The following is a 71,868-nucleotide window of genomic DNA, read 5'->3' on the forward strand; positions in this document are numbered from 1 at the left end:
TTGAATATCAAACTCTATATGCCCTGGGCATAGGCGACTCAGGCGGCTGCCTAGGGCGCCACCTGCTGGAGGGGACGCCGAATTGCAATTTAATTTTTCATGCTCCTGCCATGTACAGCACCGCCGAGTTTCAGACATAACTTTGGAACAGAAAGTGAAAGAAACTTTTTTTCTGTGTTTGAAACAAGACATTTCAGGCTTTCAAACAACCTCTCCCTCCACGCCTCAGGGGAGCCAAAACATCGCGGTGAAAATGTATAAAATTACTTCTGAAGTTGAGGTTCCTCCTGCAATTGCACATGTTCTATTTTTGTTATTATTAAAAAATAACAATGTAACAATGATGATCATAATAAAAGAAAATAAAACTAGCCTTTTCCATATCCAAGGTTTGTCCAAAAGGATTGGGATAGAAAAACAGCAAAAAATAATAATACATTTATTCATTTTCAGTTAAAATTGAAATTCAAATAGATCAAACTTTCCCCCCATTCCTCTGAATGTTTGCAATACTTGAGAAATAAAATGTGGACAGTTTTTGCGATTGTGTCATTAAAATATAGTATTTAAAAAGCATTATTTTTGACTTGCCCCTTTAGAAACCCTGAGTAGATCTTTGGGTCAAAAGCAAATAATATCACTAAGTTTGAAGTTCAAAATGATATATTTCATTAGTTCTGTGGAGCGTTGTGTTTGGCCAAGGCCATTGTCAAGTCAGCTGAGCTATACCGGATGTTAATTAAAGCACTTGTTGCCTGAAAGATAAAGCGCAGTGGTTCTTTTTACACAAAGTACCACAATATGCATTATTTGACCTCCCAAGTACCACCAGACCTAGATCAAGACTAATCAGAACAAAATCTAAATTGGAAAAAACAATTTGGATTCATAATAAATACAGGTGACCGAATAAAGAGCTCTTGTCTTTTCTCGAAGGCTGTCACAAAATTACACAATTACAGATTGTAAATAGAATACAAAGTAAAAAACACTGTTTAAATAAAACAATAAAATAAAAATCATGTTGTGATTTTTATTTCTTCTTCTGCTTTCTTAAGAGAAAATGTCCAACAGTAGCAAAAGGTCTAAACATGTCTTTTGAAGAGGTCCGAGGTTGATCTCCTGTCAGTGAAGAGTGCAGCCTGTTGCAGATGTGTCTCTTCAGGCAGACACCACTGGGGTCTCCTGTCAGCCAACACGCTTTTTACTTCGCTTGTAGCGAACGCAACTCAGGACGCACCTCTTGTCACATTTGGATCCTGGTGAAGCAGGAGCCGGGACCATGGAGGCCTGCTTCCTGCAAAAATACACAGCCATACAAACATGAGAGGAGCTCAACCTTTGTCCCAGGACAGTGAATTATTCAAGGGCGACTCCTGTTCCCCTAGCCAGTCCTGACAGAGCATGATGTGATCACAGTCCACTCAGAGTGTAAGTCGGGTCTGGCTATAGGGCCTTCCTTCAACTCATCAATAATGTACAATAATCAGCCTGATGGATGGACACCATGACATTTACACATAAACAATCAGTGCATGTCAATGAGCGACTTCACTGCGAAGCCTTTTGAAGTCAAGATCATTTTGAAACGATTGTCCACGTCAGAAAGACAGGACAAAAGTAGGGTCAAAAAGCTGCGTAGATCACCAAATGGACAGTGTTGGGGAGTAACTAAATACATGTATTTGGAATACTCATTTTGAGTAACTGTATTCTGGCGAAGTGACGCTTTCATTTGAGAGTATTCAGAATACAGTTACTTTCCAAATATCAAGGGAACACATCCCAGTACTCAATCATTAAACATTATTAAGAAAGAACTTTTCATGTTGACTGTTTTTCCTCCTAAAATAAAATAAAGATTTAAAATGCCACAGTTCATACAAACACTGCACATGTGTCACGTGATGCTGTATCTGCGGCTCCATTTGCCAAGAGAGTTAAAGAGTTTCTAATTAATGGTAAGTGAATTATAACAGGTGTTCCAACAATCGCATTCTTCATTATTGTAATTACGGCATATTTATACTTGAATATAATGACAATCAATGTGAAAGTATTCAAAGTTTTCTGAATACAGTACCCTGATAAGACAAAGTAACGGAATACGTTACAAAATTTTAAGGCAAGTAATCCGTATTCAGTAACTAAATACAATTTTAAAGTGTTCTCCCAACATTGCAAATGAACATACACTTTTATTGCTTTTTGGGGCTGCTGGGTTAATGACAAAGCAGTTGGGAGGGGATCAGTTTATTACGGCTGAATGACTAGGGTTTATAATGCAGTAACTGTGTTGTGTCAAGTACAGAATGCAAAGCCATTTCCACATCAACACTTCTAGGACTCACCTTGCAGCAGCAGCGGCGGCGGCAGCTGTAGCCGAAGCTCTCTCCCTCTTATTGACCTGTTTCATGACCTTCAGCATTCGGCAGATCTGCCTCAGGGTCATGTTTGGGTCATGGTGGGATAGGCGCGGCTGGGGCGTGAAGCGTGGCCCGCGGTACATGAACATTGACAGGCAGTCTCTCGATGGCCTTCCATACATGTTGCCATGGCCATAGTAGGATGCACACTATGGGCAGAGAGATTTCTATTATTTCCCCATAATTGTTCATTACTGGTTGAGTTAATGCTCTGTTGCTCTGTGATCTATTCTATGACTACCTTCATTCATTGTTACTAAAAAACCTTTTCCTTCTGAGAGGAACTATGACCAATACAGTATAGGCTCCCACCCCAAATAGTGGATGTTTGTATTTAATATTGCTCTGTATTTAAAAGGTATCTTTTTGCACCAGCACTTTACATTGACAATAAAGATGATGGACCTGACTGACCTGACTTTAAAACAGGCAACATGAGTAGGCTGCGTGCCTATATCTTTCACAGCCACAATAGCCCACACATGCACGGTATGTGCCGCAAACTCATTTAATTAGTGTACACACAGCTCTTCCTGCCTTAACGATTGTGCATCAAAGAGACACACGACTCAGTCTCACAACACAATAGTCCAAAGACGATTAAATTAAAGCAGTGACACTCGATCACCCTCCCATTGTTTATACTTGCACACACATGCACCCACACATCAGTCATTATAACCCATGATCAGCTATACTTCAAAACTGTCACACAAACAGCACATTGGCAAGAACATGAGAATAAGGCCCAAGAAATAAACTATTTTATAGCTATACACTTGTCATGCATTAGCCATTTCTCTTCAAACATCCATAGACTGTACATTAACTATACTGTACAGCAAGCACAAACTTAAATAAACTGTATAAGTAAATTGTACAGTTAACTCTGTCAGAGAAATCAACAGTGTTACAATATTCTACCCAAATAAAAGCACTGATACTTACAGGTACAACGAAAGCCATTCTCTGTGTGTTTGGTTTCTGAAGTAATCACCTACCATTTTATACTTACAGACATGAGAAGACAACAGCCTCAGCCAACCAGGTCGAAGAGAACACAAAAACTCCACCTCCCCCTGAAATGAGACAGGTGAGGTCAGAGTCTTCACCCACGATCGGGACATCAGACACTCTCACGGCCAGTCTATTATTAAAGACCTCTTTGTACTGGTTTATATTTAGAATCAGGTGTAATTCACTTAAACAAAGGAGACACATAGATATCGTGAATGGCTATTTTATATAAACCCTTCATTTATTTAACGTGAAAAAACATGTGAAACAAGAAAGCTTTGATTTAGCAATGCTTTCTAAAGAGTTTATAGGTTTAAATGGAGGAAGTCATTGGTTTAACTTTATGGTTAATGTAATGCCCCCCCCCCAAAAAAAAAAGTAGGCCAAGTTTAGCTTTGTTTACAGCACGCATTCACTGTGGCATTGTTTCAATAAGCTTCTGCAATATCAAAAGCATTGCATTACTTTTTCACCGAGATCTTGTATGGATGATGGGAGAGTGTGACCACTGCGCAAAGCCTTCACCAGCACACCCCGAAAATTCTTAATGGGGTTAAGGTCTGGATTCAGTGGTGGCCAGTCCATGTGTGAAAATGATGTCCCATGCTCCCTGGACCACTCTTTTACAACGTGAACCTGATGAATCTTGGCAAAGAAGAAGAAGAAGAAGAAGAAGAAGAAGAAGAAGAAGAAGAAGAAGAAGAAGAAGAAGAAGAAGAAGAAGAAGAAGAAGAAGAAGAAGAAGAAGAAGAAGAAGAAGAAGAAGAAGAAGAAGAAGAAGAAGAAGAAGAAGAAGAAGAAGAAGAAGAAGAAGAAGAAGAAGAAGAAGAAGAAGAAGAAGAAGAAGAAGAAGAAGAAGTGGTTAGGGGAAGGGGAAAATTAGTGGTAGGGGAAATCAGAGTACCCGGAGCAAACCTACGCAGACACGAGGAGAACATGCAAACTCCTCTCCACTCCGCCACTGTGACACCCATTTACATTACATGGCAGATATACAAGAAAAAAACAAAATGTACTGTCTACTTTTCAATATAATTTTGCCACAGATGTGTCCAAAATGGTGATATTCAGTTTGATTGCAGCGTGTGCTTGGAGATTAATATAAGGCAGTTTTGGTGGCCTAATCAGTGCGTTAATCAGGTTAAATATTTGAGTATTTAGTTTGCATTTCCTTTTAATAAGAAATGCAAACAGGCCCTCAGGTTTAAATGGGTGCCTGGCCTCCCTCTGAAATGACCACCAAATTCTAGAACATGAATGCAACCTATTGACATTGTGGTTGGATAAATGTAGGATAACAGACCTTGCATAACACAGTGTAATCCTGATCCCAATATTGATTAAGCAATGGGTGGTAGTGCATGCTTGTATTCTTTAGCTTCATTAGACTTACCGGAAGTTGAAGGCCTTGTGTGTGATGTGACGTGTCTGACGCCCATGCGATGGATGAGTGGACCGTGCCATATTACACTTTGTCACTGTCGGGAACAGACAGACAATAGAGAAAAAGCAACATGATACGTCAGACATCAAAAGGCTCGATCCATTGTTCTTACCTCGACTCACATAATACATGTCAAAATTATGTCAATGTTAGCGTCTATGCTTGTGCTGATGTGTTTGAATATGGAGATGATTTGATGTTTCTAATTATGGAATGTTGCAAATACTGTAAAGTAACTATGTTCAGATATGAAACAAAAGTGTAACAGTGTAATGTTTTGTCTGAAACATGTCTGTAACTCAAATTGATTTTAAATTTGTGTTGTTGTTTTTTCTAAAGGACCCCAGGAAGATTAGCTGGCCCATGGGTATAGCTAATGGGTTTCCTAATAAATTAACAAATAAACATGAACAAAACAAAGCTTGACCCTCTCCATACTGTTCCGATTAGCAGAAATACAAGTGCCCCCAAATCCTATGTGCCGTTGCAAAGAGAAGAGTAAAGTAATGGAGAAGGATTAAGAAGGTTAGAATGGTAACCAAAAAAAGGTCACTCTCCTTCTTCTGGGCGTGAGGCGGGATCCCCTGGCAAAGCCCCATGGCAAAGCTTTTTTCCTGGTGTACTTGTACCTCTAAATGCCCACATGGTAACTTGCAGTTGGACTAATTACCCTGTGGGTTTCCCTCTGTATGAGTATGCCCACTCCAAAGAGCCCAAGTGAGTTTTTTAGCCGGTGCAGCCACTTGAATAGTTCTACAGGACCCGGTCACGATTGGATTTGGGTCTCTCCCCTCCCTCAGGGTCACCTGCCTAGAAACTTGTGCAATGCATGTGTCCACCATGTAACACAGGACACTCGAGAGGGATTTCTGGCTGTGAGGCAAAGCTTTTCTTCTCTCAGATACTCTGGGCTAGGATCCTAAAATAAATAAACAAATATATTAATATAGCATTAATATCTATATCTATATTATATCTATAATCTAAAATATTCATTCACTACATTGATTGGCTTGTGGTTCACGGTGGCAGTTTATTTATTTCACTGACAATGATGCCATTACAGCCTTATGGCCCTGTACTGCCCTCTGCTGGACCAATCAACTTTACACAAACCAGTCAAAACGGTAGTAATCAAAAGTAATAGCGTTGAATAGATTTGTAATTTCGACAGAACTGGCCTTTGCTGAAATTATTACCAGGGCTCAGTAAACATACCGGTACTTTAACGATACTCGGTGTACGATAACAATAGGGGTACCTCAAGAGCACTTTCAACCTGTACTAGTCTTCTTCTAGAACCAGAAAACAGAATAATGAATCCAGAAAAAAATATATCGATTTGAGGAGAAACAACTAAATAACTTCCTTTAATGCTGTCCCTGGACCAAAGAGGCATCAAACCTTGGTACTTACGTTACCTACTTTTGCAGGGTTTTTAAAGGTACCCAGCCCTAATTTAATACCCAAAAACTTTGCCTTTTTGTAATTTCTTATAGGCCCACAAAGGCCAATAATAGCCTTATTCTATCACTAAAGGCTGCGCACACAAGACATGGCTCTTGGACACTTTAGGCAAACCTTTCGGTCTTTAACTAGGACATAAAGGTATAGGGCGGTTTTGGAGAGTATTAAGTTATTATTAAACATAAAATGTCAACTGGTTGTTTACGATAAAGACTCATCTGTCAGTGACGCTCATCTGTTCGAGAGAGATAACGTGCTTGGACAAAACTACACTACAATTTTAGGTCGATGGCTTGATAAAAAAGCAGTCCAATTGTGTTTGAAGAACTACACAGCCTTTTACGCGTCTGGCACCTTTTGTCATGTGACCGGGGAGTCGTATTGATCAGGAAGTGGCCTTTGGATCCTGAAGTTTTGTCAACCAGACCAACTGTTTATACTTTTGAAATAGGGTTATAACTTTCACTCGTTTGTTACCATCTATTAACGGTTAAGTTTTTTCGAAGTTGAAATCACGGGCATCCTCCTGCTCTGGAGTTTCAGCGCAACAGGTGCTTCGAGACGGGACGATGCTTTCAAGGTGGATGGGGATTTTATGGAAATGAAAGCGCGATCCTTCTGTAGTCTCTTTAAACCAAAATATAACTTGTACTACATGGGGAAGTATAGCCTGTCATACACGAGACTTACTTTACAACAGGGATGAACAGAAGATACGTCATGTGTTAAATAATGGGACGCATATGCTGAAGTTTGGCCTATTGTTCCACCCTCTCTTGATGCGTAAACGCCTCCCAGGTGCCCCCGCCTCTCGCTGTCGCGCACTGAAGTGACTGGGACTGGGTGTGAACAGTGAAATTGAACCCACTCTAGTCGTTTGACGGCCCGGAGGACACGTCAGTCTCCCCCGGGTTTAGCTTTAGTTCAGGTGGGCGCGCTGCAGCTCAGTCAGGATGTCTCCCTCCACGTCCCCTCGCTTTATCACAGAGAGGGAGGTGGCCCGCCACTGCACCAAGGACTCATGCTGGGTACTATTAGGGACCAGGGTGTACGATGTGACCAACTTTTTGAGGATGCACCCGGGCGGGGAGACACTCATACTTCGCCGGTCGGGGAAGGACATCAGCCGGGAGATAGAGGGCCCCCCACATCGGCACTCGGAGAACGCGCGGCGCTGGATGGAGCAGTACTACATCGGAGAACTGGACAGGGACAGCGGCAGCGAGGAGGCACAGGTACACACCTAACTACGGGGCTGGGCTGCGTGCCTCACCTGACGCGAGCCATTAAAATAAGCTGACATCACTGTCCTCTCTGCTCACTGGCAGTCTGTGGGACCAGGAAGCTATGACACTGGGCTTGTTTGACTAGCTTTCAGTTTTCATCTGATCTTTAGTGTTAAATGCATTGCCCCGGGCCGGGAGGGCTGTGTGTACTCTGTGGGGGACATCCTTGAGGCAGGGGCTGTGCTTGTGTTGTGTAGAAGTCTGTTTTGTTGTTAAAGTCAATAGCCTCTTTATGCCTCTCCAGCAGCCATTTACCTTGCTTCTTCCTGAAAAACAAAAAACAAAAAACAATTAAATACAATTAAAACAATCATTTTTTAATTGTGTATACCACTTAGTACCCGCACCATTAATGCTACACAAAACGACCACATCAAATTACAAAGCTGTTTGCCATTTTTGCCAAATATTTAGCAATTTATTTATAGACCAATTCTGGAAAAATAACTTCAAATCAGTGTTAAATGAGTCCAATACTTTATCAAGCTACAGTACATAGTGTCACAGATAATGACAGCACCCTGGTTTTAGACATTGCCCATGTATCCAGGTGCTTGTGTGGAACAGGTCAGCTGCGTCACCACAGGATAGGCAAAACAGAGGAAAATGTCAAACCACAAGGATTTTCCGTGGAATACCTGCTCTGTCCGTGTGCCATATTTGTTTCTCCTGTCACAGCGCATTAAGGGAGTGCAATTACCATTCATAGTCACTGTGTTTGCCAAATATTTAAGCTGCTCTAAGGTGGTGGTAAACCGACAGGGCTCAGTGGCAGCAGGTGTAATCGCCTTGGGCTGGTATTTTCCGGGGGCCTTTGGGTGATACTCCCTTTAGGTGGATTTCTCTGCTTACTCAGCTCTCGATCTCCATTGATTTCATGGGAGGAGCAGTGGATAAAGCAGAGATTGGGTTTAAGTGCTTGTGTAATTTTGATGAGAGCAAAGGGTACAGGTGGAAGGGTAAGGACGGGGCTGGGACAGGTACATGGGCGGGGACTGCTGCTGCTGCTGCTGTTAATGAATGATTCAGGACAAGTGTGAGAGACAATCCAGAGAGAGAGAGAGAGAGTGTGAGGGGGGGAGTGGAACTGGTTTGTCTTGTCCTTGTTGGAATAGAGGGAATTCAAACAGGACAATTTTAAGGAAAACTGGATTGTAACTTGAGTCCACACCCAAATTTAGCTCTAGTCGTGTTCCTGGTGATGCCGGAGAGGGAGTGAGCCGGGAATGAACAAAGGAGTTTGCATAAATCTCTTTCTGTCAGAGTGACATTTACATGTCTTACCCACTCAATGCATTTTGTCATGTGTCAGTCATTAGCTGTAAGCCAAAGTGTGCACATTAGGACCACACAAATTCATATGTTACATGGGTTGTAGAAGTACTGTGTCATCTTGGTGGCATTTCATTTTATTACATTTTAACAAGTCAAAGTCACATGGCATAGTTTTCCAGCATCTAGATCTGCCATTGGATCTTATCAAATTGCATTGTATTGAATTGAAATTTATTCTATAATCTAATTAAAAGGTAAATGTAGACGAAAGGTTTCATTTTTTTTTTTCTAGTAATACTACTTTATTACTGTCTCATAAGTCTCCCACGTGGTTGACCTTTGTATATTGTAGTACAATGTCAGAGTTACTCTTACAACATGGAATTTTGTTGACAGCTGTAGGCGTTGGTCGACAGTTGAGTAATTATTTGCTGCAGGAACATTTGTTTTTTGTCATGTTGAGGGAAGCATATTTCCAAAGTTCATCATTTAGGCAGGTGCGCATGGGCTACACTGAGCATACGACTGCACTCAGACAATAATGCGCACATTTAAAAAAGTGTGACCCCCTCACAATTGTATGTTCGAACAACAGGAATTGAACGACTTTATAATTCTTCAGTAATTCTAACCCTGCATAATGAGTGTAAATTATAAGGGAACATGGGTAGTCATTTCTTGGTAATAATGTGGTAAAAACAAGACTAAAAATGCATTCATTCTTTTTACCATTGTATATCCACCCTTTTACCGTGTTGATACTGTGCTGTGTGGTAAAAGTTGAATCAGCTTGTTATATATTGGCCACGTTTAGATGTTATTCAAAGACAAGTGTCCTATTAATCCAGTGGGTGTTGTCTGATTTTATAAGCCACCAACAGAACACAATGGAGGCTTATGGCTGGCATGAAGTTTGGAGTGACTACTGCGGTCATGGGACCGTGCCGTACCCATGTTTGATTCACTCCACCATTTCTTTTTGTTAATGAAATATATTCTCTGTATAATGACACATCCTAGTGGTGATAATTAACCCACTGGGGCCAGAAGAGGTCAGTTTGTAGTGTTGTGAAATGAACTGTGAAACTTAAATGCTAATTTTAGCTGCTACTTGCCCAGAAGTCACATCTGTCACTCACAGTTTTAAAGAAGTAAATATTATATTACAGAAAGCCACTATTATTTGTTTGCATTGACTCATGACTCTATCTAGTGTTTCATAGAAGCATCTTGATGATAAGCGTTGATGTGGACAGATATTTCTTTATGGCTAATACTGATGTTTTTCCCTTTAAGTCAGTTGTGGTGATAATTGGTTAATACAAAAGACACTTTTCATTTCACTGCCTAACCAATTTATATTTAATATTTCGGGTAAAGTGTTCCAGTTTGCTATAATGACAAATCATAATACTTGCATTAGAATATATAAACCAGATCACGTTCTGAAAAACAGACATATATGTGCACATATAGAAGTTGCCATCACTGCCTCTGTCTTTTAAAACATATTTTTGTAATCCCATCTAATTAGCGGAGTTTGATGCTATTATGAACAGTATCTCATCTCTACCTGTTGTTCCTCTCTCTTCTCTATCTATGTAATTCAGGATTTATCAATTACTTTCATACTGATTTTTGTAATTGATGACCCAACCCTTGCGTACTATGTTTTTGTATTTTCTATATCCACTTGACTTGTGGTAAATTGTGTTCACCAGCAGGATATTGTTAGGATAAGGAGTAGCAGGTAAGAAGGGTGAGGTTAGTTAGATCTGACAATTCACAAACTGGATTTTACAATCATGACTTCAGTTGGTTTTTTTCAGCGTTTGATCTCTGATTTCAGGCCATTGTGCCCTAATCAGCAAAGTTTGTTTGTTTTAGTGCTGATGGGCGGGGCATTTATCTGTGAGGTTAAGAGTGGGTTTACAATCAAACACTGTTACTGTTTGCACCATCAACAACCTCACTGGAATAGAGTCTGATGCCTTCATTTTAACTGTGGCCCTTTCTGAAGCCTAGACAGGCCTCTTTTACAAAGCTTTTATTCAGCTGAATGTGAGGTGACTGTGTCAGCCCAGACTCACGCCATATGTCAGCTGGGACGGACTCCGGCCAAGACCCTGAATGAGGATAAGTGCTAGACAATGAGTGTGCAACATGCAATTGTTCCCCCTGGGACATGCCTAAGTTAATGGCATGTGGTGCAGGTAATTTAGACACAGCAGGTTTAAACTGAGTAATTTGTGGGCTATGTAAATATGTTACTTTGCTTCAGCTGAAAGATTATGTGAGAGGCTCCTTTGAAAACGGATTGGACGTGCTCCAGTTTTACATAAGTATGTCATATGCATTAAACTTAGTTTAAGATGGAGTATGGTGGATAATGCATCCGTGAATGTGGTGCTCAACAGGATACTTTGTGTAGTTTCAATGCGTGATTCTGAATGAAGTTATTACTGACAAAATGTCAATATTTAGAAACATATCAGTGAATTTAAGTATTTAGGAGAGTAACCGACATTAGCTAAATGCAGAAAAGTGCTCATGAGTGCAAAGGCACATATGCAGTGACGTCATAATGACAGAGGACTTGTGGGAGATGACCGGGTCACGCTGGCGACAAGTGGAATGTACATTTTCATATTCTTCTCAATGATGTGATTGTCTTGGGAAGTGCCATCAGAGGCTAAGGCAGGAAATGCTCTCAGCAACAGGATCTTCACCAGATACCATCAGATATGGGGCGACAGTGGTGCAGATGGTAGAGTGGGGCGTCTCATGATTTGAAGGTCAGGGGTTTGAATCCCACCTCCTGAAGATGTGTCTTCACTCACCTTGCCTCCAGTGTCTGTGTACATTGGTGTATGAATGAGTTTGAATGGGTGACTGGTTCCCTGCTGTAAAGCGCTTTGTGTGCCTAAAGTGGGTGGAAAAGTTGCGACCATTTCAACGTAATGTAATATAATGGGTCTAGTGTGAGGTTATTTACTTCTACAGATTGATATTTTTTTTAAAATAATTTAAATAATTATTTGGATAAAAAACAAAAAAAAAACAGATACAGATACAGATTTGTTCAAGTTTGCATATATTGCTTTTATGGCCATAGTGAGCAGTATTTTTCTCACTATGGCCATGTTAGAATCAAGTAAATCCCAACAGAGACTAGGACTGTTGTGTCCTCACACCAGGACCCATTTAGTGTAATCTGCCACAGGACTGGCTGTGGACCTTTAAATTGGCCATTATGTAGATCACGATTCAATTGAAATGTAGTAATTTCCACAGCTCTTTCTTTAATCTCACTGAATTAATTAAGCCATCCAGCTAGATTTTAGGCTGTGTTTCATATTTTTAGTCGGTGTTGTGATGTGTGTTGCCTTATCTGCAGGGCCTTATCTCACATAAAAGTTTATTTGGTTTGACCACCAAAATAAAAAAAAAAGTGCTGACACAGAAATGAATGGAAAGGTGCCCTGCCACTCCTCGGATGTGCACCGCGGTTATCTCCGTAGTCATACATTAGCCGGCACATTGTTTACCTCTGCTACCATGGCGACCGCAGACGGGGTAATGAGCGCTCAGGTGCAATCCCAAGGTGGCTGCGCTCATCACCATGGCGATACCTGGAAAAAGACAGGGACAGGTGAGCCAGACCCCACAGACAGGTGAAGAACTGAACCAATGCTGTGCGCACAATTAGCCCCATTATTTATGGCATTCTGTCAAAAGCAACTCAGGCTCAACAACATATCACAGTATGAGCCAACAGTCTCACAACATTGTTATGATCGTAAATCAGAGATTTACACTTTTAAAATCCCCCCTTTTCGATTCTTTCATATTATCTAATTGTAGATTTTTCTGCAAGGCACTTTATTCTCTTTATTGCTCACAATACTTCTTTTTTCCATGATCTGGAAACCGGACGTATAGTTTGTGTCTGCTCTTCAGTTGTGTGTGTGAAGTAACAAAATCAATATGAACAGGTCTAAATGAGAGTTTGCTCATGACAGGGAGACAGTAGCAGCACGGCTCAACTGGTCTGCAGTGCAGAATTGGAATCCTTTGGTGATGGCCCAAGGGGGAAATTTAACACACCAAGGTTGTTGCAAGAAAACAAGCCGTTGTAAGGTGTGTGAGAAACAGACACACCCAGAGGAGGGAGGGGCGGACTTGGAGAAGAACCGGAGTAACTGTGCCCAGGAAAAGACATTGATGATGGAATTGCTTTTCTCACAAATAGGAAACGGATGTAGAAGCATTGTATCTTTATACTGTATATTGCTCTTTTTATGATACCATTTTCATTTGTGCAACAATTGGAACTGTCCCGATCTAATTAGCAATGATTGTTCATTTTTTCGCCACAACTAAGATTACATTTACGAACATGGAGTTATTGCCAACATTCATAGTTAAAGGGACTATACAGAGTTTAAAAATGGTAAAAGTATGTATTTTCCTCCCCCTACATGTTCCAGCAATGTCCTAATGTGTAGAATGACTTCAGAACTATTCACCACAACTGCCTCTAAAATCCTGCACTGTCACTCAAAACGTTGCGACTTCAATCCGAATTGGCATCATGTTTGAGCTTAAAGAGGGGGTATTATGCTTTGTTCAATCACATAGCACCAGTCTATATCACACTACAATGATGACCAAACCTTCTGTTGGTCTGTAAATGCAGTAAATTAGAATAACTGCCTTGTATAAAATTGCTCTCTCAAAATGGCTGTAGAGAATGTCTTGAAATAGGCCTCTGTCTCTTTAAGAACCTCTGACCCTTTCGGACACGCCCCCTCCACACTCTGTCTGTGGCATCAGTGGGGAGGAGGTTCTGCTGAGGAGCAGTGGTTGGTTACTCGGCTGGTGACAAAAGCTCGGAGGCGTCTCCAGGAGGTGGGGGCGTTCCTAGGAGGACTCAAGCAAACCTATCCCTAAAATGGCCGCCATCAGAGTTTTTACAGATTACTCAAAAATACGTGAATGTGCCAAGGCAACACTTCAGGGATGTTTTTTAATGAGGGAATGACATAATAACATGATGTAAAGCTTGAAAAAAAACATGATGTAAAGCTTGAAAAAGTCGATTTTGCATAATACCCCCCCTTAATATAGAGGGTGCAGTTACACGTATGACCTGAGGTGGCAGTAGTGAGTATAAAATGGACAACTTGCATCTGATTTAGCATTTAACTAAAAAGAGAGAGACTGTTTCACATTGATGCTGTCGTATTTCAAGTATTTCTATAATTTCTCTATTATAAACCTTTTGATGAATTGTTCCCCAATAAGTTACACCCGAAGACGTTTGAGTTTGTACTTTTATTATCAATTGTTAGAATCCATGTTTTTAACAATGTCAAATTGTTTGTTGTCATTTGGGAATAACGGCGAGGTCTGGGGACCCGATGACGCAGCAGAGTTCTTATAGTTGTATTAGTAACCGGAGACCATGGAGGGGCTGGCTACACGGAGCGTCTGATTGTTATGCGTGTGTGTGTAATTGTGTTGTGTATGTGTACGGTTGTGGAGGGAGTGCAGAGTGGAATCTTGAGTGCGGAGAATCAGGTCAGACTGGTTCTGTCTCTTCACCACAGAGACCAGTCATCTCCTTGTTAACACCCAAAAGTCCACACATCTTCAGCTTCAGCAGCAGCAGCTCATGACTGATTGATGTGCCCGCCACCATTTTATCTTTTAGGTGAATAATATGATAGCGCAAAGATAAAAATATTATTGATGTCACAAAATGGGACAATATAGGGGCAATAAAAGATTAAAGCCTATTAGCCATCTGCTTTTCCTAGTCAGCTGATCTTATATAAATGACATTTTTCTGTACGAGATTAACTCAACTACCTCTAATTATAATACTTTATAATTATATACCTATACGTAATTGTCAATGCAAGATGACGGGCATGATCATCTATTCTTTCTTGGACAGCTCAGGGTGAAGGGGGGTGAAGAGCAGGGAGAGACATCCAGCAAATTGTCAGAACCTGGGCGTTAACCCATTTAACCCTCATCGGGGACAGAACAGTGCTCTGTCCAGTTCAGCAGCCTCAACCACTAGGCCATCAGTTGCACATAGTCATCTATTCTTTTACATTAGTAAGTACATTGTTTGGCTTCTTATATTTCATACATTTTTCAATTTTCATATTGATAAATCTCTTTTTTTGATCGAATTCTTTAATTTTGACACATACATGTTTTAAATTTGCCTAAATAATGCTTTTAGGTGTTCATATTAATATGATTGACAACATAGATTTAATTGATTAAAATAAACGGGTGGGCGCTCACAAGCTTTTACTTCTGCCCTCTCCTTTTGAGCAGAATTTTAACTGCTCAAATAAACTAAGTAAACACTAACAGTTACTTATGTTGCATAAAAGAATTAAGGGCAATCAAACCAACAAACATTGGTAACTGACTTTAAGGATGCACAAGTCTGTAATGGGTCTTTAGGCAATAATAATCAAAGGCTCATGATTTTACTGAAAGAAAATAATGTTAATTTAAAATGTGGTGTAAAAGGACATCAAACAGTTAATCAATAATTGTTTGGTGTAATGAATCCATTCAAGAAATGTAACAAAATACACATCACAAATGTCTTTCTACTACGTTTTAATATAAAATAGCTTTCAATTCATTCCTTCAAACTCCACTGCGAAGAAGGAGCTGTAACCTGTACACTCGACGATTACCGTATACAGTATATTTAATGATTATCCTTCTGTTAAGATTTGATTAATTGTACGTTTTTCTTATTTTGTAATTTTATGACATAGACCCACGTGCTCTACCTACGTGTTACTGGATGTTATCAATGTGATCATATCGAACTGGCCCAGTGAGCACAACGTGTGACCTGATGTGGCTGAAAAGTCATAGATGTCGTTGTTGTAAAAGCCTTGTGGAAATTTGACAATGATTTTATTGTTCCAGCTTTTTGGCTATTGGAGCAAATATTTCTGTTTCTTTCATTGTTCTCATTAAGAGCTGCTGAAACAAACCTGTCACTTACAGGAAGCGTATCTGATTTTTCTTTCTACTAGTGAAAAAGCATTCATTTTTTCCTTCAGTATAAAGTAAAAAGTGACGTTACAAAAAAGACCTTCGTGCGCTGTGCATCTAAACTCTTTTTATCGCTGGTGCACTAGCAGGCGAGTTGTTGTTGTTTACATTTCCTGACTAATAAGAATGCCTTTATACTTTTATTGCACTTTTAATCCATTATTTACCATTATGTAGGGATTGGGGTTTTGTAATTGTCATAACCATAAAGTGTCACAGGCTCGGCTCTTTCTCAAACACATCGTTACATACAAGTTGCTCTTGTCGCAGAATGATAAACTATCAGCGCTGGCATCAGTGTTGTCAGCCAGCCAGAGAAGGCATTGACCGAGGGGACAGGTCTTGGTTAAAGTAGCTAATAAAGCCCGTGATCGTCATTCATGATCTAAAGATGCAGAGACCTCTGGAGTCCAAAATGTTCCTTTCAATCGGCTGCTTGAGGCCTGTGTTATCAAAGTTTCCACAGTGAACTTTAACCCTTCTCTTTCTACACATTATCAAACCATGAGCTGATGTTGACACGTACTGCGAGGGGACATGCTAACTTTATGGCCATATTTTGTAAGTAGGACTTTACGATACCAGAAATGTATGTTATAAGCACTTACATCTAACTGGTTACTTAAAGGGACTATACGGAGTTTACAAATGTTACACTTATGTATTTTTCTCCCCCTACATGTTCCAGCCATGTCCGAAGGTGTAGAATAACCACAAGTGCCTCTAAATTCCTGCACTGTCACTCAAAAAGTAGTTACTTCGGTCTGAAGTGCCATCATGCACGAGCTTAATATAGAAGGTGCAGTTACACAAATGACCTGAGCTGGCAGTAGTGAGTATAAAATGGACAACTTGCATCTTGTCCCTTTAAACAGAGCAACATAAAGTAATACATAAAGTAACTCAAACTTAATTATAGAACAGGAATCTATTAAAGTCAGCTACACATACACTTAGACGGCTATTATAATAAATAAAACATGAATAATCATTATAAAAATATAATCAAAGATGAAGACTTTTAACACAAAGTGCCTTCAATTATTATTTCATTATTTAGTCCTCTATGGGTAATAAAGACGTTGTACAAACAAGTTAACCTGCATTTCTGCCCCTGCACTCTCGCTCAGCCTTCGCTCGGCAGTAAACGTGGACTATGTGTATACACAGGAGGGGTGTAGCTGAATTGAGCTCAACAGTCTCACCTTTACCTGAAGGTGCCAGAAGTCACAAGCTCCACAGACCGTTCGAAACTTAAAATATGAAGAGTTTAAAGGTGGCGGCTAATCAGCTATGTGCTAAACACTGACCATAGTGTGGTTATAAATACTAAATTACTTGAAAATACACCAAAAGGCTTTTTCAGTAAGTAAACTTTATTTATATAGGTCACAAAGTGATTTACAGTTGATCATTACAAAATACAAACCGTAAAAACAGTAAAAAATACACAATCATAAACCAAACCTTTTAAACTTTTCGGTTTATTCAGTTTTGGATAAATACTCTATTTAAAATCGTGTGTTTTGTGTCTGTGAGTTGCCACATTGCTGATAAGCTTTAAACTCTTAATACCTGTATTATTATTTTCTAAAGTCTATGGAGATTTTGAAATCCGGCACCTTCAGGTATGGGCTGTGGAGCCCCATTATAGCCCACTATAAATACTGCAGGCATGCACTTTAAGTATGTGTTTATTTGCCAAACAAAGAAAACTATGTAAGACTTAGCTCATAAAACATCTCCTTTGTCTTTGGCCCTTGATAAACACAAGTTATTCACTTGTAAGACGTCTGTGTCTGAGGTGACACTAGGACCGCTATCCTTCTGACTGGATGAGACACAGACCGATATTTATGAAATTTACAATGTACAAGACACTACTAAAATAGTTGCCAACTATTTCAATAATCGATTAGTTGTTTCAGCCATAGTTAAGAGAGAAACAGAATCCCATGTCTCTCTCTGACATTTCAACTACAATGAAAGAGCTAAGTATTGTTATGAGCATGACATTCTGGAGGAAAGTGCTGCAGTTGTTTCTTGTGATGCTTTGTTACTCCATGTTATATCAGCTTGTTGAGATAAAGACCTTTGTAGTGTCTGTGTGACCCCTCTCATCAGTGTAACCAGTGCCCAAGGTTATGAAAGCAAAACATAGGTCACCTGCAGCTACAGCTTTTGAACTCCACTTCATATTTAGGCTTTTTTGGGGGGTTGTTATTTACGTTTTCTTTTTTTCTGTTGGTCAGCAATAATTTTATTTTAACTTCTGGCTCAAATGTTTCCGTTGTGAAGTGAGTAAACTAAATGTAAAGTAGATGTCACCTTTTCTCTGATTGATAACTTTAGTGTGGCTCTCAGCTTCAGGCTACATAACGCAGTGGAGGATCACTGCCACGTTTTTACAGCTGCTCACCTTTAGTCCGGCTCACATTTCTCACACACCCTTCAAAGACCTTCTCCACAGTGCCATTATAGCTAATGTATTACTAAAACGACACATTGTTCTAAAGATTAATATATAACCGCAATGGCAGTTTTATTTTCCCCCTCTGTTCTTCACTAAATGTAGGTCGTAGCTAAAATTATTGTGTGTAAATAATGTGTCATCGCTCATTGGTGAATTTTATATTGCATCAGCGACTAGTAGTGAATCCTGTGTGTTTGCAAAGACAGATGTTAATGACCGGCTCGTCAACCGCAAATAGTTTAGCTGTGACTAGTTTATAATTAAAGTCGAAGGGTTGATATTGACATTGTTTCTCCTGCCTCCTCTGCTAAACTGTAGTTCCTGTTGTTGAGACACTACCAAGACGAATAAGACAACAGACAATGGGGAGATGACCCCATTGTCTGTTGTCTTATTCTTATTCGTTTATTTCCCAAATTGAACACAGAGGACTTTGTTTGTGCTCTTTGAGGAGTAGTGTTTGGGATATGGGGATGTATTGCTGGTGACATTTCTTTGCTGATTGTGAATGAGGAGATCTGAGAAGTCACTGGTTAACAGTCTTAATGACCTACTCACCTGCCTGATAACACGAACACTAAAACACAGGAGTTTTATTGGAGCTCGCTGTAGATCCCAATTTAAACTGATTTAAATCAACATAAGACTTCCCGAGATGAAACATAGATTGCATCTATTTTATCTAAAAGTTAAAATAAAAAGATGTTTCAGCCAGATAAACACGTTTGACTAGGTTTGGCACTGGCTGCTGTGTGTATGTGAGACAATACAGCATAATTGTTAAACACATCTGGCCCACAGCTCTAAAGTGACCACATTGATATAACGCAGTTGTACCTGCACTGGGCACTCTAAGCGCTATACTGGCACTTTTTCTGGTGGGGCGTTTATGCCCAATCTAAGGCATCCAGGGCACCAAACTGTCTAGTGCAAGCCATGAACTCCAGTGTGTGCTTGTAAGGGAAAAGGAGTTAAGTATGCTCAAGGACACAGCAACAGTGTGCTCTTTCACGAACTATGATAAAACTGTGACATTAGGATCAGCGGGCAAACACTGTTCCAACAGGACTATTGTCCGTTCTCAAATACAGATGCAACATACTTCGATGTGCCGACGGGAGTGCATGTCAGATGCATTTTAAAGAAAGATGTGGTTTTCCAATTCAGATTGTGGGTTTTTAGACACATGGCTCATAAATTGCACAATTTTGTATTCCTGTCATTTCAGATCAACAATGTGTGCATTTTGAAATCGCTCTTGCTCTACCAAACATTGTTCATCATGGCATGAAAGGGAACTCTTTCATCCACCTCTTGGTTAAATATCAACTGAAGCGAACAACAACGAGGAATGTATGGATTTCAGTCACACAGATTAAGAGAGGTTTGTGCAAACCCTGAATGTGGTATGTTCATCACCATTTTAATGCAATTGTCTTTAAAGGCTGATGCCCAAATCTACAGTAATATTGTACTCCTGAAGTTGCAATGGTCTGACAATGAGGGGAGTGGAAAGTCAACATAAGAGCATTATTCATTGTTTTAACTTGAAGTGTGTACACAGGCACTCCTAAGGGCAGACGTAACGAAGGCCAGTGCACTAACTCTGTTTCACGTATTGACAGAACTTAAAACAGCTTTTACCCCGTGTGGTGAGTAAGTGTAATTCCTAGATTAGATTTTGTAAGTACAACATGACAGCAGTAAGTAGTAACCCGCAGATCTTCTCCTCTGCTCTCACGATGCGCTGGAGGCTCCTGTGGGGCAGGATGCAGCGCTGGCACCGTACCACACAGTGATGCAGCTGGTCAGGAGGCTCTCTATGGTCCAGAGTCTCAAAGCAGACCTTCTAGTTTCTAGAATTATGTGTGAGGGAAACACATTACTTACATATTTGCCATTCATAACCCTAATCCCTGACCCTAACTTCCTGATCGGGGGGACAGATCCTACACATTGTTTCAAATGAGGTATCGCTAAACCCAACCCTACTCCCAAACAGGGGTTAATGTTTGATGTATCATGTTGTGATATTGGGCTATACAAAACAACTCAATTGAAGGTTCTAGTGTGTGTTCGCTGTGTCTGGATCCAGGAAGACTTTTTCTGTTTGTTCAACTATAAATGTATAACTGTATAATCCAGTCACATGTGATGGTGTTGTATGGTGGACTATAAAAATCAAATAAACTGGGGGTTATCTGGAAATAGAGAGTGATACAGAGACATGCATATGCAGCATGATTGTCATAAAGAAAGTTTTATTGTCAACAATACTTTTATATCGATCAAAGGTAGAATCATAAAACTCTAATCAAATAAGTGTAAATGATGGGTGCAGCAGGTGCCTCTAAAGTTGTGCATGACTTTTTTGTTTTTCACTTTCAGTGCACTTGTACAGGGGCCTGCCAAACTGAGGTCTGGCGTTTCACACCTGTCTAAGCCACAAACATTTTTATTCTTGCGTCATTGTGTACGGGAAATTAAAGAGGAACATTTAACAGTGGATAAAGGCTAAAGGTCTTCCTCTTTCTTCTGACCTCCCCGGTGCATGTTCCCTCTATGAGTTCCTACATGGCACAATTAAAGCATTAGATCAGGGTTAGCCAGGTGAACACTGTTAGAACGCTTTTTAAATTATAAATCATTTATAAGCGTATACAAATTCATTTACAACTACATTACTACGCCATTTATATTAACCAAACATTCCGTTTTATAAAGCACACAATTTAAACAGAAATCATAAATGAAGCGTGTAAAAAAGGGATGTAGCCTCTGTGGCCAGTGGGAAATAGTTTAACATCGAGCTTAGGGTGGTGATCGAGGCTTTTAGACATTGAGGTTATTTTTTTTTTACTATTTGCTCACTCCAATAGCAAGCTCTGAGAAGAGATTGTAAGGCGTGTATTTGTGTTGCACGCTAAGCACACAAATGATTGGCTGACTTAAGTATTAAATATATATATACAGCAGATAGTTTCTCATATTGGCAAATGATATTAGATACAATTAGATCAAGGAGATCGAGGGGGAACGATTGTAATGAGGCTTGTGCATTAGATAAGTGATTCCCTACATTCTTTGTCTTGCGGTCCACTTGAATCTTTCTTTAATACTCAGAGTAGTCGTGTTCAAACGGAAGCTAAAATATTCACCTTCTAATGGAAAACATATGCTATGTGGTTCTTTGTCTAATACAAAATAATTCCAAGGACTCAGTTTCAATGAGGATACAGTATTATTGTGGTTAGGGATATTGTACTATGTGTTTGTTTTTCCAGATACATGATTTCACGATCAGATACCAGGCGTGGCTTTGTATGTCAAAACACACTGCCAATGTATGTGCCAATCTTTGTTTTTCTTTTGTTCATTGCATTTATTTTACACTGTAAATAGAACATGCCAACCCTGCCGGTCCGTAGATTACCTTCTCTATATTCTTGTGTTTTTTTGTCGCCCGGTTATTGCACCCGACTGTAGGTTTTTCCCTAGACTTGAATTGCCTTCGAACAACTATTTTTAGTATTTAAGGAGACCTTGTGTTATTCAGTGATTTTCAAGACCTTCCTTCCTGTTCAGGCATTTACACAATTGGCCGCTGGATCAGGGCAGATACCACAGGTTTGGTAACAGAGCTCCTCCCTTCAGATTCCTCAGGTGAGGAGCTGACCACACCTCTCTCCAGACGACAGTGCACTCAAGTGACCATTGAGTTCCATGTGCGCACTGCGGAGTCAGTCCCACTGCTTGTTTTGGTGTGTCCTACTAGCAAGTAAAACGAATTGTCTCTATTGGCCAGTTTGGGCTTTGCATTGTTGCTTTGTATAGGTTGACTGACTAAACATGGGAGAAATTTCTCAAAATACTCCGATCATGTGAGAAATGAAATATGGATCACTATTTGGATAAAGGAAAGCCAGTATCACTGCTGATGTAATATAGCCAATCACAGGCTTCCAGATAACAACAATGTGTGACTCACTTCAGAAGGCTTCAGCTCAGGTTTTAATGGTCACAGCCTCAATCTAAAATCAAGACAACATTAACAACAATATGTGCCATGCAAACTTACTCCATGTAGCTTTTCTAATTAGATGTAAGTGATTTGTGCAGTATTTGTTGGCAGGGAGGGGAGAAGTCAATCATCTAGTTAATCTTGTATTTAGCAGGGTGACAGCGGAGGTGTAGCGTTGCCTCTGTAGGTGTGGGATTGCTCTGAACAAAACGGGGAGACCTGCTGTGACTAATGGAGTGTGGGGGGGAACTGCCTAATGTTTCACTGAGACTGTGGGAAACTCCTGTAGAGGGAAGGCAAAACTCATCTGGATGACGCCGGCTGATTCTCATAGATCTGAATTGTCACATGGGGGGCAGTATAAAGCAGTAAAAAAGTTGCGCTTTGTAGTAATTGACAGAGTGCGTGACAAAGAAGGAAATATTTAAAACCACATTGTGTTGCGGTGGTATTGTTTGAGCAGCATTTTTGGGAAATGTGAAACCAGGCCAGTGTGGCAAAAAAAAACTTCGGTCACCACTGAATCACACCACTGGAGACCCTTTTAAAAAAAAATGACATTTTATCTGAAACCCACTTTATCCTCAGCTGCAGTGGAAACTTTTGCACTGACACTGACCGATGAATGTAGTGAGCAGAGCTGTGTGCTGTAGTAATGTACATGATATACAACATGTGAAGAGTACAAAGTTCAGCTGAATAGAAATGCCGTAATGGGCAGCGTGAGTCACTTTGTACACAGTCATTATTATGCTGTTTTTCATATTATGACAGCCTTATGGCCTACAAGGAGAATTAATCCCTGAACCAATATTATACTTTCATTGCATGCATTTGTTTTTTATTTTTTATTTTATTACGTTACGTTAATGAATGAATTAAGTTTTGGTAGTTTAACCGTGTGCCATGGCTCTACTAATTGATGGATGGTCCCATAATCTTGAAAATTGAGGGTTTTGTTATACTATTGTGAAACAGGGCAAGTGTAAAGTCAAATGGTTGTGCTGTGTTGTCCAGATTTACACTAATTAGATTGTCTGCTTTTGCTGGTGCTTCTATTGTTGTCAAAAATACTCGATGCTTGAATATCTTTAGGGGGAAACCTTGACTTTTTGACATATTATACTCATCAATAATTCTTTCTTATTTTGTCTTGTTTTCTCCAGACTTTGAGAGAGCGAAGGAACGGTCACACACAGACAGAGGAGACTAAGAAGAGCAAAGGCGACGAGGAGGACTCGATGTACAACCGCTGCAGCCCGGTGGACATGGACAAGGTGAGGGAAAGCAGAGCACTGAACCCACGTGCCACGGGGGCAGTGGCAAACAGGTCATTCACCCGGGTTTTCCCAAAAACAACCACTCTTTTCTCACACTGTGGCAGAGAGAACTATAAAGTACTGTTTTTCAGGTTTTATTTTTGTTGTTTAATCTGATGCATAACCTAAGAAGCCTTTCAAAACACATGTCTAGTATTAGTGTTTTAATCTTTCACACTTCCTTTATTTTGATCTATATTTTACTCGTGACAGTCAGATTGAAGCACCACTTTACTTTCTATCTCTTTATGCATCCACATTGGAGTAACCACCTGATCCTCTTTTGGTCGCACTGCACAACCATTTAGGCCTTTGTCCCACCTACATAGATGCCCTGTTTAAATGATTGGCACAAAGTCACATTAGTAAAGAAAAGACAGATTTACTGTCACATCATTTATACGTACTTCTCGCATTCATGTATTGTCATATCTTTGGATGGGACTATTTTGTGACCCTGCTCCAAACTAATCTGTGGCCACTGCTGACCTGAGGCAGAAAGAACGGGACGTGCCACCCTAAACACACCCACTGCATCACTTTATGCACCACTTCTTTTACTACAGCTATCCGTCATTTGCATTCGGAAAGCAACACTTCCTAGTATAATGTTTGCACTCGTCAGCAGCCGCACGGACTTAATCCTGCCCTTATACAATATTCACTGAACAAAACAATACTGATTTGGGCTCATGTGATTTGATAATTTGTCAGGCTCAGCATACCAGGTCCTGCACAGCACAATGTGACGATAGAGACAACCTGTCCGGCTGGTTGTTGCCTGGTATCAGATGTTTGAGGGAGATGCATTGCTCCGTATTTGTCGGCATTGATTCTAATACAAAAGCCATTCACTAATTATGTGATGACGCTTTGTCAGATGCAGACATTGTGCGCTGGTAATAGGCTTGTGTAAACTGATACTGATTCTACATCTTTATTGTTTGACCGCAAGCCACATGGTGAAAGACAGGACACTATGCTAAGACCTATAGTATTGTTTTGTTGTCATAGCAAGCTCAAACTTTCAGACAAAGAGGCTGGGCATATGTCCTGCATCTTGTCAGTGCAGTGCTTTCTGTGTGCAAGCCAGCCTCAGTCAAGAATGTAAGGCATGGTCCTTTGCAACAATGAAACCCAGTTCATTTCGTCTACACACCAACCGAAAGTCTCCACACAGCTCTGACATTGTCCCATTTTACTCAATCTGCACCATCATATGTTAGTAATGCTATTACTCTGCTAGGAATGTGTCAGCCTCATGCCTTTTTTGAGTTTGCAACTTCTCTCAGCAGCGACTGGTGATAGTGGTCACAAGTGTTATTATCAAGTGACACACTTTTTCACTTCCTATTCCTGCATTCAGGCATGAGACTCAGGGGTTATAGCTCTTTTAGGGTTGCTTGCTGTCAGCACAAAGTGGCATTATTGTCAATTCTCTTTGGGAAATAAATGACGAGCGAAAGCTGATAATGCTTTACTTTTATGGCCATTGGCTTGTAAACCCTGGGCTGTGGCTGTGTAAGTGTAAATCTTTACAGCCGTCAAATGAGTCGAGTTTGAGAAGCATCGAATGCATGACCTGAAGAGTTTAAATATGCTGCTTTCACATGCGGCCTGTCAAGTTTAAATTTGTCATTACTTATGGTTTACATGGAAATGAAGAGAGATTATAAACAAAACACGTGCAATAATATGATTTGTCATTCTTTGACCTCAATAGATTCTGGAACATGTTTGTCATACATCCTAATTGGCAACATGCTTCTGTGCGTCAAGTAAGGATGTATAATACGGCAATGGCAATCATCTGAAACTTTATCTGACCATAGTAAACACTTGTTTGGTAATCATTGGATGTGAGTTCCCTCTTCCTGGTTTGTTTGATCAGACCCATCGGATTATGCTGTTTATCTGTGCTGCCATCTGCTGGACAGTTTGCTCCTTTGGTACGACAGATCAGCATCCTTGTGTCTGACCACCTGTGGCTTGTTTGTCCAGGATCTAGTGGACTGGAGGAAGCCTCTGGCGTGGCAGGTTGGACATCTGAAAGAGAAGTATGATGCGTGGGTTCATCAGCCTGTTGACAGACCTATCAGACTGTTTGGAAACGCCTTCATGGAAGCCAGCACAAAAACCTCCTGGTGAGTCATGTTGGCTGCAGAATATGTTTTGGTTTTCATGTAAACATATTTAAGTGAACCCCAAAGTGCAGAGTAAAAATGTTGGAGGCCACAGGTCATGTCATGTGCTAAAAGTTACAGAGAGTTTTTAGGTGAAGCTGCAAGGTTAGGAAAATGAAAAATGCACCTTAAAGTTACATGCAAGTATGTGTCTCCTCTGCAGGTACTGGGTTCCCATAGTGTGGATGCCTTTAGTTTTTTATCTAAGTTGGTACTGCTACACGACACTGGCAAAAGGCACAAGCAGGATAGACATCACTTCAGGTGAGATACATCGTCAACTTCCACACTTTCATTTCCTGTTTGCAGTGTCACTTTCCATTGCCAATGTTCAATGTGTGCCTGAACACAATGCACCTGTTCATTTTCAGTGCGTGTGCCCAGGCTCCCTGTTTTGTGCTATTTTTGCACAAATTTAGTTTTGTTGTCCAGCATAAACACATTGCATGGCGATCAATGTGCTGTGATTCATTTTTGTATTAGAAACACTTTTGTGAATGCACTCAAAATTATACAGAAATAGAGTGAGCTTAAACACAATAATAACCCTCTGAATACTGTTGTCTCCCTCCCTTCAGATTTCTCCATCCCAGTTCATAAGTACCTGTTCCCAGTGCTCTTCATGATGGGCTGGTTCCTCTGGTCCTTCATCGAGTACTGCATCCACCGCTTTGTCTTTCACATGAAGCCACCGGCCCATAACTACTACCTCATCACCATACACTTTCTTCTGCATGGACAGCACCACAAGGTAACCACAGCTAGACCTGTTGTAAACCCTGGAAACACTGTGATTTGTGCCAAAACAAAGTTGTTGATTTCTCTGTTTTTGTGCAGTCTCCATTCGATGGCTCCAGGCTGGTCTTCCCGCCCGGCCTGGCCTCCTTTGTGGTGGGAACCTTTTACCTGACGCTGAGGAGCACGCTTCCAGAGATGATGGGGATGTCCATGTTCGTGGGAGGTCTTTGCGGCTATGTTGTGTACGACATGATCCACTACTATCTCCACTATGGCTCACCAAAGAAAGGCTCATATTTGTACAGCCTCAAGGCCTACCATGTCAAACATCATTTTGAGCACCAAAAAACAGGTGAGCCTCCAAACAACGAAACAGAGTGATGAACCTATTTTAATAACAGATTGTTCTTGCTTTGATACTCTTGTTAGTCTAAACTTGATATTATACAGTATTTACTCTTATTTTGTCTTTCTGTCTACCAGGTTTTGGAATCACCACCACATTCTGGGACCATCCCTTTAAAACGCTCATCCCGGATGAAAAGTTCTAACCCACAAAAGGCTCCAATGAAGGGCCTTAGGACTAATCAGACACCGTTTTTAGGAAACAGCCACTTATTGAACCGCCTTGAGCTTCTTCATTCCCTGCAGCCACAGCTTTTTCACAAACCTGATGTGCCTCTGAGACTCCGATAACTCATGTGTTAATAATGCCTTCCATCCAGCCAACATGTTCCTGTGCTCTGTCGTGGGGCTGTGTCAAATAATCCTGCCACTTCCCGATCCTGCAGCTACTAGGAGTTTAATATTTGGGAAGGTGTTTGTCTATAGTGTTTATGATACACACAGCTGAAAGTAACAATTGAGACAAAAATCCCCCCCTCTGCCATAGTTTTTATAAAAGGAAAAGTAAGTGATTGGTGGTGGGTGAAAGTATGAGAGGGATAAAGCACAAGTGGCAAAATAAAAAGAAAGTGATACAGACAGAGTTTTAAGCCTCAAGAAAAATACATGAGACCCTATAGTGTCATTTGATCAGGTTAACTAACTCAGGAATTACAACTGTGTACTGCTCCAGACCCCTGTCCATAAGCCCGCACTTCTGATTTAGCTCATTACACACTGTTCCAGCGCTGTAACAATGGACACTTCACAACAGACGTGAACGGGAAACATGCACCTTTGAATCTTTGAACATGCTGAATTGAGATTTAATTTATTAATTCATAGCGAGACGAGATTATGCTACTGTAGTGTGCTAATAAAATGTACTGTCATGTTGTGTATAACAGAGTTAAAAACCACTGTGGTGATTTATTTTTGAACGTCTCTTGTAAGACTTAAAAATTATCAAAGATGTAAAAAAAATGTGTAACATGGGTTGTACAGGAGAGACTTGCTCCGGCTTTATGTTGTCACAGGGACCGGTGTTGTGTGAAAGGTGGGGCAGAAACAATTTCCACAAGTGTTTATGCCCGGAGGATTAAAGATGAGGCATGAGGCCGTTGCATCAGACCTCCTGCTGTGGGTATCACAGTGCCAAGAATACAGCCAATTGACGTCAGACTTTAATGACATCTAGACTTCAAATTCAGGGTGAATAACCATCAGCTTTTTAAACATATGTGCTGAAAAAGGCCACTGAGATCCCAGCAGTATGACGATAGTTGACACTTCTGACTGGAGCAGGAGGTTTTCAATGCAACTGGCTGATCCTCAGAGCCCTGATAACTAAAGCAGAACAAAGCTTTATACATTGCATAATTTGGAAAACAGGACAGCCTTTGTGATTTTTTTTATTTCTAGCAAAACCAAATATATTGTATATATTTTACAATGTAAAATAGACGTATGGATATAGATTACCTCACAACATGATGCTTTTCTGATCTTTCTCACTGCAGAGAAATAACATCCATGTAGCTGTGGCAAATCACTGTTGTGTCATACTCTGTTTATTAACAGTATATAAATAACGGGTGTCAAATGAATGTAAAAAACATGACGAATCAGCTCAATACACCATAAAGGCACTGTCACAAAGAAACAAAAATGTGTTAGTAACGACAATGGACATAACCGTGATGATGATATTAAGGAATTTATAATGATTTTGAATAGCCGCTTTGAAAAGTGAAATGATTTCACCTGTTGGAAGTCAAATCTTATTTATATGTATTTAAAAGGAATAACAGCTTGAGCTTGGATTCTGTCAAGTGGCCTTTCTATGTGCTTAACAATAATGCGTCAAGAATGACATTTTCTAAATCTGTTTACCATATAACTTTTATTTTTTAATTGTAAATTGTCTATGCAAATGCGAATGTGTTTGTAAATAAATGTCTATTGTACATTTCTTGAGGCTTTCTTTGTATTTGATATTGCTGCGGAGTAATAGACACGTTCTTCTTTCTCAGTTGTAGAAAATTGTGAATCATTTAACAAACCTTCATAGAATCCAGGTTGAGCTTCAGCTAGAGATTTATTTATGTAATTGCGGCCAGTTAATGAGGCAAATAAAGGATATTTATAAAGTATTTATGTCCCTCTGGCTACTACCTGCAGTAATTTTTCATTTCATTTCATTTTTTTTCATTTTATTTATTTATTTCATTCAAAAGTGATGTTATGCAATCACAATAAAACTGCCAAGCCAACACAGTATGAATGAAGTGGAGCAGAGGAGAAGAACAAGTCTTATAATATCTGCCCCTTTTGTTACTTCACACTTTACACTTCACACTGTTGTCCTGGAAAATGGTATGTATTTATGTCTACATACATATATTTACAGTCTTATGTATATCCATGTATATACCATAAACTGATTCCTGTCACTGTAACAGTTCGTTCCATATCTTTAGAATTGAACCTGGGTTTGTTAAAGATGTTCCTTTCAGATTATAGTGACTTTCTCTTTTCTCAAACATTTCTTGGATGTTCACTGGCAATATTTTTCTATTTGCTTTATACAAAACCTGGAGGATATTATACTTAATTAAACTGTTATACTCTAGTGACACCCAGTGGCAGTGTCATGTAAACATGGACAGACTTTCACGAGAAAAAGTTAAAAACGTAATGTATCTTCATGCATTAACCGATTAAAAATACTACTGCCAGTCAAAGTGTATTGCATCTGCTCGGGTGATCAATGGCCTGCACAGACTGATCTGATTTCTCAATTTCATTTGGATTCGCTTAAAGTATTTTTTTTTCCTTATGCGGAATAAAAATGACTAGATTTGTTTAGGCCGAGACTCGTGACTTAGTTTGAACGTGTCGAGGTTTGGGTTTGACAGGTTGAGCTGTAAATTAAAGCAAATTGTCCTGCGTGAAGAGCGCGTGTGTGATCATCGGGACGCCTGGGCAGCCGAGCCGGGTGGAGCCGCAGGAGGACCGTAGGACCCTGGGCTGCAGTTGCAGAATGCGGCTGGAGAGTAGACCGGAGGGAGGAGCGAGAAAGTAAACCAAACAAGCCTCCACACCCAGGCTGCAGCCCGGCCCGCCCGGGGAAGTTCCTCCGCATTCCTGCCCCAAACACACACTCACGATGCAGCGCTAACAGAAGACCCAAAACACAGTGAAAGTGAGGACCAGCCATTCTCTGGATCCTTTAATGGCAGAGGAGAAAAGCCATTGGGTGTTTTGTACCGAGACGTTGCAGGGACTGTGGGCCCGCGGTACAGACCAGGACCTCATCATCAGCGCTCTACAAGGTGCCAAAACCTCCTCAATCTTTCTCTACACTTTTAAGCGTCTCTTGTAACCATTACAACAAGAAAAAACACGCGCCCTCGCTGTCCATTACACAGAAAGGTTTCTTAGTGTTATGGCACCAAGTAGTGAGGCAGGAAGTTTTGATCTGTCACTTTAAACAACAGTACCTTTACCAACGACATAGCTGACATTACACCCACAGTGTAACCTCATCTGTTTGTGTATTGATATGACACCATAATAACCCTCTCATGCAAATCTTATAACCATATAGGTTGGTTAGATACGTAGGCTTATCTAGAGCTACATAAGAACACATTTCAAAGTGTTGGAGATTAAGCATTTGACATAGTAAGTGCCATTATTATTACCATACCTTCTTTACAGTCTCACCATGAGTACGGCAGGAGGGTTTGGAGATGCAGGCAGCGACAGAGATGCTCCCCCCACAAAGAGCTTTGGTAAACTGGACGCAGCATCTGTCTCCGGACCAGGATGGACCAAAGTCTCATGTCCCTGCTGCACATCAGACCGGGTGGACCCTCTAGTACTGGTCAAACTGGGGCAGAAGGTCCGTCCTGAGACCAAGAGGTGGCTGCTGAGGCTGATAGGAGCCCCGCAGAAAGATGGAGGTGAGTGACAGGGCATAAAGAAATGGTAACAAAATAGAGATCACAAGACATATCGATCGACTTATAGGTTGACATTCACTCTATTTGTAAACTGGATCAATTACCACTTATTTAGACAAGCTCATGTTTGGTTCCCCCAAAAAACTTTATTTAGAATCTTTCATTAATTTGTTGGCCCCACTTATAAAACGAGCTTTTATGAGTCCTCAAGTTGTTAATGTGGGCTCATCTTTTGTAGCAGCCAACCTCATCCAAATGAGGTAGGCTTCTTTTGTAATAAAAATGTAACGATGTAGGTTCAGGTAACTTTACTTATACCAGTAAGTGGAATTTGTTTGTTGTTGGGGTGGGTTTGCAGACATAAGGGAACATCAACTACTATAATACATTTTGCATTTCTCCGTAACACTATGTGTGTGTCTAAGATTTTGGTGAAAAATTAATGCAACACTGGCAAAGCCATGCATCTTTTGGGTATTGTAGGCAATGATAATAAATACAAAATAAGCACAGAACAAGCATTGCTGGGGACAATTTTAGCTCAACACCCGAACCCACGCCTCTGAACACTGGATCTTTTAACATTGCAGAAGCTCATTGGAATAATACCACAGAGAATACTAAAGCTAAAGACTGTCTAACGAAATAATAGAGCATATCCTCCTGAGACCCAGCACGTGCATGTATGTCCTCTGAAGTGGACACTGGTCTTAAGTCTCTATGTCAGTCTGTTTACATGCAGTCTATAATCATATTGCCCTGTACAAAGGATCACATCTGTAACACACTCACTGTAACATGCTCACATCTGTAACACACGTCGTGTCACTTTGAATTCATTTACATGCATTTATTAAAGAAACTCTAAACCACTATCCTAATAACTATAGAGGTAATTTTAACTTGACCTAATTTAATAACTCTCTTGAATGATATTATGATTATGATTATGATATAGATTAATGTCAGATTTATCAATGCAGTAAAAATTACTTTTCATCATTTATGAAGATGATGATTCACCTATATCGAGTATCCAGTATCGAGACACTCTACAATGGACATTTCTAAAAGATTAAAAAAAAATATATATATATTTTTTTATTTTTTATTTTAACCCTTTCACTCTTAAGTAAAATAAATCAAAATACATAAACCTTTTTTATGTCCAGTTCACAGGAGGATATGACCTTTTTTTATGGCAAACTTTTATTTGGTCAGGCAGAGTATGTAAAATGTAATCTTTTTATAGTTCCTCGAAACCATCAGATACAGTACGTAAGTCACATGAAAGCTATTAACAGATCAAACATTCAGCTTATTAAAGCGTTAAAGTAAAAAAAAACAAAAAAAACGGCCAGTACAAAACCAATATCGTAAACCACAAAACAAGGTGCATGATTAACAGTTTATTCTGTAATAAAACGGTGGTGAAAATCAAACTGCTTCAAATGCTGCCTTCATGTGCTCTCGTAACTATGGTAAATACCACATGATCGCCACCTCATCTTTTTTACACTGGGAAACTGGGAGATAATTTTGATGCCCAAGTTCTCAAGATAATATTACCTCTGACCTTTCAACACATCAGAGAGCAGCGATAATACATTTTTATGCCTTTTACCTGATTGTTATGAAGCCGACACGATGCATTTAGATATTTGGCTACCCAGTTTTAGCCTTAGCCAAGCAGAGTCTAGATGCAGCTGCATATTTACAAACGGGAGAAATCCAGTAATGTACTAATATTGTAATCCTTTCCTGTTTATTGCTTTATGTCTCTAATGAACAGTTTCTCATCGCGATCTTTCCTCCACTCTGCCCTGTCAGGTGCAGGGTTATTGGCCCATCCCGGGGAGGACGCCAGTGGAGACATCATTGTGGTCTCTGCCCCTCGCTGCACCCTGCTCCGGGCCACAGAGGAGTTAGGGCTGTGTAAAACGTACAAAAATGGAGACATGGAGGCTTTCTCATATGACGACAGAGACAACTTTAAAGACTCAGGCACGTCAGCGCTACTTTGAATGCCATCACTTGTTCACTTTGCATTGGCCACTAATTTACCCTGTCACATTTACAAGTCAAATGGTATTAGAATAAATGCTCATATAAATTGGGCCTGATTATTATTAGGTCTCCCTTAAGTTGTATTTACCAGATTATGTTTATTGGCTGATTTTCAGACAACATGGAGGTGTTTCTGACACTGGCGGAGCGACAGTACTTTGTGAAGTATGAGCTGGATGGAGTGCGGGCGCAGAGGGACATACGGATCCCCGGTCTGGACGACAGCTACACCCTTCAACCAAGAGATAACATATGTAAGCTGAAAGGAACAGGCCACCATTTTTTCCATACTGAGATATGTTTTTACCTGAGCTGAGACGAGTTGATGCGTACCTGTCTGGTCTTTGTGCGCTCAGTCACGCGAAAAGACCAAAGATGTTGTTAGCGTTCAGCCTCTCCTCCTCTCCTCTATGAGGCCAAACAGGGGTGAAGTTAGAAGCGACCAAGCTCTTCCATGTTTCCCCTAGTTAAAATCGCTTACGTGAGTAGTTACACGATCCAAATCGAGTCACACAAAATTAAACATGTCGATTTTCTAAGCGGATTAAAAGGGGTACTATACACCCTTTAATTGTTTGTAAACATTCGGGCTTAGCTGGAGGCAGGAAGTGAGATTGTAGCTGTTGTCATAGTAACGATGTAGTAACGATGTTTTTTGGAAATATCAGATAAACCTTATTTTATCGTATAAAATGTCGTTCCTCTTGTTCTTGCACCTTAAGTCACAACTAGTTTTAGTTTAAACTTATTTCTCTTTATCACTTCCTGCCTACAGCTGATGTCACTGATGATGTCAGCAGTTAAAGGGTCTATATTGTAAGGCGTAATAACACCTAAGGAGCACTTCGACGTCCGCGCAGTAATATCTTCAGAATTCTTTAGGAGTGAAGATATTACTGCGCAGACGTCGAAGTGCTAACTCATGTAACTACTCACGTAACCGTATTTAAATAGGGAAAGCATGGAAGAGCTTCTAACTTCAACCCCGTTTGGGTCCATAGGAATATGCTGGGAGAGGCTAAATGCAAACAACATCTTTTTTTCGTGACTGAGTGCACGCACAAAGACCAGACAGTTACGCATCAACTCATCAGCACAATGCAACACACTAACACAAGCTCGATCAGTTCGGTGTGTATGCAACATGACAAAACAATTGCCCTTTTGTTTGTACCCCCACTCTCAAACGCAAGCACAGGCTTATGCTATAAATAGGTTGCTTCTCATTTGAGTGGTATACTACAAAATTACTAAACTTCACATTGACAAGCACAAGTTGACCCACCTGAAAAAAAACAACAACTATCACCCACATTTCATTGCTATTATAGATGGATTTCTGTTATTTCCCCCGATTGTCCTTGATGGTCAGCCTTTTAATCATAAAAATGCTCTCCTCAGCAAAAAGCGCAGATGTGTGTGCTCTATTGTGTGTGACTCCATACTTTTATATTGATCACAAAGTGTGGAGCTCAGTGCATTTGGCATTGCTTTATGAGCCTGAGTCATTGTTTAGGATGTTGTTACATGGCCTACAGTAGTTCTTGTTTATTCAGGGCAGAAGCTCAGCTCGGCCGGCGTCATTGTGGACACTATTGCCCTTCACAACCAGGAGCAGCTGAGAGAGCTGACCAAGGCCTGGTATGTGGGCAACCAGCTGGCTCAACCTCTGGGTGAGAGACACAACAGGACTGTTTCATATGAGCGCATGAGTCAGTGCTTATTTTCAGAGCGCTTGTAATTTCCCCCCACAGATTCAGTTAATTCCTACTTTGGGAATTCATTGGCATTCTACTTCAGCTTCCTGGATTTCTACACATGGTCTCTGCTGCCCCCTGCTGTGCTGGGCCTGGCCATCACATACTTCTCAGGTTTGTTGGCAACATACTGACCTGTGGTAATTGAATAAAACTAGTTAGATGCACCGTTCAGCATCCCCTGGCATTAAGTCTATCATCAGTAATTCTCTTCACAATCACAGACTCACACCAAAATTAAAGCCAGGTTTAGGGTTAGAGTTGTGTTGCTGCTAACTCAAAACATAAACTAACATGCAGCAAAACAGTCTAGTGATCAGCTGGACACAAAAAAAAACATTTCTGCTGTGGGTTTTTAAGATAACGCAACAGGAAGAGGATCTAACGGCCATAAACCACATGTTTGGCTACTGCTGAAGATAAAGCAGCAACAGATGAATAACAGATGTATCGCTCAAAGTAAACACTTGCTAAACACACAATTTAACACTTGTATCTTAACTATTAAGTGAAATATGTCTGTTTAGGCTCTCGATTGTACAGGAGATTTCCATCATAAAACAAACCGTTTTAACCCCCATGAGCTGCCACCTTAACGTGGTGGGGTTGTTTGAGTACCCGAATGATCCGAGGAGCTATGTTGTCCGGGACTTATGCCCCTGGTAGGGTCTCCCATGGCAAACAGGTCCGAGGTGACGGGTCAGACGAAGAGCAGCTCACAAGACTTCTATGGACGTACACCAATCAAGGACCGAGACGTCGCCCGGCATGGCGCAGCCGGGGCCCCACCCTGGAGCCAGACCTGGGGTTGGGGCCCGAACGCGAGCGTCTGGTGGCCGGGTCTCTGCCCACGGGGCCCGGCCGGGCACAGCCCGAAGGGACGACGTGGGCCTGCCCTCCTGTGGACTCACCACCCGCAGAGGGATCCGTAGGGGTCGGGTGCTAAGAGGACTGGGTGGCAGTCGAGGCCGGGTGCCTCGACGACCTGGTCCACATGCACAGCTTCTGGCGTTCGGGACATGGAACGTCACCTCGCTGGGGGGGAAGGAGCCTGAGCTTGTGCGGGAGGTTGAGAGATACCGACTAGATATAGTCGGGCTCACCTCCACGCACAGCTTGGGTTCCGGATCCCAACTCCTGGAGAGAGGCTGGACTCTCCATTTTTCTGGAGTTGCCCGCGGGGAGAGGCGGCGGGCTGGGGTGGGTTTGCTCATATCCCCCCAGCTCAGCCGTCACGTGTTGGAGTTCACCCCGGTGGACGAGAGGGTCGCGTCCCTACGCCTTCGGGTCGGGGACAGGTCTCTCACCGTTGTCTCGGCCTACGGGCCCAACATCGGTGCAGAGTACCCGGCCTTCTTGGAGTCCCTGGGAGGGGTACTAGATGGTGCTCCGACTGGGGACTCCATTGTTCTACTGGGGGACTTCAACGCCCACGTGGGTAACGACAGTGAGACCTGGGAGGGAGTGATTGGGAGGAACGGCCTCCCCGATCTGAACCCGAGTGGTGTTCTGTTATTGGACTTCTGTGCTAGTCACGGTTTGTCCATAACGAACACCATGTTCGAGCACAAGGGTGTCCATAAGTGCACGTGGCACCAGGACACCCTAGGCAGGAGGTCGATGATCGACTTTGTAGTTGTGTCGTCTGACCTCCGGCCGCGTGTCTCGGACACTCGGGTGAAGAGAGGGGCGGAGCTGTCAACCGATCACCACCTGGTGGTGAGCTGGATCCGCTGGCAGGGGAGGAAGCCGGTCAGACCTGGCAGGCCCAAGCGTGTTGTGAGGGTCTGCTGGGAACGACTGGCGGATCCCTCTGTCAGTGGGGTCTTCAACTCCCACCTCCGGAAGAGCTTCACCCAGATTCCGGGGGAGGCGGGGGACATGGAGTCCGAGTGGACTCTGTTCTCCTCCTCCATTGTTGATGCGGCTGCTCGTAGTTGTGGCCGTAAGGTCTCTGGTGCCTGTCGCGGCGGCAATCCCCGAACCCGGTGGTGGCGCCCGGAAGTAAGGGATGCCGTCAAGCTGAAGAAGGAGTCCTACCTGGCCTTGTTGGCTTGTGGGACTCCTGAGGCAGCTGAGAGGTACCGGCAGGCCAAGCGTGCTGCAGCTCGTGCGGTCGCAGAGGCAAAAACTCGTGTCTGGGAGGAGTTCGGGGAGGCCATGGAGGAAGACTATCGGTCGGCCTCGAAGAAATTCTGGCAAACCATCCGGCGCCTCAGGAGGGGGAAGCAGTGCTTCACCAACACTGTTTACAGTGCGGGTGGGGGGCTGCTGACCTCAACTGGGGATGTCGTCGGACGGTGGAAGGAATACTTCGAGGACCTCCTCAATCCCGCCGTCACGTCTTCCGATGAGGAAGCAGAGGCTGGGGACTTGGAGGTGGGCTCGCCCATCACCGGGGCTGAAGTCACCGAGGTGGTGAGAAAGCTCCTTGGTGGCAAGGCTCCGGGGGTGGATGAGATTCGCCCTGAGTACCTTAAGTCTCTGGATGTTGTAGGACTGTCTTGGCTGACACGTCTCTGCAACATCGCGTGGCGGTCGGGGACAGTGCCCCTGGATTGGCAGACCGGGGTGGTGGTCCCTCTCTTTAAGAAGGGGGATCGGAGGGTGTGTTCCAATTACAGAGGAATCACCCTCCTTAGCCTCCCCGGTAAGGTCTACTCCAGGGTGCTGGAGAGGAGGATCCGGCCGATAGTTGAACCTCGGATTCAGGAGGAACAATGCGGTTTTCGTCCTGGTCGTGGCACACTGGACCAGCTCTATACCCTCCGTCGGGTGCTCGAGGGTTCGTGGGAGTTCGCCCAACCAGTCCACATGTGTTTTGTGGACTTGGAGAAAGCGTTCGACCGCGTCCCTCGTGGTGCCCTGTGGGGGGTGCTCCGGGAGTATGGGGTCCGGGGCCCTCTGCTAAGGGCTGTCCGTTCCCTGTATGACCGCAGCAGGAGCTTGGTTCGCATTGCCGGCAGTAAGTCAGACCTGTTCCCGGTGCGTGTTGGTCTCCGCCAGGGCTGCCCTTTGTCACCGGTTCTGTTCATTACTTTTATGGACAGAATTTCTCGGCGCAGCCAGGGGCCGGAGGGTGTCCGGTTTGGGAGCCTCAGAGTCTCATCTCTGCTGTTTGCAGATGATGTTGTTCTGTTGGCTTCAACAAACCAGGACCTTCAGCACGCACTGGGGCGGTTTGCTGCCGAGTGTGTAGCGGCCGGGATGAGGATCAGCACCTCCAAATCCGAGGCCATGGTTCTCCACCGGAAAAAGGTGGTTTCCCCTCTCCGGGTCGGTGGGGAGTCCTTACCTCAAGTGGAGGAGTTCAAGTATCTCGGGGTCTTGTTCACGAGTGAGGGACGGATGGAGCGTGAGAACGACAGACGGATCGGTGCGGCGTCAGCAGTGATTCGGTCGCTGTATCGGTCTGTCGTGGTGAAGAGGGAGCTGAGTCGGAGGGCAAAGCTCTCGATTTACCGATCGATCTACGTTCCCACCCTCACCTATGGTCATGAGATTTGGGTAATGACCGAAAGGACAAGATCGCGAATACAAGCGGCCGAAATGAGTTTCCTTCGCAGGGTGGCTGGGCGCACCCTCCGAGATCGGGTGAGGAGCTCAGTTACCCGGGAGTAGAGTCGCTGCTCCTTCACGTCGAAAGGAGCCAGCTGAGGTGGCTCGGGCATCTGTTTCGGATGCCTCCTGGTCGCCTCCCGCGGGAGGTGTTCCAGGCATGTCCTAGTGGGACAAGGCCTCGTGGAAGACCCAGGACACGGTGGTGGGACTATGTCTCCGAGCTGGCCTGGTGTCGCCTCGGGGTCCCCCCAGAACAGCTGGAGGAAGTGTGTGTGGATCGGGAAGTTTGGGCATCTCTGCTGAGACTGCTGCCCCCGCGACCCGGCCCCGGATAAAGCGGAAGAAAATGGATGGATGGATGGATGGAAACAAACCGTTGTTCAAGTCGTCATCTGTGTTAGGTTGTTTACTTAAAGGGGCTAGATGCAAGTTAACCATTTTATACTCACTACTGCCACCTCAGGCCATACGAGTAACTGCACCTTCTATATTAAGCTCGTGCATGACGTCACTTCGGACCTGAATTAACACCTTTTTGAGTGACAGTGCAGGATTTTAGAGGCAGTTGTGGTGAATAGATCTGGGCTCATTCTACACATTAGGACATTGTTGGAACATGTAGGGGGAGGAAAATACTTGATTTTAACATTTTTAAACTCTGTATAGTCCCTTTAAACTTTAAGTGAGCCTGATACTTGAAATTGTCTGTTGTGTTAAATATTAACCTTTTAACCCCCGCCTTAACCAAGCTCATTTTCTCCAGTTCAGCTTTACTCAAATCTAAAAGCTTCTCGAGCTCACAGCCTATAGGCCAGTGTCAAGCCTCATTTGAAAGACCTACAAAACTGATTGTATCTTTTTTTGTCGCATTGTTGGTTTGTCATCATTTTTTTGCTGCTTTTTTGACGTTTTGTTGTCGTGTTCACGTCAGTTTTTCATCGCATATTTGTCACGATTTTGTGGCTTTTTTGCTGCTTTCTCATCACTCTTCAGTCATGTCGTTGTTATTTTTTTATTGTGTCATTGCTGCTTTTTCAGTACGTTTATGTCGCTCTTTTGCTGCTTTTTGGTCACTTTTTTCATCTTAGTTTTTGTTGCTATTTTGAAACACTGTTTTTCAAGAAACTTTTAAAAAGCCAAACTCGAGAAAATGTGCTTGGTTCACGTGGGGGTTAAGAGGTTTATAAAGATGTGTGAAAAATAAGAACATTTCCTCCTTGCTTCTTTGATTTTCTTGTTCTGTCTGAATCTTTTCTCTGCGCGGCAGGCGAGGTGGCGAAGGAGATGGTGGAGTCCGTCTCGGGGGCTGAGATCGTTGTCGACGATGCTGACGCGGGCCCCGGCGTCAGTGGTCACATGGTGCAGGCCGTCTTCAGCATGCTCTGGTCCACTGTGATCATGGAGCTGTGGAAGCGGCGCAGCGCCTCTCTGTCGTACCGCTGGGGCACGCTGAACCTTGCCGAGCGCTTCGCCGAACCACGCCCTGGTTTCCACGGCAACCTGGGGGTCAACCCCGTCACTGGCCGAGTGGAGCCCCTGTTCCCTGAGTGGCAGAGAGACCTGCGCATGGCTCTGGTGTCTGTGCCTGTGGTCGGGCTCTTTCTAGGTACAGATCGTTATTTCCAGAGTTTTTAACACCATGTCTCTTTGATCAAACATACAAGTGTGTGTGTACAGATGGAAATATAATGTCATTTTTAATGCTTTTTTTTGCATGCATTAAAAGATGCAAGTTGGTCATTTTATACTCACTACTGCCACCTCTGGTCTTGTGCGTAACTGCAGCTTCTATATTATTATATTAACAAAATGCACTGGGACCAAATTAACAACTTTTTGAGTGACAGGGCAGGAATTTAGAGGCAAATGTGGTGAAACGGGTGGTTGAACTCCACTATATGGAGTTTAAAGGGACTATACGCAGTGCTTAATTTGATCCCCTGTTTTGGGGGAACGCATTCCCCCAATTGACCGTTTTTCAGGGTAAAGGATCCAGGAAATATTTAGGAGGATCCGGCAAAACCTTGATCTGATATAGTGATGTTTAATGAGAGTGTTCCGTCAAATATGCCTGTTCCCCGAATCCATCACATCAGACCAAAAGTGTTCCTGAAACAACAAATTTACAAATCAAGCATTAACTATACGGAGTTTAAAAATGATAAATGTATTAAATGTATTTTCCTCCCCCTACATGTTCCAGCCATGTCCTAAGGTGTAGAATGAGCCCAGACCTGTTCACTCTAAAATCCTGCACTGTCACTCAAAAAGTTGTTAATTTAGTCCGAGGTGCCGTCATGCACGACCTTAATATAGAAACTGCAGTTACATGTATGACCTGAGGTGACAGTAGTGAGTATAAAATGACCAACTTGCATCTAGTCTCTTTAAATAACTAAATTACTATAACTTAACTTTCCTTCAAATAGAATAATAGCTTTCTTTCAATCCGAGTGTGATCTTATTGTGCAAAACATGTTAATTAAATAGGTTTTTAGGGCAAATTAATTAACATCTTAACCCTCCACCCTCCAGTTTGGCATTACCCAAATCTAAAAGCTTCCATGCAACAAAAATGAGACAAAAACGCAAAAAAAAAAGTGACAAGAAAAGCGGCAAAGAAGCAACAATTATACAACAAATAAGTGACTAAAGAGCGAACAAAAAAATTATGAAAAACCAACAAAAGCACGACAAAAAAGCGACAAAACCACGACAAAAACACTTTAAAAAAGTTAGGATCAGTTTTGCACGTCTTAGCTTTCAAATGAGGGGTTACTCTGCCCTATAGCTCCAGTTGAGAAGCTGTTAGATTAAGAGGTTAAAGAACTTTGTGACTCCCCTCCCCTGCTGCACCTCCGAGGCCCCCTGGTGGTCATGACTCCCAGTTTGAGCATAACATGTGACTTGTGCAGGGCTGGTGATCGTGGGCATGCTGGTGTTTTACTGGGGCGAGGCGCAGGTGAAGCAGATCCACCAGGACTGGGACTCCATGTGGACGCAGACACTTCTCTTCCTGCCGTCTGTCCTTCACATCGCGTACACCAACGTACTGGCCACCGTTTACAGGACAGTGGCGCAGGCTTTAACTGAACATGGTGAGTGACGTCGGCGTTTCACCCCTGAGCTCTGATTCATTTGATTTAACTCCAGCCTGTTTTGTTTTTAGAGAACCACAGAGAACAGTCGGCCTTTGACAATCACCTCACCGGAAAAGTCTTAGTGGTTGGTCCGATTGTTTTTTTGTACTTTGAGCTCATACAGCCGTGACTAAATTAACATTTTCCTTTTTTTTTTTCTGCAGTTCACTTTCTTCAACTACTTTGCCGTGCTCTTCCATATTGCCTTCTTTAAACAGGATGTGCCTTTGCTTCGTAAGGTACAGTAACTCATCAGCGCCATGTTTTTGACTATTTCGTTATGTAATCACTCATAAATAAACAAGAGCAGGGATGATTTTGTTTTGTTCCCTGACTACAGCGTTTAGCCTCTCTGCTGATCATGACCCAGCTGATAAACCAGGTGACAGAGGTGGTCATCCCGTGCCTGGTGGACCGGTTCATCAGTGCGCCCAACAGAGTCGAGAGCGAAGACGATCCTCAAGAGGACAAGTTCAGAAACCAGGGAGCTCTGCCTGTCTTTCCTGTAAGTGCTTTGTATAGAGAATGGGCATCTTTAAAGAGGTTTTTTGTTATGCCAACTATTCCTCATGCAATAAGATTATCATTTAATTTGGTTGAAACTTTAATCATATTCCAGCTGTTTCGTGGAGATTCTCTTTCAAACTGTGGTACTGGATGTTCTTTTCATTTTTCATTATGTCTTTACTAGTCCACGAAAGTATTTGGACATTTTAAATTTAGAGATAAATATGAGGAAGAAATTGATTGCATGTTTTATGTTTTCATATAAAACACACAATAAATGCCCCAAATTTCCCTTTATTTTTTAAATTAGAATACTGTTAAAAAGTGTATTCACTTCTGTTATTCAACTTAAACTGTGAAACTAATATATGATATAGACTCATTACATGCAAAGTGACAAATGTCAGGCCTTTACTTGTTATAATTTTGATTATTATGGCTCAGCTTGTAAAAACCCAAAATTTTCAATATTTTGAAAATGGACTAAGTCACAATCATCCAAATGCTAACAAAGGCTTGACATTTATCACTTAGCATGTAATGAGTCTATATCATACATTAGCTTCACAGTTTAAGTTGAATTACAGAAATAAATTAACTTTTGAACGATTTTCTAATTTTTCGAGGTTCACCTGTAAGCTGTTTCTTAGTGGATAGATTTGTAAAAAAAGATAATAACTAAATAAATTCTCCTTGATTTTTGAAATTCAAAGCTCAATAAATAAAAAGTTTGCAGATGTTACTGACATGGAGGTATTATCGCCATAATGTGATAAAAATGCATTTTGAAAAAATGGCCCTTGAAATGACTATTTCCCATTTAAATCAGTGCAATGATTAACATGTTGTTGTGAGGCTTAGTTTTTGTTGTCGTTGTTTCCTGGTTAGAGTTTATATGTCAAGAGACCAAATTAACCCAAAACCAGAAAATTGGAAAGTTTAGTTTAGTTTTCCCTGTAGTGTCTCTCCTTTAGTGATGGATTTTGTCACAATTAAAAACCTCTAATTTAGTTTTAGAGCATTTTTATCAGGAAGAATATTAGGACGGATTATTTTAGTTAAATGAGCACTGCTGATGACTGAATGGTGTACATGCTGTGCTTTCTTCCTTTTAGGGCCTGTTTGCAGAGTACATTGAACTCCTGGTGCAGTTTGGGTATTTGAGTCTTTTCTCCTGCGTGTTTCCACTGACCGCGGTGCTGCTGCTCATCAATAACATCACAGAGATACGATCGGACGCTTATAAAATCTGCAAACTTTTCCGCAAACCTTTCTCTGCTCCTGCAGCCAACATGGGCGTGTGGCAGGTTAGCACAAAGCACAATGGACACCAACAGTCACACATTACCGTTTAGTGGTGAGCGGGTTTATTGTGTGGGTTTCAGATCGCCTTCGAGGTGCTGAGTTTTGTGTCTGTGGTGTCGAACTGCTGGCTCCTGATGCTGTCGCCGCGAATACAAACGGACTGTGTGGAGGGAGAGCTGAGCTGCACCAATGTCTTGCTGTTGGCTGTGGCAATGGAGGTACAGACGAACAAACAAAACAGTTATTTGATAATTATGGAATCCACGTTTTACACTCCTGATTTATACTCTTTAATTGTACCCTTTATGTTCGGCTCACTTGGGAATCTCTGAATACCTTGCATTGTCTAAAGATGTGGCTGAAAAATGAGCAGAACCAAATTGACCCGAGTAAATGAATATTGAAAGTGAATGTTTAGCTTTGTCTCTAAGTGTCCTGTGACTTAACCATATGTCCCTAAGTGACAACATATGCTTTTAGATGATTGAACTGCCCGAACATTGGGTACAATTTCACAGCACCATATACAGTACTATTAGTCTAAAAATGTGTAATAAAAAACAGCTTTCAACTGTTAAACCCTTGTTCCTTTCAAAATGTTTGTCCTCTTTACTTGCAGCATGTCCTTATTCTCGTGAAAGTGGTGTTGTCTGTACTGATCCCGGATGAACCAGGCTGGATCAAGAAAAAGAGGCTTCATATAGAGTTTAAATCCATTCAGGCCCTCAGGCAGCAGGTTAGAGCTTAATTTAACTTAGACTATACTGTGAACTGTGTCTTAAGACTCTGCTCGTTACAGAACACAGTCCCAGGACAGTCCTGAAGGTGTTTTGAAGGCGGTGCTTTTGTGTTCCCGTGCCATCCCTAGTGTTGCAAACAGCTGTGCCTTCAGACGCCCCGAAGTGCAGACCTCTTGGTTTCAATAGTGTTCCAGACGATACACGCAAGTGCTTGCCATCCACACGCTTGGAAATGTAACTTTTAATCATTGTGGATTTGCTGCCTTTTAAAGGCACTACAGCTGACAAAAGCTGGAAAAGCTTGAAAAAAATTCTCAAAGTGCACCTTATTATTCAGCAAAATGTATTTATATATTTGTATTTGATGCCGGAGTTAACTAGTGACACAGAGAGGAGTTAGTGAGCATTATTATCGCCACCTAGTGTTAGGATAAAGGTTTGTCGGTGCAAAACTTTTAAGTTATTTTTTTATCACATAATGGTTTCCGTGAAGTGTGTGCAATTTTGTAATTTTGCCATTTTCTTATGAATTCTAGCTATGGCTGCTTTTTTGTTTCAGCTTTCTGTTTCTTTAAAAAAGAACATTTTATTTGATCATTTAATTCTCTATTATGAAACATGCTTTATCGGAAAAGTGGTTCCAGCAAAGGTATTGTAATTATTACAGTAAGGAAAGTATTGTAGAAACCAAAGAATAATGACAGTGTGCTTTGTATTTTACATTATGAATAATATATGAATGAGTTGAACTGTGTGGCTCTCAAGAATGGCAGCTTTACTGTTTTACACCTCAAGAAAATGTCAAAATGCCCCAACATAATGTTACTGCGACTAATGCTCGACTTTGCTGTGCACATCCACACTGATGTGTTATTTGTGTTTGTCAGTACCAGGCTCTACAACCATAAGTAGCTTCTTGTCAAGACATGGACACAAGTATAATATGAGTTGTATCCTCTGCCCCAGCCAATGTATTATTATAGCCACTGCTTTAGTGGCTATAATAATACATTGGCTGTGTTGCTGAATAAACCTGTGAATGTAAAAGCCATGAAAATAAAGTTGTGTCTGTGATGTATATGAGCACAAAATACCATAACACACAGTGTGAATTTTATAACCCCTTTAATAAATAAATTCAGAAAAAATAGGTCCAAGGCCCAGATGAAGGGGGTACGAGAGTGTGTGGTTACAGAGCAGGTCGATGGGCACAGGGGGAGATGGGCTGCAATCACAGGAGCATTGATCAGATTATGAACCTTGTCAACAGTTTGCCACATGACATCTTCCTTCTGTTGGTGTTGACCAGCTGGTCACAGGTCTCAAGCTAAAATATCATTTGTATGCAGTTCTGTCAAAGCAGCTGACATACAGCAATACTTTGGCTTTCATACACTTAAACTTATATCTCATTTCAGTGAGTGTGTAAAAATATAGAAACACAAGCACTGGAAATAAAAAGAACTACAACTCCCTTCAGCTATTTGGTCAGTCCATTGAAGCCGGTGCAGCTGGTTTATGGCAGCAGCTTTGTGCAAATCTCCATTCTGTGAGTTACCACAAAAATACACTTAGAGCTTAGTCCTGACAAATCCAAGACACAGAGGTATGTTGTGATAAATAACAGTGTTTCAAAGAACATGCACGTCACATTTCTCAAGTTTAGAAATGCAATAATTTGTCAAATTATTAAACATGAACAATATACTTCTGATATATTCATACCCAAACTTCAGTCACTTAGCAGAGTGAATGCCCTGCCAATACTCAATAATCTGTGTAGTCTATACAGTACAGTCGCATAGAAGCAAAAGGTCCGACACAGACAAATGTGAGTAAAAACATGACAGTCGTGGCTTTAGCATATGATCTATCAGCATCATGTAACAGTCTCCGTCTTTTCAATAAGAGCTTATATTACAGTAGGAACTTCCATACACCACAAGGAGCAAGTTGTGCAAAAGGAATGAATCAGGTGCTACTCTGTAGCTGAAGCTGGTTGTTTTATACATACACATGTTAAATATTTATACACTTTAAAAAGCATCTAGCGCTAGAGCAGACTGACTTGCAGTGTTCTACAGCTATAAAGTTAGAGCTAAACATGGTCGCAAACAATCCCAGTTAGGCACCTTTTGAACAAAAAGGACAGTAGCTTATTTTACTAAAATACTTGATGTTCCAAGTCTCAACGTTTGAGCATTTTCTTTGTTTTCCTTGAGTTTTTCATGCTAAGCTTGATTGGGCTGTGGCCCAGTGGTACATGTGAGGAGCTTTTGTACACCAGCAAATGATGAGTTTCCTCCAAATGTGCTATGTGCTTGTCTTTGAATCAGCTCTGTTGTATGAAGCTGCACACTGTTTGGTGCATGCCCTTCACTCTCTACAGCACTCGGCAGCAGTTGTACTGAGCCATTGGGAGGATTTTGGACTTGTTTTGAGCTGGTAGATTAAAAGCCAGGGCTTTCTCGCACAGAGGAAACTGGAAAATTCTTTCCCGCAGTTTTAAACTGTGACGTTTAGCTGTGTCTGCCCGAGGAGCAATGTCTGGGTTCTGCAGTGCATTGTGGGCAGAGAGCTCCTCTGTGCTCTTGTCTCGTCCCTGCTCGGCTGTACATGAGTCTGTGGAGTCCAGGCTGGGTGCAGAGGATACAGCAGGAGCAGAGGGGACCGAGGCAGGAGGTTTATTGGTGTTATTGTTTGGCTCCTCACATTGTGGACTGACAGAGTCTGTCTTATAAACAGAACAAGGAGCATCGTCATCTGGCGAACTCATGGGCTGCTCAGAAATCACAAAGTCCTTGTCCACAGCCTGAACCTCCTGCTCCTCCATTGTTTGAGCTGTTAAACCTGCCTCTGTTTGCGCCTCTTCATGACTGACGTTCTCCTCTGTTTGAGTTAAAAGCTGCAGTGAACTCTGACCCTGTTCTGTGGAGTCCTCGTCCTCATCCTCCTCATCCTCCTCCTCCTCCTCTTCCTCCTCGCAGATCTGCTGCAGTGCTGGGACACTCTTTGAGGCTGAGGGCTCCTCTGTTGGGGCAGTCCTCAGGGTAACGTTCAGACTGGGCTGCCATGGTCCAGGGAAAGGTGTGTGATTGGTTTGCTTAGCAGCGAGCAGGTCTCCGCACTCTGGAGCCGAGTGAGGGGAGCTGGGAGAGAGCGCCCCGGACAGCCAGGATGGAGGGGCCTCAGGGGTCAGCAGCGCATCGTCCAGCCCCTGCAGCCAATCATGAGTCTCAATCTCCTCGAGGGCTGCACGACTTGTAGGATCCTTCTGCAACATCCTGGAAATTAGACTAGAAAAAACACAGTAGCGTTATTATTTTTGTGTCACTATTTTCCAATATTAGTTCACAGAAACTTGACGCTACAATGGGGTTTTTCAAAACATCGTTCTGCTCATTATTGATGTTCTTCTTAGTCAAAGTCGTATGCATCTGATTTTTTAGATTTTTGTTTGTTAAGTTGTCCCTGTGGCAACATTAACATATAACCTGGAATGTTTCACAATGTAGCTTTAAATGCAAAGTAGCTTGGAACATCTTCTGCTCTGTTTTCTCCTCCATGTGACCAGGGGCTAAGTCATATGACAGCTGCTGCGTCAGATGTGGTAGATGCGTGTGCACTCTGGGATAATGAACAGACCGCAGAGTCTATTTAGGCCTATTACGTTCAGACTGCAGAGGAAAAATAAGTAAAAAATAAGAGCATAAAGACGTCCATTCACCAAGTCCTACAATAGCACCCAGCTGCTGTATTACACACACACGCAGTCTGAGGGAGCACCTATTGTACTAAACTGACACAATTACAAAGTGGATGGTTTAGTCTCACTTAACCATTATCTAATAGGATTCATGGTCTGCAATGTGGAATATAGAGAAAGATATAAATGAAGCCCATGTTTTCTTGAGCTTTGTTTAATATAGATCAATTTTAATCCTGTTTTTGTCCTCTTTTGGATTAATCCTCATTCAGAGCTACTTTCTTCATGTAATTATTTTAAACCTAGCTTAGTCATGTTTGCCTCATTCAGTCTGAATGTGACGTGGTATCGACCAGGGAGCGTTAAACTGTTCCTTAGCAGGCACGAAATGGCAAAGGTTTCAGAACCACTGCTGAAGAGGAAGCCAGCTGTGCCTAGCCAGCTATAAAAATCAGTGCCAAAAGAAACATGTCAAATATAGAAAAAGCCAATCCCATTTTTTTTAAAGGTTTTGGCTCAGTAAAAGGGCCAGAGTTTGCACTTTCTGCTCTTTGTGCTTATCTGTGAACAGGTATGTATCGGCCAGGGACAGCAGGTGGTACATTGAATAGATGCAGATATTTAGGGCCGCTGTTCATGGCGTGGGTTTCATCTAGTCGTTTATTTGTTTAGTCATTGTATTTGTCCCAACAGACCTCCAAAGCTTTTCCATATAAGGTTTACTACAGACCAATTAAGATCACATCTTTAAGTGACAATATCAAAATGTCCCACAGAAGCTGATGCACAATAAAACAGACTGAATGACAGCTGTGTTCGTCTGTCAGCCTGAACCTACTTGATCTATATGTACAGTACATATAAGGAATGGTATTAAAATGGGAGACAAACCCTCAGCACTTGTGCATTTGTTATTCTGCTCAAACCAAGTGGTGATGTTTACTCTGCTGCAGTGTGGCGTCACAATATGGTTTCGATAAGAAGTGCAAGGAGTGGAGGTTAAGTGCAAAAACACAGGTACGTGTGACCTGAAGTAGAGCGGCATTAGGTAACACGAGCATCGTCAGTGGCAGAGGGCGATCGACAGCGTGACGTGTAATTTAAAGGCGGCCTGAGTATATTGTATGCATTGACTTCACACCGCCGCATTCGTCTCTGAAATAAATAGGACACACAAATTATCCAGTGAAACGCAGACTAATGAGAGAATTTTCCGGTCAGCAGATCCGGTCACCCCCCCCACATCCACCGCATTAAATCTCTGGAGAGCACACGGCAGAACAGCAGACCGAGCCACGGCAAACTTATGCACTTTCAATGTTCTTTGGTTGGAGCCATCGCCTTTCAGCGCAGCAACAAACATGTGGGACAGTTTTTTATTCACATTCACCCAACTAAGATTTTCAATAAATGTAGATATTAGTCGTTTTCCTCAAGTTTATATAAAGCTTTTTCGTTTTCCCTCCCCGTTAAGGTATTTCTGTCTGTCTGAGTTGCAGCATAATTATTAAATCTAAAAGTAATTAAACCCTAATTAGCTGAAATGAATAAATATTTTTAGACCAGATTCTCCAACCTTCACTCTCACAGCCTTGAAACTCTGTGTATTTGTACAGTCACGTACAATAACACTACCACATACGCGGGCAAGTATGGAATGAAGCAGAGCAGCCCAGTGTTTATATTGTATACATTGAGTTATATAACTGTCCTGAGTGCATGTGTGTGTGTGTGTGTGTGTGTGTGTGCGCGTGCGTGTGTGTGCGTGTGTGTGTGTTCTTGTACTTATGACATTGTGAGGACCAGTTTGAGTTTTTAACCAACAGAGTGAGGACATTTTTGGAAAGTGAGGACATTTTGGGTGGCCTTCACTTATTTGAAGGACTGTTTGAGGGTCAGGATGTGGTTTTAGGGTTAGGGTTAGAATTGGGTTAAGACTAGGGTTAGGGTTAGGATTAAGGTTATGGTTAGGGGCTTAGGGTTTCAGGGTCAGGGTCTGGGTAATACTTTATGTCTATGAGTGTCCTCACTAAGATAGCAGTACAAGATCATATGTGTGTGTGTGTGTGTGTGCACTCACTGTTTGCAGGGCTCCGAGACGTGCTCTGGCACCCGGTATCGACAGTCCAGGATCATCACCAGAGTCTCGCTGTCGTTGGTTTCGTGGAAAGGAGGCACTCCACACACGAGCATGAACAGGATCACACCCAGAGACCAGATATCTGCGACACACAACAACAAGACACTTAAAATAATCTCTTTAAACAGTCACAGCTACTCTGGACACTGATAAGGAGATATTGGTATCATTTTAGACTTAAAATAGACTTTACTTCACTTCATGATATAAGAACAGCGCGAGACAAAATCGAGACAATGCTATTTTTGCAATGAATTACCACTACAAAGCGTTTAAAAGAGGTCCTATATAGAGGAACAGTATTTGTTTTTAAAATGTCAAAGGAAATAAATTGTGGAGGTGAGAAAAGAAAAAAAAGATACATTTACTGCATCTTGTGATATTGTTTGTTGACATAAGAACCAACATCTTTGTCTTTTACAGTTGCTGGTCATTTCATAATCAGCTGCTGGTCATTTTAAATTACATCAAGAGCAAATGAGATGCTTGAGGAAAACTTAATTGAGTTATCGATAACCATTCCACATTTGGTGCAGAACTTTTAGATTTGTTTTCCATTTTTTCCCATTCCAACCTGTGACAATAAAGTCTTTTCCCCACATCTCATCTGACTTTATTCTTTTATTTTGTTTCGGTGTGTCATAAAGCAGGCTTCCCTTCACTGATCACAGCAGTTCTGCTTTACATTGTACATTAAGGTCAAGCTCCAGTTCATGAGATTGAGGAATGCGGCTGTGTGAGAGCAGCGTCCGGTCCACACAGACAGGGTTGGTTGCTCTTGACCCTTTGTGGTTTTGACACAGTGTTCTTTTTAAAGCCCTTCCCTTCCTTCCCCCTCTGTCCCCTCTGCAGATGGACAGACAGACAGCCCGGGACAGAAGCATAGTCTGCTTGAAGGAAACAAACTGCAGAGAGGAAAGTGCTGCGAGCTATAATAAACACTGGGCTTGCAGTAGCGCGCTGCTTTTCTCACCATGTCCTTCTCACTTTGGTCCAACCACAAAACGATTCTCTTCATGGTGTAACAGTGAAGAGCCCATGACTCAATAATAATTTAACTTTTTTTTATTGTGCGGCCCTGCTCGTCATTCAAACCAAAACACATTAAGCCTTTCTGATGAGACTATGTGAAACTTCGCTTCACTTTGTATCATGTGAAGTTCCTATAATGCTGGCTTTAATAATTCAGCAGCAGCAGGTGCGCTCTACCTCAGTCCCAGGGCTGATTAAACACAGCATCGAGTTAGTTTGGAGTTAGCCTCAAGACGGTCAAATGGGAAGAAGAGCGGATACTTATGTGTGCATAAACAAAGCTTCCAGAATCTAAACCTATTTATGTGGTATTTCTAAACAGCTGCTTTTACATAAATAACAGCAGAAAACTCAATCATTTGGTGAATTAAGAGAAAATATATATATCTTTCGGCTTGTGTTTCACCAAGGCTATAATCAATGTGACTCATCAAGGTTCTGTTAAAATGTAGAAAGCCTTTGGGGACAGAAGTATCTGCACTTGAGCAGAGATCAAACGGAAAAGACCGGTTGTGACTGAATCTGCAGATTGTCACAAGGGTCAGATCACTTTTAAATAGAGATGCACCGATCCAGCTTTTTGCTATTGTTAAAGATACTGGGGTTTGAGTATCTGCCGTTACCGATATTTGCCAACACCAATTCTTTAAAGTGGCTTTCTCTGAGTGAAAAACTGAACTGACTCTTTTCTCCATTTTAAGACTAATAAAGTCTTAAATTTTATTCTGATGATGTTACAGATCAATTATCTATTATGTCTATTGATAAACTCTTGGATAAACATTCAACAAGGATAACTGGACTTTTCTACGCTAAATATCCTTGGGTAAATGACATTACATTAATATAAACAACTCACATGAAGTGATCGGATCATTACAAATATGTTTGATCAGTTATTTCTTAAACTAAATACAAACACTTGGCTTCAGCAGTGGCCGATTTTTTATTAGGCTTCTTTAGGTATTTCTATCATAGCTTCTGACCCAACCTTGATAAGTTTTTGTTAGCATTAGCACGCTCCCGCTAGCTTTAGCATGTTGCTAGCCGCGGCATTTTTGCAGGGCGATCAAAAATACATTGGCGGAGGTTCAAACTAACTCAGTGATTGGATTCACCAGGTTCTGAGCTTCAAAATGGTCAAAATGACATACAGCAAGCCCATATTCAATTAGATTTAAGTGCGTTAAATTGTGTTTTTAACGCAGAGAGCTAAAACTGGTATCGGTTCAGTATCATATATTTGTAGCCGATACTCGATATCGGATTTTTTTCAGCATTGGCTCCATTATCTGATACCGGTATCGGATCGATGCATCCCTACTCCCTACTTTTAAATGTTATACTGTCATTTCATATCCCGTCCTTTATTGTCTTTCATTGTTTGACAAACGTTTTATCTTCTGACAGAACGTAAACTTTTCCTACAGCTCCTCAGTGAGAAGAGGGTGCCCGTGCATTCATCCCTGCACTTGAGGAAAAATGTAAATCTTTGTCCCTTATAACAGTGGCGGTCTAAACAAAGCCTTTTTTGACCGGACCATGACCAGCACGCTCACACGCACGCTCACTGTGTCAGCAGAAGTATTATGCAACAGGAGAAGTCTGTACTGAGTGCTTGGGAGTGTACTTTTCTCTACTCACTGAGTAATATTACACTTTCCCAGTGTGCATTAGAGTCTTGCTGACATCACAACACAGAGTACGCACGAATGTTCAGCCACATTCGGTCACACATTTTGTTGCATGTGCTGCTCTGGTGTTTTAACACATTTCAAGAAGACACAATAGTTTCGTATTGTGCTTGAAAATAAGGCAAAGTTCCCACAAAGTAGCTCTACTGTGTATGCTGGGAACACGACCTTCAAGGCTGATATGAAACTGTCCGGGACAGTTGAAGCATCTGGGTATTGTTGCTCTCGACTGTTATAACTGGATGAAGCACAAATATATACTGTGTCAACAGAACTCACTCTACAAACAGAGAGGTAGCACTGGGTCACAAAAAGGTAGACGCCAAGTTTTGCATCTAAATGGCACAGCTCTGACTGTAGTGATGGGGTTTATAGCTCCTTAATGAGAGATTCTGCTTTAGATTAATTTCCAAAGAGCTGTTACAAAGACTGACTCATTTTTTGCCCTTATTGACTCATAGACAAAGAGTGCAAAGCAATAGCTGAAGTCATTGTTAGTATCACCGTGACAGTAAAGCAGCACTTTGCTCCCTAAAAAGTTGTTACACATGCTCATAAACTCCATGTGAAGAACTGGGATGCTGCTTAAACTGCATAAAATGCATTGTCTTCCTCCCTCTTTCATTGTTTGTAACCAAATCAGCTTTATGTTCAAATCATCTGAATTACTATGACGGCATTTACCCGAACATAAGCAAACGCATAGCTTTTAGAGTTCTCTTTTATCTTTGCAGTGACAGACAAAACATAACCTTGGGGGAGTCATGTAACCAAACAGGTTGCTTTAACACAGCTTGATGAGAACACCGGAAAGCTTCACACACCCAGAGAAATGCAGAAGTTCTTCACCACATCCTTTCCCAGAATGCGACCTCCACCCTTCTTATGTCACAGAGAATTATCAAGCGTGCCATAAGCGCTTCCATGTCAAGCATACGCTCTATTGGGACTTAATGATAGCATAAATAAAGACAGCCTTTCTGTGAAGCTAGTGTGAAGCCTGACATTAGCAGAAAACAGTAATAAAGCCCAAGTATCTCTTATGTAACTGTGCACTACTGTGTGTTTATCGTTGTCCGAGTCAAGATGCCTGTGGACCTTCTTCTCCCAATCATATGATTATCATCAAACAAACACACAAGAACAGGGCTGAGAGGGAAACCGTAAAAACAGGTTTTCAAGTCAGGTGGCCAAGTCATCAAAGTAAGTGCAGAAAGAACATGACCAAGGGCAGGGACACCTTCGTCATATAAAGACAAATCATCTAAATTTAACTGAAAGCACTATATTGGTTTTGTATTTTAACACCCGATAAGAACTTGAACTTTTATATTTGTTGATTACTGATTACTAGAGGAACAACTGATAACCAAGGCCAGGACATAGGAAATAAAATCTGATGCTGCTTTCATGTGCTCTCGTTATTATGGTTAATAGGCTACCACTTGCTGAGTAGAAAATTGCACCCGAACGCCACCTCATCTCGTATTTTTTACTGGGAAACTGGGAGATAATTTTGATGCCTGAGTTCCCGAGATGACATAACCTTTGACCTTATCAGAGAGCAGTGATAGTACGGTCTTACGTCTTTTAGCTGATTGTGATGAAGCCGACACATTTAGCTACTCAAATTTTGGCTCTTTTTCCACACTTTTTGTCTAGTAAAAAAAAAGGCCGATCAAAGCCGATGTGTGTTTTTTCAAATGTTTCACTTTACTACGACACTAAAGCACTTGAAAACAATGCACTCGGATCAATTGGATGAGACACACACAGATATTTATGAAATTTACAATGTACAAAACACTGCAGACCCTAACTATAAAAACAAAGTAGGTTTTCATCAAAAATACTACATTTTAATGTCATTTTTGCTCTATTTGAATCTTTGTGAACCAGAAAACAATTACTAAAATAGTTGTCGACTATTTCAATAATAGATTAGTCGTTGATTAATCGATTAGTTGTTCTCAGCCATATTTGGGCCCCTTTAGCGTTTGCATGTTATAGCTTTTATCTAAATGAACCGGTTAGTGATGGAGATGCATTGTGCCGTCATGATGATATAATCCTGATAGTAGGTCGAGCTATGACTCACTGCCGGAGAAAAAGAGCACTTGATCTGCAGTGAAGCAGGAAACTGTCTCAGGGGACACAACACATAGACAGGACATTGTGCGACACCACACTGTGGACACTACAGAGGGGATACTACACGGGACACTGTAGGAGAAGAGTGCACAGAGAGGATATGAGGCGAAGGACACTACAGGGAGAGGATACAACACAGAAAGGACACGACAAGGAGAGGACACTTGAAGGGAGTGGACACTGAAAAGGGGGAACATGTATAAGGGAAGTGGCGGAGCTCGTAAGTCACGCTGGAGATCTGGAGGCATGCGAGTTTATCCTGGTCTATTTATAACACAGACGGAGGAGGAATGAGTTTCCTTATTGAGAAGTCAACTGAGGGGTTGTGATGGCAGATGAATAAACTAGTGAGGGATTAGTGCTCCATTCATGTGGTCAGTATAAACTTGGGAAAAAATGTTAAGGGTGTTGTAAGACGTGGGGAAATGGAAGCTCAGCCAAAGCGTGGACTATCATGGGAAGACGGAAGGCACTGAACTAGGGCTGTCACGATAATTACTATATCGACTTATCCTTCAATAAATAACAGATAAACGATATATTTTTGGGTTCAATATTTATTGTCTGTACATGTAGTAGCATTTCCCCCCTATTTTTGAAGCAAATTGAGTTACATTATAGTTCATGTTTATTGCACCTTGTGTGGTGTTTTAGGATATTATGATGCCCTTTTAAAACAAAGGTTTACTGTCATTTTTATGCCTGAGAGTTGACAGTCTCTAGTATCGTTAGAGTCAATAATATCATTTATCGCGACAGTTTCCTGCCTCAATATATCGAACTTCAAATTTGTTATCGTGACAGGCCTACACTGAACCCACACCTCTGGATTTACTTGAGTAAAAGAAAGAAAATCACTCAACTGAACGAGATGGACAATAAGCATTACTCAAATTCAACAGACAGCACTACAGGGACGGCAGATGAACAGCAAGACTTAGACCAGAGGTTCTTAACCTTTTGTACCTCGGAAAGCATTTTTTCACAACTCCAATGTAACAGTTCGCAAACCTAGCTGAGGCTATCCGAAAAGCAAGCACAGACTCTGCACAAACTGATTAGAGAGCGACGCAGAAGCAGAAGAGTGAACTCCACCAAAGGTAACAGTAATTACACATGTTTTCCTACATGTAATTAACTCAAACATCTAAAGGAAGTTTTCATACCCACTCTGTTTATTCATATGATATGTTGATTATTACAATGTATAAAACCTACATTCAGGATTCTATAGAGGCTGTTGTGTTCAGGGCCAATGAATGGGATACACCACAGATCTAAACTTTAATGAACTTCCTAAGGTACAGCTATGACTGAAAGCAATAGAAAGGGTCTTCTTTTGTTTAATATGAAGTAGCCTAGTGTAGTGCAAGTATTAAGGATTAATGTAGGGTCATCAATATGGAGTATTTACCAATGGAAAATAAATGTATGATTTCAATAACACACGGCTAGATAATACAATAAAGAAACTGCAGGCAGGATATTTGACAACATGTTCCTCTGAATACTACAGCCCTTTCGTCTTGACGTGAGCTGTAGACTTGGTGCATTTATAATTAAGCACTAATTCCTCTGCTGTAAACCTCTTTGATAGGATTGGCAGCTTCTCAGATCAGTCATAGCGTGTCTCTGAACATATAATCAGCGTATTGTGTGTTTTTCTTAGAATACTGCAGGGCCCATTGTGTCCCACACTTCACTCCCTCTGCCTCAGCTCTGCAGCCTCTACAGTGGATAATACTGATGCATGGGATTTTCTCTTACTGTTATCCATCTCTGTCTCAACAATGCACACATACACACTCTCAGAGAAAGTGCTTGCGATGCAGTGAGTACGGGGAAGTGCTGCAGTTTGGCTCAAATGCACAACGTGCCCAGTTGGCGCACGACTGACCGAGTGCCGAGACTGACCCAGATTCACTACTACGCACTAATCCGTCGCACAAACGCACACGCAGGGCCACAGATAGAGAGGATACAACGGCATGAATACACAAACAGAGGGAGACTACGCTGCAAGGTCAACAGATAGGCAGTGACACACAAACAATCAGCTTTGGGAGAAAATTCACCGAATTCTATCCTTAAGGCAGGGTGTCTAACTCAGAAAGTGTCAAGCAATAAAGTTGGGTAGAGTTTAAATGTGATACTGTATCCTAAGTGCAGGGGCGAGACTTTTTCATTTGGAGGCCACTGTGTTGTTCAATGGTGGCATCAGGGACAATACAGAGTTTAGAAATGTTAAAATGATGTACTTTCCTCCCCGTACATGTTCCAGCAATGTCCTAATGTGTCGAATGAGCCTCTAAAATACCTGCACTGTCACTCAAAAAGTAGTTACAAGTATGACCTGAGGTGGCAGTAGTGAGTATAAAATGGCCAACTTGCATCTAACCCCTTTAAGAACAGCTTGAGTTGTATTACACTTCATTTTCAGCAATCTAGTAAACTTGTTTGCATATTTATAGGTTATTTCCAAATATTAGGTTAATTGAACTTGGTACAGATTCAAGGGGTGGCCTATGTTTATCCGGGCCACCCCTTGGACACGCCCCTGCCTGAATACTGCTTCAAATATACCTCTACATCTTTCCTTTAAGTCACAGAAATATTGGCTGATTTACAATTATAGTCGGTATAGCTTTTGAGTCAGATGCAAAAGCTATACTAAAACTCTACTCAACTCCACCAGATATGTTTGTAAACTGATCATCATTCAACGAACAAACAATACAATGTGCTGCGAGTACTGACCTACAGCGGGCGCATCGTACTCCTCTCCCAGCAGTATCTCTGGAGCGGAGTAGGCCAGGGAGCCGCAGCTCGTGGCCAGCATGGTCCCGGGCTGGAACAAGTTGCTGAAGCCAAAGTCTGTGAGTTTGACGGCGCCCTGCTGAGGGAAGAAGACCACATTCTCCGGTTTGAGGTCACGGTGCACCACGTGGAGCTGGTGGCAGTATGACACGGCGCGGACGATCTGAGCAAAGTGGCGCTTGGCGGTACCCTCCGCCACCCCTCCGTCATGTCGAAGGATGTAGTCGTACAGGTCGCCCCCTTCTGCAAGCTCCATCACCAGGTACAAGCTGCTCGGGGTGTCGATGACCTCATACAGACGAACCACGTTGGGATGCTGCACCCGCCTCATGCACCTAAAGTCAGGTTCAAAAATTACTGATTAGCAGAGACTTAAAAACAGGCTGGAAGTAGACAGCAATCTAACAGTGTAACATTGGTAATATATTTGAGCATGTTTTAACCTTTATTTAACCAATTGAGAATGTCGTTTTCAGGAGAGTTTTAAATGAAACCCACACAGATACGGGGAACATGCAAACTCCACGCCTAGAGACCCCACGCGGCACAGGATCAACCTCAAACCTTCCTACCATGGCCTAAACAACAACAAAGTTTCTGTACAAGAGAGGTTATTTATGTCCACGGAACATCAAGATAACTCTCATCATGTGAGCTTGTTGAAGACCAAAAATAAAGACACTTTTGAACGCAGCATAATATCAGACAGCGCGGTGCTGTTCTATTTTTACCTCAAATGACTCGACAAACTTGATGAAACATGTGATAGAAATGCTGAGTAAAGGCTGATATAATAATTTGCATTTACCTCACTTCCTGCAGGAGATGGCTTGTTGCCATAACATCAAGTTTAGTCTTGTCAATAATCTTGATAGCCACCAACTGACCAGTGCTGACATGGCGAGCCAGTTTGACGATCGCAAAGTGACCCCTGCCCAAAGTTCTCCCCAATTGGTACAGTCCTCTGAGGTCCAAGCGTCCCGAGACCGTCTTAGTACTGAATCCTCCCTCTTGCGCAGGAATCATGGCTTCTGGACTGTCCATTTTGGGAGAGGTGCTGGTCGGCAGGACACGCAGAGAGGGATAAATGCAGGAAAGTTGTTGTGTAAAGGTGCTCGTCACGGCTGGGGAGGTGTCTGTGAACAAAGAAGGGCAGCACAATGAGATCAAAATGACTCAGATAAACGTTTGGGGCTTAAGGGAAAATGGCTTTAGTTGAGGTCAGCAGCACTATATGAACCAAAAACACAAAACTAGCGCAGGAGAGCGGTATTATAAAATCTAATATTGTGTAAGTGACATTGATGTTTACAGATGAAACCGCTGCAGAAAAGAATATTCCTTTATCGTCCATAACCAAAGATGCTGCTTGGCCCATATCTCAAATAACACCCATCCAGCACAAATGGGGCATGGATCAATATTGTAACGGGACACCATAATGTATGTTAGAGAGTGTGCATGTGAGTGAGTGTTCATTAGTTTGGCTAAAAGGGTCAAAGGGGGCTCTAGAGCTGATGATGTCACTGTATCTTCAATCATCACATATTTATAAGTCCTGCTTTTGTCAACAACAGCTCCAAGACTTTGTGTTGAGCCCAGGTTCAACCATACAGTAGTTATCGATAACGACTAAAGGCAGTTATGAAAAGAAGATGTTTCTTTCCAGTGTTACTCCACTATGGGTCAAAGGGACAGTTGTTTTAAGATGCCGCAGACACATGCATGTGCAAAAGCAAATAAGACAAACTGTCAAATTGTGCTTTGACATTGTTCTTGCCTCCACCTGAAGGATATCGATGTTAAAATAGCGTCCAGTCACGCCCCTGGAACTATACATGTGCAGAATAGGTAGGCTGTAGTCTCTTTGGTTATGGCTATAAGGATGACAAATCCACTCATTGCTTTACTAAACCAGGCCTGTTATGTGCGCACTTACATACACTACTTTACATCCTGCATACTGTAGCCACTTGCCATCGGCTGCTACACTGAGTTGAGGCCAGCTGTTGTACTCTGCTGCAGTCCAGAGTTGGCACATATAACGCATACACGTCTATCCCCTGGGCCGCGAAACATCTCAAAACACGCAACAACAGCGGCCACAACAGCGCCACATGAGGACGATGCCGCTGGTTGGAGCTACCGGGCAGCACACGTCTCTGTTCACTTACCATCGTTGTGAAATATTCGTCCCGAGGCTGCGGTGTGTGGTTGACGGTCCACGGTCCCTCATTGACGCATCAGCTTTGCGCGGCGCTGAAGGTTTGTGCGTGTGTCGGCTCCATGTTCGCGGCCCATGTGAGCTGTACTTTCCTCTCGTCCAAGCGCCTCACTACTGCCGCTGCTCACTCTGCCCACTCCTCTCCATAGGCTCCTGTCAGAGCGCCGCGCACGAGCATGAGCGCTCACTGGGGCGCGCTCTCGTCCTAGTGTACACAGGTGCGCGCGTTCAGCTTCCTTCTGACGTCAACACATTCCTCTCGCGCTCACAGAGGACTGGGCAGAATAAAGGATTCGGAAGTCCAACAATTATGTAACTCGCCTAAGTTGGCTCTATTGTTTATGGAAAACAAGAGAGAAGAATGTGGCCGAGCACAAGGCTAATTTAGGCAGAATAAATATGGAATCAATAGTAAACTCACATTGACATTTTTCTCCTTTATTTAAGTAACAAACGTTTAACAACAAAACAAAAACACAATTTCACTATATTTACATTGTCTTCATGTGTTCTGCTGGTGTTCTGGTTATTAATATCATAAATATTAGCATCAGTCCCATTATTTTTGTGTAAGCATGTTTTAGGTGTTCTGATCTGTGCATGAAAGAGAAGCACGGTGCTTTGGTGGTCTGTTGCCAGATAAGAGCACCAGTCCACCTCCTGCTTTGCCTATTTTAGTTCGTGTTCATCGAGGTAGGAGGATTTGAGTGTCCTGGTCTGTGCATTAACAGAGACAAAACATGTTTTCGTTGGTGACACCAGAGAAAGTGCATGTTTTTCAGTATCAAATCTATCAACTAGCCTATGTATTTTTTTTGTCCAGTCTAGCCAAGGATAGTTTGTAAGGGAACAATGACAATGGTAATCAGAATAATCAAAAATACTTCAAGGGTAATGCAAAATCCAATGCAATTAACCCTCTAATTACTGCTATTTTTTATTATTTTTTTTAAAGTGCTTTTATGAATTAGTAATGGATTTATTGGCGTCGATCTTTTGTTAAAAGATGAACTGCATAGGATGATCTCATCTTCGCAGTGTCGAACAGCGGCCAAACGAAAACTGATGATTGGCTCCCTCTAGTGGTGCACAACACACGGCATTAACGAATCCCAAGAGATAATACACCCGATAAAAAGTACTTGTCATCAAAATCTATCAAAACATGACAATACATGACACATTTCAGTTGCGTTCTTTCATATTAAACTGTGTCATGTCCAATAAAATGAAAGAAAAGCATCATGAAAATATAAAAATGCTCCACAATTACTGGAAAATTCCTGGGATATGTGAGACTTCCCTGGTGAAGGCTCAGGGACATGGCGCACAAACAGCCGTAGGAGAGAGAAGCAAATAGTGTTCGGCAAAAGTGTTCTAGGGTTAAAATAAAGTTATTACATACATTACTCATCACCTCAGACCATAAATTAGTTTGCAAATGCTCAGTAAAAAAGTGCATTATAAAAAAAGTGCTTTTTCTCTTAGGAGGTCAGTTTCTAAATCCAGTCTCTGGTCTGATGGCCTCTGTGAGTCTCTTCATCATGACGTCTTTGGAGGAGTATGAAGGCAGATCCAGGATCGAGTGACATGTGAGCGACTCTGGGAAGTGTTCATCCGTGGAACCGACAGACTTCTCTCGCACTTCCATTTGGATTTGCCCCAGCCCAAAAATAGGAGCTCGCCTGTATCCAGTCAGGAACCCTAAAAAAAACAATGTAAAAAACATAGTTTGCAAAAAGCACATACAATAAGTGCATTACAGTCCATTGTATTTCTATGTGACTAGTTTCGATATTTATATACACACAATAAAATCCTTTGCTAATTTCATATGTTTTCGCTACATAGAGACATTCAGTTTTTGCGACAGAAGGGGTTCCCAAAGTTTTCAGGCCACAACCCCTAAAACATCCCCCTAAATATACGTAATTTTTTAACATTTAATTTACTCCATTCAACCCCCCTCCTCCCCACGTCCCCACTGGGTCCCAAGCCCCACTTCGGGAAATGGGAACCCACTGTAGAGATACAAACTTACATAGAAAATCCTTCTTCTGTTCATCATTCAGTTCTTCAAATACTTCCCAAAACGTCATGATAGTGGGATGCCCGTTGTGATATCCCAGATCATAGATAGTGTTCTAAATAAAGAAAACACTGTTACGGAGAGATAAATATGTATGCAATAAAATCAAGATACACTGCTTTGCCAAAACATGTCACCTCCTGGATTTGTATGACCTGGGGTTGCTGCGGTTGGTCAGGTCTAGGTTCTACAACATTATTCACCCAAAGAATGAGGTTAGCTGACTTTAATATAGGCTACATCAATGGATTTTTCTTCCCTGATGACATAAGAATATTCCAAGCTGCTGAAGCCATGATTAATCGGGATCAAATTGTGAAAGAGTGGTTCTGGGACCCCAATGAGAATCTACCGAGATCCTATTGAAAAATTCAAGCAACGCCGGACGGAAATAAATCTTGTGACATTGCAGAAGCCTATTGAAACAGCAAATGCATGTCGTTATCAGGGGATGCAACAAAGATAATTAAAGTGTGCAACCTTTTATTCTGGTGACTTAGGCTTTGGCCAGGCTGTGTAAATATTCTCTATAAATCCTTTCAACCCTTTTTGTAGCTCTTTGATAGATGGAGCTCGGAGTCACCTGTTTTAAGGCAGCCCAGTCGTACTTTTCGCTGCCCACCATGATGCCCCGCAGCTCCTCTGGCCTGAACAGCTGCACTGCAGGCTGCTCACACACCTGGAAGAAGCCTCGCCTAAACTCCTCGAAGGCACTCTGCACTGATGTGGTGAAGACATAGTGCACATAGGCATCCACATAGTCCTGCCTGCACAAAATGAATAAATACAACAAGCTGAAACGTGCAGTCATGGTTTACATATAGTGGATGCCCTCATAACAATAGAAATTAAGAGCTTAGAATAAACAAGGCAGTGTCAATGATCTGATTAAACCCCTCCCTTATAAATCTGTATTAATAAATCTGAACCTCACCTATTGTCATTTGTCACTTGTTTGCCGGGATTTTCAGGATCCAGATCAACCTCTGTCTTGTCCAAGTTAATCTGTAATTAGGTTTGTAAAGAACAAGAGCTGTCAAAGCTTCTCATGTGTTTATTGCAGTGTGTAACCCGTCATTATATACTGACTGTGAAATCCATGTCCAGGTCCTGCACGTCTGCCTCGTAATCCAGAACATACTGTAAACTCCTGCAGAACAACAACGTAAGGCGGTCAAGAGGAGTGTGCAAGGAGGTTGGAACAGATCATTGAAGCGGTCAGCTGCGTTTCAACATGGATAGGATTAGGAATGAGGGGAATGTTACTAGACGTCATAGAAGTCATAGGAGCCAAATTGGTGTGAATTTTAGAAGAACAGAAGAAAGACAGAAGCATGCCGAAACTATAAATGAAGGAGGAAGACGAGGTAAGAAATAAGGACAGAGATCATGAGAAAAGAGTAGGTTGAAGATACTGCTGATATCAAAGGTAATAGTCACAAATAATGGTAGCACTTTTACAGTCCATTAAAAACATGGTAACAGGATGAAGCATGGTACCTAAAAATTTAATAACATGGTAATAGTATGGCTATGAAAATAGGACACACATCTATCATTTTTACCTTATTTCCAGGTAATATAATCAATCATAACCAATGATTGATTACCGCATTGTGACCGCATTGCGGTCACGAAGCATTGCTTCGTGACCGCAATGCTAGTTTTCCATTAGAAAGCATTGCACTTTACACCTGTTTTAAGCAACTTAAAAGCCTGTTTTCTAATTTTTAAAAATGTTCTACAGCTATATATTCCTCCTGTGATAACGCTGGGCTAGCAACAATTAAAGAAACCAGGCTGGTTTTCGTAAGGTACATTTTAGAAGTCTCGTATACTAATGAGGGCCGGACTTTGATTGACATGCCGTTAGCATTAGAGCTAATGTTACGACCGAACTAAGCGCCCCGCGAGGGCCGAGTCCACAGTGAAGATCTCGCCCTTATGCCCTTTTTAGGAACCTGCTCCGTCAGAGCTGGGTAGGAGGAGTCTGTAAATCGGCCATAGATTCCCTATCGAACGTGGTCATTATATACATTACATACGTGGTCAAACTACCTCATTTTCCGTGCTGCTGTTCTTTGCTATTACTATGTTATTTCTGTGCAGTAACGTTAAGTGTGGCCACAACACTTTTTCACATACCGTCCGACGATTGGGCTGAGTTCAGTGAGGTCGTCGAGAGAAGGCTCCACACCCAACAGCTTCTTGAACAGAGCCAGTGGAAACGGCAGATGTATGATGCTCTGGTTGTACAGAGCCAATCCACAAAGCTTCCCGAACTGCAAACACTGTCCCTTCTGCTGCTCTGATAACACCTATTAAATATATGTATAAAATAAATCCATTTATGGTGCCAGTAGCTTCCTCAGTGGTATGAAACTTACTTTGGAAGAGAACCACGCCAACGTTTGAGAGTCATTGAACACAAGCATCTCAGAGTCAGCAGAAATGATCTCCAGAAATAGATGGTGGAAGAGATCTCTTTTGTAAACCTCTGTGATTTTAGAGTCCCCATCAAAATGCACCTGTAAGAATTGCATTAGGTCAAACAATTACACTGCTGGTGTCAATAAGAAACAAGGGAAGACATTACTATGAGTGTCTTTTTCAATGCTCTGTCAGAACAAGCAGCCAGTTCTCGAAAGGTGTCTTCAACAAGTGATGCCCGCTTCAGTTTGAGATAAAAGAAATCAGGCTGAGAGCGAGTGATCCATCCTAAGATAAAGTGAAATTGCTGCTGTGGAGCCTGATGATCGTTCTGCAACACAAAAAGGAAACAACTAATCAAGCTTTACTCATAATTATAATGACTGATTTAAATGAGTTGCTTTTAACCTTGGTCCAGTCACAATCCAGGTCAAACGCCTTTTTCTTTGATTCCAGATCCATCAGGAAGTTATAGTTACAGAGCACAAGTTGATCCCCGAAAACGTACTGCAGGAAAAATATGTAGAGCAAAAAACAAAACAAATGGATGATTAATACATTTAAACAGGGCTGTGCAATCAACTGAACTTTAAATGGTAATGCAGGGGAATTTTACGCCCAGCCCTAAATGTATGATGAACAAAATATAAAATTCAAAGTTACCCTTGTTTTCGTGGAACGCCAAAGGCTCACGTCATGGTTAAGGATCGTGTCACTGAGCTTGAGGCTAAATGTTGATTCAGGGAGTTTGTCTCCCCCAGTCTTTGTGGCGTTAACCTGAAAATAACTATCTCACATTAGCTGTTACTGAAAAGTGTTAGTACTACAGGCTTCTGGAATAATACATATGTTACAGTACATGCAGAGTGAATATTGTTAAAAAGCAATACTAACATTGTACATGTCTTCGAGGATCAGCACCAGGTTTTTGGCATCCCAAAGAGAGGAGTTAAAGGGTAGAATTTGAGACAAGGCAACTCTCCACATCTCGACATGTCGTTTTCTGCTGCAGTAGGACAAGGAGCTCCACCAGTTTCCTGCCAAAGAAAACATTCTGTGAGTTTTTTCAGTAGAACATGTCAACTAAATTATGAATAAAATAAAGATCAAGATGATTTCAGACAAAACTAAAATCAACCATTATTCAAACAGTCGTTCATTGACTGATCTGAAAATATTGCATGGTTTAATAAATTTAGTGCAAAACATAAATAATAAAGCCATGGCTCTCACTAATGCGTTAGTAAATGTGCATAAATCTCATGTAAATTATCATCTTCATTTTTTGATTAGGCAATTTTTGTGTTTGTTGTGTTCAATAGTAGTAATCTTAACTGTATACATTGCACAGCCCAAACAACATATTCAGTAAACATTATGGAGAGAGCAGTACTTAGGACTTGTCGATTCTCAGACGACAGACTGTGAATGGCATCAGCCAGGTCCTCTGGCAGCTCTGACTCTGGGTTATGTTTGAGAATCACCACCAGGAGCTCGGTGAGGAGCAGGTAGACCCTCAGAGACTCCACTCCCACTGGGGCCTTGTTAAGAGAGGAGAGGGCGCCCAGGACCGCAGCTTCGACCTGGACATGTGAAAACATGCGAAAACATGCTTCAATACTTTGGATACTTTATTACACACTCTAAAATTTCGGACTGCTTTTAGATTTGTTTACAGCTTGCATTCACTATGGAAATGGTTCTCAACGTTTTCGAGCCATGACCCCCATTATAACAATTAATGGGTTCGTGACCCCCGGCCTGTATGTATATGTCTTTTTTTCCCCGCTGTTGTGTCACACCGTGGGAAAACGGGGACAAGAGCCTAGATAATTGTTAAAAAACTAAGGAAAAAAACAAACAATGACACAGGTAAAAGAGCACAACCATGAATAAAATAATTATATTAAATATATATATATTTCTAGCAACCCCCCGAATCTTTGTTTCGCAACCCCCAGATTGAGAACCACTGAACTATGGCATTGTTTCAAAAAGCTTTTGCAATGTCAATGTCCAATCTGGATTCTGTCATGGCCAATCCATAAGTGACAATGTCCTATGCTCATAAACCACTCTTTCACAATGTGAGCCCAGTAAATCCTGTCATTGTAATCTTGGTTTATGCCCGAGCATCAGGGAAATCTATTAATGAAAAAACATACTATGAATTATTAGGGAAACATAACCTTAAGGGGCAGTTTCTGGTCTATTGTATGTTAAGATGGTTTTCTTTTCACATTTGTTGCAGAACATGCATTGGTGTCTCTCCATGTATGATGGTTCTAGCAATAATAACATCTCTTCTTCAACTTTTTCTGACCCTTCTTATAGTATCAACAGTATATTGATATTTATATGTGTGAAATACTGACCGTCTCCAAAACATTGACCTTCTTTAACAGACTTGCAAAGGATCTTTTAGCAGCTTTCAAGTCTAATCCGCAGTAATTTGCTGATGTCTGTAAGTGCTTGTCCTTTCTGTTATAAGACAAAAAAAAAAGTTAAAACAAAACCCTCACCAGATGTATGCTATGATAATGCAGATTAAAATAATATTCACCTGTGCTCAAGGAAACTTCTGTTCAAACGTGACATGGAGGAAAATGTTCTGAGGATTCCTCTGTAAAGTTTAACGTCATCATCAGTGAACAATAAAACCTCAAAAATATTACTTAAAGGTTCACCTACTGTTTAGTCTGTTTCCATGATTCAGAGCCTGAGGTCCATTTGTGGATCAGATCCTCAAGACTCCCCTGTTTTTTCCATGTCACAATGCTCGATACCGTCTCAATGTCCTGTGAAGGTTTTCATAGTTACAATATTTATCTGTCGTATTATGTACATTATATACATGTTGTTTTGTGCCACTTTACCTCAGACAAACATGTTGCAAAAGAACAGTTGACTCCAGCAAAGATATGGCCAAGTTTGACATCATCGCTGTGCTCTGTAATGTAAAATGTAAATTAAAGAAAGTAAAAATACTGTAGTTTATTGGTGATATTAGACAGTACTACCTGGTGGCAGAAACACGGGCAGTGGGACAGCGTGTTGACTCTCCTCTCTGTGTCCCAGCTGGCCATGGTCTCCACACCCAAACGAGAACATCCTGTGGGACTCTGTCAGCACCAGTGTGTGCAGCCTGTAACACAAAATCCTTTCACAAATCCACCTCTAAAATACAAATAGAGTTTTTTGTACTAGATTAGGATATTATAGTCATGCACCTGCCACATGCCACCTGAGAAACCTTTGCCCCCAAGAGCTCTGCAATCAGTCGAGGTCGTAGTTCATCCCTGAAGGAGTTGTGTCCAAGCTGCCCATGTCCACCTGAACCGAACGTCAACACCGCCCTGTCCTGAGGAGGCGCACGCTTAGAAAACACATAGTTAATGTGAACTTAAGCTCTGTTAAGTGTCTCACCTTGGTCAAGACGGCCGTGTGCGTAAGCCCACAGGAGATGAAACAAGTTTTCTTCAAGTTGAAATGATGAACAACAGTTGGACTATGTCTGTCTGTAAGAGGCACACATGTGTATTTATGTATTTTTGTACTGTATGTATATATTTCATGATACTGTGAGTGAGTTGTAATGTACCTGCGGTGTCCCCCAGACCCAGTTGTCCGCTGCAGTTGTTGCCCCAGCTCAACACAGCCCCAGACAAAGACAGGCTAAAGCTGTGCTCTCCACCTGCAGCTACCTGCACCAGGGGCAGGTCCGACAGGCTCGGCACCAGCTCAGGTGAGGTCAGACTCATCACCTTCTGGCCCTGACCCAGCTGACCTCTAGCATTCTGGCCCCAAGTGAACACCTGCCCATCTGAAAAGAAACCATGTTATAACGAAAGATAACATAAGACTCGCCCCGAAGTTTGGGTGGAGTTATTGACGGCACATGAGTAAGCATCAGCTGAAAGGTTGTGATAAAAAGAAACAACATCTCATGAAATACTAATAATTCATTGTGTTATATAAGTTTATGCCATACATTATAGAGTATTTACCTTTCGTCAGTGCTATTGAATGCTGGCTTCCACATGACACCTGTGACACCTGGACACCACTCAGACATTTCACTGGCCTGAAATGAACATAACAGAGATAACAGTTCCACAAACCTCAAAAGATATGTCTTCAAAGCCTAAATAAATATTTGTCATACCTTGGATTTCCTCTTCCTCCAGTGTCAACACAAAGCACCTGACCCTTCCCGGTCAGCAGCAGCACCACATCATCAGTGCAACTCACGGCTCTGAACTTCTCCTTATTCTCCACAAACTCTGCGTAACAGCGCACGTTAGTCCCAGTAGAAACATATAATATTTACATGCAAAGCGAGTGTATCTTACTCTGTTTTCCTCTGGCTCTGGCCCCGTCCTCGTTCTCAATGATATGAATTATAAATGCATTTCCATTACTTTTGACGAAGGAGAGCACGCGCAGGCCCTCAGACAGGTGAGCTATGTGAAACCCCAGGTCTAAAAAACAAACTCCGTCGTCTTTTTCCTCCGCAATGTAAGTGCCATCTTTGAGCCTAAAGCCGCGGCGACACAGCTCTCCCCAAGAAAACATCGTGCCAAGTGCTGCACGAGACTCTCCAGCTGATCATTTAAGTTAGTGATGTCAGAGGCAGAAACGAAACTTAGAGAAGAATGGAAAACAAAACCACCTACAATTGCATTACGTAAATACGAGGCAATATTGACTTTTATTATGCTTTAAGACCAGTGTGTCCAGGCTATGCCCATAAAATAGGCAATTTATTTACATTTTTGTCCAAAGAATTAAGGTTAGGAAACTCTCCACGGCTGAGACTATTAACTTACGCACTGGTAGAGTTAACTTGGTAAATAGTTTCGTTTTTACTTTCGTTTCAATCCAAAACAAAACGGGAAACAATCAACACTTTTACTGTGAATAGAAAGTAAGCTCGTCACGGGTGACACATGCCACTAAACCTTGACAATAAGGTTTCACTACGAACCTTTTCTTATGCAACAGATCTGTGTTGGCCTTTTCGAAAATGTTGGCCTTATTTTACAACGACTATAGGCCTATATATATATATATATATATATATTTTTAGCCCACGTAGTATTTTGGCATATGTTAGTAGGCCTATGCATGTATGTTTGTGAAAGCAAAACTTATTTTTATGGAGCGCCGCGCGTGAACGTAGGCTACAAAGTAACCGCTGGGTGGCGCGCAACAGCCATGACGTCTCCGTAGTGCGGGTTGTTTGTTCCCCCTCCCTCTCACAAACTCGGATGGTCTCCCTCTTTCGTGCACTTGCCCTGACCTCCTGACCCGTGTGTTCTACACAGCTGCAGCTGTGACCTTTGAACCCCCCCTTTCATCTGTTTGTTTTTCATGTCTAATTCACTTTTTGTAAATAGTTGGATGTATCCATTAGGCTAAATAAGCAAGAAACTAAGTCTTCAGACCTGAAAAATGACCTACTACTTCTTCACATTTTTGTGATTGTAAAAAAATAATAATAAAATAAAATCGTGCGTAGATCAGACCCAGCTTCTTCTTCTTCTTCTTCTTCTTCTTCTTCTTCTTCTTCTTCTTCTTCTTCTTCTTCTTCTTCTTCTTCTTCTTCTTCTTCTTCTTCTTCTTCTTCTGTTGATCTGCCATCATGAACCACAGATGCAAAGTTTGGATCATTCTGGCATATTCATATTCATTAAATAGCATTGTCCCTTTAAATAACTAAATCTAAATACTGTAAAACTGAGGGGCCACAGTCTGGTGGTGTTTTGTCTCAGTCCATCATAAGGAAGTCAAATCTGAGCCTCCTTTATTTCAGAGGTCAGTTAGTAATTAGTCCATAGATCTATCTTTTACTTTGGCCACATTTTCCACCATGTATATCAGTTATGGTGGTATGCTTGTAATAAAAAGTTGTAGGCATTCGGCCAACACACACACACAAAAAAGATCCACTGGCCACTTATGGTGCCCGGGTCATAGTTTGGACGATGCAGCCCTGTTTGCTGTTTGGTCAGCAGAGTAGATTGATGGATTGGCTCATGTTGGCCTTGTAGCCTTTAACAGCAGTAGGTGATGGAATGCAGCCTTTTGAGTGGAGCACAGATCCCTCTCATTGTGTGATGCATCGTTCTGCATTGTACCAGCACCTACATCCAGATCTATTGTCCTGAAAATCTCACCTCTTCATTTACTACATCAAGCCAGGAATTTAGACAACAAATAATCAACTAAAGGCGAAAGGTTACACAGTGATTTGTAAGCTATGCCAGATTTGGTTTGTGAGTCTAGGGGCAAAAATAATTTACAACTTTGGGGCTGATCAGGGACAGGCCTTTAAATTGAGGATGTTGTTTCCAAGATAAGGCCAGAATAGTTTTACACTTCACAGCTCTCAGAGAAACAGAGCGTTTTATGGAACATTAATTCTTGAGCACAGGACTGTACTGAAAAAGTAGGTAAATAAACCCTTGTTTTTTGGATTTTTCAATGTAAATTCACTAAAATTGATTTGTAAGAATTGTATTATCTCAATAGTCGGTTATTGTGAGGGTTAACTAAACCCTCTGTATCCCATACCGTCACTAAGTGGAGCGTTCAGATGTTTTAATGTGACTACTGGAAGTGGATACAATTGCAGTTAACATTGAACAGCTATCTGACTTCAAAGCTGCTCTACAAAAACACACACACACACACACACACACACACACACACACACACACACACACACACACTCGGACAGCTGAGATGTAGCACCGTGGCCCTGGGGAGTTTCAGGGGATTTCCACCCAGGACTCGGACACATCTTGCTGATTTACACTAACACTTTGGCTAAACTTATGATAAAAGTTCACAAAAGAAACATTGCCGTATCTGTCTTTATCCATCTGTGCCTCCATTAGTCTCCGGTCTCTTCTGTTTTCTCTCTCGGCCTAAAAAAGAAACAGGCGTGTTGTTTGTAAATGAGCTCTTTTATTTTGTTTGACCCTTTTATTTTGATTGTTTATGGGTTTTGTATTCGTATAGTCGGAAAAATGGCAAGGAGAGTAAATGTGGATGCAAAGAACATAAACCTCTGTGCTAAAGAAATGGTGCCCAGACTTTGGACTATAGAGCTCTAATAATTGCTCTGAACACAGTGTGAAGCTAAAGCACTGATTCTCAAATGTTTCACACAAATATTTGACCTCCCAAGCACCACCGAGCCTCGATCAACATCATATCAGGGCTAAACCGGGTCTAAAACTGACTAAAGTTGAGAAACACTGAGCTAAAGAGTTATTAGAATCAAAATAAATCCCTAACTCTACTAAGTGTAATAAATGCTATTTTGTACCTTGTCCTTTGACAGTATTTTGTCTTGTTGCTAAAAGGTTGATAGAAAATAAGGTGAAGAAAGTGTAGTG

The 71,868-nt window shown here is 41.7% G+C and overlaps 4 protein-coding genes across 4 annotated transcripts; 2 read left to right on the forward strand and 2 right to left on the reverse strand.

The window, feature by feature from the left end:
• The first annotated feature begins 7,173 nt into the window (after window positions 1-7,173).
• Window positions 7,174-27,588, forward strand: fa2h (fatty acid 2-hydroxylase). The gene is made up of 7 exons (XM_079567750.1): window positions 7,174-7,589; window positions 23,677-23,787; window positions 25,831-25,973; window positions 26,176-26,276; window positions 26,591-26,763; window positions 26,850-27,102; window positions 27,234-27,588. The coding sequence occupies exons 1-7, from the start codon at window positions 7,308-7,310 to the stop codon at window positions 27,299-27,301; spliced, it is 1,131 nt and encodes a 376-aa protein (XP_079423876.1). The 5' UTR covers window positions 7,174-7,307; the 3' UTR covers window positions 27,302-27,588.
• Window positions 27,589-30,178: 2,590 nt separating this feature from the next.
• ano10b (anoctamin 10b) lies at window positions 30,179-44,719 on the forward strand. The gene is made up of 15 exons (XM_079567878.1): window positions 30,179-30,469; window positions 30,858-31,102; window positions 32,933-33,106; window positions 33,286-33,423; window positions 34,726-34,842; window positions 34,924-35,040; window positions 39,755-40,093; window positions 41,403-41,585; window positions 41,657-41,712; window positions 41,792-41,866; window positions 41,968-42,132; window positions 43,250-43,441; window positions 43,520-43,657; window positions 44,059-44,175; window positions 44,239-44,719. The coding sequence occupies exons 2-15, from the start codon at window positions 30,865-30,867 to the stop codon at window positions 44,260-44,262; spliced, it is 2,073 nt and encodes a 690-aa protein (XP_079424004.1). The 5' UTR covers window positions 30,179-30,469; window positions 30,858-30,864; the 3' UTR covers window positions 44,263-44,719.
• A 568-nt stretch (window positions 44,720-45,287) lies between these two features.
• Window positions 45,288-58,850, reverse strand: snrkb (SNF related kinase b). The gene is made up of 4 exons (XM_079567916.1): window positions 58,528-58,850; window positions 57,660-58,054; window positions 49,966-50,107; window positions 45,288-47,475 (listed from the first exon to the last, which is right to left on the reverse strand). The coding sequence occupies exons 1-4, from the start codon at window positions 58,761-58,763 to the stop codon at window positions 46,563-46,565; spliced, it is 1,686 nt and encodes a 561-aa protein (XP_079424042.1). The 5' UTR covers window positions 58,764-58,850; the 3' UTR covers window positions 45,288-46,562.
• Window positions 58,851-61,434: 2,584 nt separating this feature from the next.
• Window positions 61,435-69,037, reverse strand: LOC306972024 (putative E3 ubiquitin-protein ligase HERC3; the record flags this gene model as incomplete). The annotated part of the gene is made up of 23 exons (XM_079568467.1): window positions 61,435-61,647; window positions 61,985-62,087; window positions 62,616-62,799; window positions 62,967-63,037; window positions 63,122-63,182; window positions 64,178-64,350; window positions 64,420-64,560; window positions 64,629-64,793; window positions 64,871-64,969; window positions 65,126-65,239; window positions 65,357-65,499; window positions 65,856-66,045; window positions 66,838-66,943; window positions 67,026-67,085; window positions 67,154-67,260; window positions 67,339-67,412; window positions 67,483-67,607; window positions 67,693-67,823; window positions 67,889-67,980; window positions 68,064-68,285; window positions 68,470-68,546; window positions 68,628-68,745; window positions 68,815-69,037. 23 exons carry the CDS (start codon window positions 69,035-69,037, stop codon window positions 61,436-61,438), a joined length of 2,991 nt encoding a protein of 996 aa, XP_079424593.1. The 3' UTR covers window position 61,435.
• Between the last annotated feature and the right edge of the window lie 2,831 nt (window positions 69,038-71,868).

Source organism: Gobius niger, assembly GCF_951799975.1.
Source record: "Gobius niger genome assembly, chromosome: 12".
Taxonomy (NCBI): Eukaryota; Metazoa; Chordata; class Actinopteri; order Gobiiformes; family Gobiidae; genus Gobius; species Gobius niger.

Excerpts from the sequence above, each read along its gene's own strand:
- fa2h (XM_079567750.1), top strand. The coding sequence starts at position 7,308 with ATGTCTCCCTCCACGTCCCCTCGCTTTATCACAGAGAGGGAGGTGGCC. Across the intron at positions 23,788-25,830 it reads GCCCGGTGGACATGGACAAG|GATCTAGTGGACTGGAGGAA; the intron begins GTGAGGGAAAGC and ends TTGTTTGTCCAG. Across the intron at positions 26,277-26,590 it reads CAGGATAGACATCACTTCAG|ATTTCTCCATCCCAGTTCAT; the intron begins GTGAGATACATC and ends CCCTCCCTTCAG.
- ano10b (XM_079567878.1), top strand. The coding sequence starts at position 30,865 with ATGAGTACGGCAGGAGGGTTTGGAGATGCAGGCAGCGACAGAGATGCT. Across the intron at positions 34,843-34,923 it reads CCAGCTGGCTCAACCTCTGG|ATTCAGTTAATTCCTACTTT; the intron begins GTGAGAGACACA and ends TTCCCCCCACAG. Across the intron at positions 43,658-44,058 it reads TGTTGGCTGTGGCAATGGAG|CATGTCCTTATTCTCGTGAA; the intron begins GTACAGACGAAC and ends CTTTACTTGCAG.
- snrkb (XM_079567916.1), bottom strand. The coding sequence starts at position 58,763 with ATGGACAGTCCAGAAGCCATGATTCCTGCGCAAGAGGGAGGATTCAGT. Across the intron at positions 58,055-58,527 it reads CATCTCCTGCAGGAAGTGAG|GTGCATGAGGCGGGTGCAGC; the intron begins GTAAATGCAAAT and ends ACCTGACTTTAG. Across the intron at positions 50,108-57,659 it reads GTACGATGCGCCCGCTGTAG|ATATCTGGTCTCTGGGTGTG; the intron begins GTCAGTACTCGC and ends TGTGTGTCGCAG.